The sequence below is a fragment of the Camellia sinensis genome, chromosome 1, assembly GCF_055761805.1.
Source record: "Camellia sinensis isolate YWXY chromosome 1, ASM5576180v1, whole genome shotgun sequence".
In the NCBI taxonomy this organism is placed as follows: Eukaryota; Viridiplantae; Streptophyta; class Magnoliopsida; order Ericales; family Theaceae; genus Camellia; species Camellia sinensis.
In genome coordinates, this window is record NC_138961.1 from 167,779,379 (window position 1) to 167,851,467 (window position 72,089).

At 37.3% G+C, this 72,089-nt stretch overlaps 2 protein-coding genes and 4 pseudogenes across 4 annotated transcripts; 5 read left to right on the top strand and 1 right to left on the bottom strand.

Annotated features, from left to right (window-relative positions):
• The first annotated feature begins 15,582 nt into the window (after positions 1-15,582).
• Positions 15,583-16,651, top strand: LOC114302272 (14-3-3 protein 1 pseudogene; annotated as a pseudogene). The gene has a single exon (XR_014328894.1). The product of XR_014328894.1 is annotated as a 14-3-3 protein 1 pseudogene (transcript).
• A 4,807-nt stretch (positions 16,652-21,458) lies between these two features.
• Positions 21,459-23,276, top strand: LOC145820651 (uncharacterized). The gene has a single exon (XM_082917039.1). It carries the CDS (start codon positions 21,459-21,461, stop codon positions 23,274-23,276), a length of 1,818 nt encoding a protein of 605 aa, XP_082773165.1.
• Positions 23,277-24,504: 1,228 nt separating this feature from the next.
• LOC145820653 (uncharacterized) lies at positions 24,505-26,688 on the top strand. The gene is made up of 2 exons (XM_082917064.1): positions 24,505-26,201; positions 26,253-26,688. Exons 1-2 carry the CDS (start codon positions 24,505-24,507, stop codon positions 26,686-26,688), a joined length of 2,133 nt encoding a protein of 710 aa, XP_082773190.1.
• A 6,235-nt stretch (positions 26,689-32,923) lies between these two features.
• Positions 32,924-34,121, top strand: LOC114302277 (14-3-3 protein 1 pseudogene; annotated as a pseudogene). The gene has a single exon (XR_014328902.1). The product of XR_014328902.1 is annotated as a 14-3-3 protein 1 pseudogene (transcript).
• A 9,591-nt stretch (positions 34,122-43,712) lies between these two features.
• LOC145820655 (uncharacterized protein At5g49945 pseudogene) lies at positions 43,713-51,929 on the bottom strand (annotated as a pseudogene).
• LOC145790829 (14-3-3 protein 1 pseudogene) lies at positions 44,975-45,809 on the top strand (annotated as a pseudogene).
• Positions 51,930-72,089: the final 20,160 nt, after the last annotated feature.

Here is a 72,089-nt window from a genome sequence, read left to right on the forward strand (position 1 = left end):
TTTTCTTTTTATTAATTTGTGTTTTGGTGTTGGGGCTTTTTTTAAAAAAAAAAAAAAATTGGGAATTGTATATTTTATATAAAAATTAAATTAGAATATTTTATACAATCACACTTACTTAAAAAGTGTGATTAAAAAATATATAAATAATCACACTTTAATTAGAATGTATGATTAAAAAAATATTTATATAATTACACTCATTTAAAAAGTGTGATTAAAAGTAGTAATGTATATATAATCACACTTTAATTAGAAAGTGTGATTAAAAAATATATAAATAATCACACTTTAATTAGAATGTGTAATTAAAAAATATATATATATAATCACATTTATTTAAAAAGTGTGATTAAAAAGTAATAGCGTATATATAATCACACTTTAATTGTAAGGTGTGATTAAAATATATATATATATATATATATATATATATAATCACACTTAATTGAAAAGTGACATAAAAAATAAATATTATCACACTCAATCAAATTAAGTGTGATTAAAATATCAATCTAATTTTTTTTATCACACTTCCAATAAAAGTGAGATTTTTTTTTTTTGTCAAAGTGTGATCTTTAACTATTTTTGTAGTAGTGATTGAAAGGGTCGTATACATTGCATCAACATTTTAATAAATTTAGCACTATTACAAGAAAATAACATGCCTCAGTCAATGCCTTTAGTCTATCCCACACAGACATTATTTCAGGAGTTGCTTCGAGGCACTAATGTTCAACACTTTGTAGTCCAACTGTCGCAAGTGTCACATAGTCCTACTGACAGTCATGTGGATGGACATCCTGAAAGACTTGCATCGAACAATGATGTTGTTTTCTTTTCAGATTTGGGTCTTATTTTATTTTATTTTATTTTATGTTTTTCGATTTTTTTTTTATGTTATTTTTTGTAATGGGAACAATGTTTGGAAAGGAAAATGGATTTATAGTATGTTATGTTTGTTATTGTTGACAATGTTTGGATCTCATTTGAGTTCATGAATTGGCTGCAAAGAATAATACTTTAAGACCTGAGGAATTTCCCAGACTTGATGGGCTGTGCTAGTTGGCATCATTTTCAACACTGATAGTCCTACACATTTTTGTTCTTTGCTTTATCTGTCTGGGGTTGGCTTTGAGGCAATATTTCTGATTGGAAGATTGCATCTTTTATTCTTGTGTAATAACCTTCTAAGTTGGTTTCATTATTTTCAGAAAGCATAGTTTATGTTTGAATAGAAGACTAAAACAATTCTGACGTAGTCACAAAATTCATGTTGAGTCTGCAGAAGCTTGTCCTTAAAGTTTCTGAATGGCTACACAAAGACATGCATGAGTTTGGAGTGCTTTATTACCCTCCTGGATGATTATAATTCTATGACTATAACTTTCATTCTTGGTAAGCAAGCAGTGACTGGTAAATATGTGACAATTTGTAATGGTAACTTTGAAGCTAGTTTAATAGTTTGCAATTAATTTCTTTCTTTGTTTCTTTTTTTTTTGTTTCTGAAATGTGAAGAGAAGTTAGGTCTCTTAGCTATATTTTAACTAAAATATTGTTTTGTGTGGCTATATTTTACCACTATTCAAATTTTTAATGTATCTTACTGTTTTTTGGCAGCTGGTGGAGTTGTTAGATAGCCCATTACATAATTATTTTCAAATTTCTAATGTATCTCACTCTTTTTCTTTCCCATCAATTCAACACACTGCATAATAGGTTCTCGGTGTTAATATTATGACACTTCAAATGTGGCCAAATTAAAACAATCAAACTCCAAACACAATATATGCATAACAATCAAATTCCAATTCTTCACGCATTGTCAATGCCACGGGTAGACTACATTACTTGCTCTAAATAGCAACATTCTCACAACATTTACATTACATGCATAAATAAAGAGAAATACATTACTTCTACTTCTAACTTGCATATATATTATTACATCTTCATGGCTGATACGATTCCAATTACAAGCAAGATGAAGAACCCATAAATACGTCACCAACTTCGATTTATGTCTATTTCCATTTTAAGCATCTTTGCGCTTTGAAATTGAAGTTGTTCGCTTTGAGATCGAAGTTCTTTGCTCATAAATAGTACTTGTTCGGTGACAGTTGGCATATTTTTCATTTGCACTTCTCCTTCACCTCTATATTGTGAATTTGTAGGCAAGCATCATCCAATAAAACCACCACAATCATGACAACAATAAAATAATTTATTTTTGTTTCGCTCCATCTCAGAAATTCGAATAGTTGTTTTTTTACGACATTTAAGACAATTTTTGTTGCAATATGTCAATTGATCTGAGGTACTACTGTTAATACTTGAAGTTGACATCTGCAAAAATATAGAGGCAAATTGTAATGAGGTACACAATCTATAAGTCTCCTCTATTAATTACTTAATCAATTTTCTTACTTCTATGACTTTGCAACAAAATATAAGTTTATGAATTACATCATTTGCCACATTTGAAAGAGCTTGGTATAAACCAATCTAGACTAGTATAGTCAAGTTCTTCAGTTAAAAATGTATTTCAATAAATCCAAAATTAAATTTATCCAAATTTTCTTCTAAATGCTAAGTCATTTTTTTTTCCAGAATTATTTCCTACATTCAATATAACCATTATTTGTCTGATTATTTTGTGAAATATGCTACATTTTGGTGTGCACTAGTCTGCTAGATTGAATCATGTAGGGTGTTTGTCTAGGGAAAAAAGGGACAAAATAGGTCACAAACACATATTTCCAACCTCCAAGTCACAATTTCATGAAAACATAATTGGTTACAATAAGATTGTGTCAACTACATCTTACATTACTTATATTAGATGAAGTACAATTTCAACAATCCCCTAGTTCAATTCAACATCTATACTATTTTTACAATTTTACCCCAACATGAAGAAAAAACAGCAACATGAAGAAGAATAGGAGCAGAGCAAAGTTAGAAGTAAAGAAAACAAAATAAAAAACAAAAAAGGAACTAATACAAATTTTAAAAGCTCATACACAATCACACAAAATATTATACCCCAAAGTAATTGAAAGAGTATCATATAGATTTTAAATTTTTGTATTATACCCCAAAGTAATTGAAACAGTATTATACCCCAAAAATATTATATCCCAAAGTATCATATAGATTTTGAATTCTTGTAATTCTCAAATAATTCAAACAGTCAACAAGAAATGCGTACACAAACAATTCCTAAAAAATGAATGGTACAACATACCAGATCAAGAGAAGTCTTATAGAGTCAAAAGTTTCAAATTTCATCATCTTAATTAATGTTGCGGATGCATGAAGCAGAGATGATCACGAATTGATTAGGCCAATTTTATAGACAAGGAAAAATTGGTTGCTTGAAGGAAACAAAGGCCCCTATTTTGTTCAGAACGGTCACTTTAGTTCGAATCTAAATTATAGAGAATGAAAAATTAATTATAGAGACATCCAAAACAAACAAACAAAAAATTGAACGAAAAAATTCATAGAAAGTATATAGTAAGATCTAAATGACCCAATCTGGTTCAGTATGTATGGGTATGTGGTTAGTCACACTTGGTTAGGTCTTTTATATCCCCAAATTAATCTGGTTGTCCCTTTATTTTAGAACAGTTGCAATAACTAGATCATTGAAAAGAAAAACGGGAATGTAGTGACCACTGGTAGGCTGCTGGTATCCAACATAAAAGAAACAAAGAAATGGAAGAGAAAAGAAAGAAAAGAGAATGATAATGAAGACCAAATATATATATATATATATATATTAGTAAGAAAATATCCACAAACGGATCTTGTCATCGCTACCACCTCTCTTTACCTCGCCATTGTCACCTCGCTGCAGGAGTCACGTTGGCCGGCCGCTTCGCCCTCTCTATTCGTCTCTCACCACCTCTCCTCGCATCACCGCCTCTACTCCTCACCTAGCCTTTGTCGCCCAGCTGCAGAAACCAGGTCGCGCCCGCCTCCGTTCGTCGTCTCTCTAATCGCCTCAAGAGCCTCTCTTTTATTCACCTCTCAGAAAAGGCGTTAGGGTTTAAAAGCTCAAATAAAACTGAAAAGCAAAGGAAGAAAATAAAAAAATAATAAAAAAATTGGTCCAAAATGACATCGTTTTGGACAACTGCAGGGAGGGCCGCAGGAAAGTGCGGTCGATGATCCGAACTCCACTAAGTTATCCCAATTTGCTCATCGCTTAGAGGGCTTTAGATTATGGTTTAAACCTATACGATTGAAATATTTAAAGCGAATTATACGTAGGTGGGTGAAGAGAAAAAAAGAATTATAAATATATGGAGAGTGTAAGTGCATTTATGGTAGGGTACAAATAAAAAGTCATGGAATGTAAGTGTCACTTGCACCTCTCCATATGTTAGTAATTTTTTTCCTTTTCTCCCACCTGCATGTAATTCTTTCAAATTTTTAAGAGATAATTGTTCAAAAGTCGAAGGTAAAAAATATATAAGACATTAGGTTTAATGAATATTTTTTTATTGGCGAAAAGTCCACCATTTGTTAAATTGTTTGGAAAGAAATCTTTTTGTTAATTTTAGAGGACATTTTGTTCCATTAATTTGTCTGTTGACTTTATTTTTTATCAATTGACTTTCGTTGACTATCTCTTCAAATCTTTTTCCTATCTGTTCAAAATTTTTCCTTATCTGTTCAAATTTTTTTTCTATTTGCTCAAAATTTCCTTATCTATTAAATTATTTTCCTATCTATTCAAGTTTTATCCTTTATTAGTTCAAATATCTGTACAAATTTTATTATCTGTTCAATTTTTTCACTTATCTTTTTAAAACTTTCTTTTTAATTTTTTATTTGTTTAAATTTTTTTATCTATTTAATTTTTTTATTGATTTAAATTTTAACATATTTTATTATCTGTTCAAATCTTTCTTCTCTTTCTATCTCTCTCATCCTTAACTGTTCAACACAAAAATAAAAACAAAAAATTATCTGTTTGATTTTGATCATCACCATCAACACCAATGACATCACCACCACCACCACCAGAACAATGAACATGATAATGAACATGTTCAACAGAACAATAAATCCACAAATTTATCCATCAATCCAAAATTAAAACGACAAAAACAACATTAGATTGCTAGTAAAATGAATCTTGATATAGTTTTAATCAGGTCGAAATTTTGTATTTTAAAAACTAAAAGAAAAAAAATAAAAATACAGAACTCAACTGATAACAGAGAAGAAAGAGAGAGAGAGAGAGAGAGAGAGAGGGACCAAATCTAGGTCCAGATCTAGGATTCAGTCTCATTTTCCTTGGAGATCGACGGTCAATAGAGAGATCGGAGGCGTTGAGGATGATGAACTTAGTGTGGTAGAACAAGACAAAGGCCCCGTTTGGTAGAGTTGTGGGAAAGTGATTATAACTTATAACCTAACAGCTTACAGCTTATAGCTGTGAACATAAGCTGATTTTTTACTTATAAATTAAGTTTCTCCTCCCTCACTCAAAGAATAAGTTGATTTTTGACTTACAAAAGGTTATGAGTTGTATTGTTAAGCTGAACCAAACACATCAAAATAGCTTAAATTAAGTTAAAAGCTGAAATAAGCTGAAAATAAACCCTACCAAACAGGGCCAAAAGAGGGTGGCACGAATTCAATTGTTTGTTGGTTGAATACAATAACTGTTTGGAAACCGAGAAAATAAACAAAAATACTCCATTTTCTTGGATCCACCGCCAGAAATTGATGAGAAACTACAAGGCCTTGTTTGGTTTGTTTTTCAGAAAAAATTTTGAAAAAAATTCTCTACAAATAAATTTTCAAGAGTAATCAAATCAAACACATTTTTTCAAAAAAAATCTCAAAATTTTGTTTAGTTACCTACTTTTCAAAATCACTCTCTCTCATACACATCAAATCAATCATTTTTTTTTTAAATTCTCTCTCTCTAAAAATAATTTTTCAAAACCATTTCTGAAAAAAAGCAAACAAAACAAGTTTTCGTACTTTTTATCTCAAAAATTACTCTACAAACACAAGCCAAACACACCCCAAGTCTCTGTATAAATGAATCGCCATACACACAATTACATGATAGAAAATGAAGAAGGAATCTGCGAAACTAGACGACGAACAGCTTTTGGAGCTCCGAGAAATCTTTCGATCCTTCGATCGGAACAACGACGGAAGCCTAACTCAACTCAAACTAGGCTCGGATCTGTGGTTGTTGCTACGGTGAAGAATACTACGGTGGCGGATCCGGTAGAGACGATTGACGCGACACCATGGCGCTGACAGTAGGATTCACGACCGCATCCAATGTTCACCACCACGGGCGACGATGGTGGTAGAGAGAGAAGGGAGATTTCTTAGGATTTGGAGGGGGGAGAGAGAGAGAGAGAGAAAGAAAATGGACTATGAGAATATAATTTGAACAGACAAATAACCGGTGAACTTTTGAGGATAGTTTGGTCATTTAGAATGATGTTCTTATGAAACAAACTATTATAGCGCTTGAATTTTTAGATAATAAAAAAAATTAATTTAAATTTATCGGAAAAGCACCCGATTTTTAAACCCAATTATAACATGCGTTGGATTTGAGAAAAGTTCTTAAAGCCTAAGCTACCCACAGACTGTACTGTACAATACATTTATTTATACTAGCAACAGTCACACACGATGTGTGTACAATTTAAATAAATAAAAATAAAATAAAATATTTGTTATATGTTGTGTATTAGTTAAGTGGTAAGAATCTTATTCATTTAATATAAGTTTAAGGTTCAAATCCCCTCTTCTCATTTACCTAATTTTTTTTATTTTAAATAAAAAAGTAGACACGTGGCAGTATAAGAAACAAATGTTTCAAGACACCATAAGGGGTGTTCACTTTATAATAGTATAGAAGATAGATAGATAGATAGATAGATTTCTATGAAAATTATATAGTACACCTTAGTCTTTCTAATTACGATTTTTGTGATTTTTTATTACAACTTATCGAGCTGTTGTGACTTGGATATACACATTATTATAGAATTAGTTATGACATTATTTTGGTTATGACTAATGAAATTTTTAGTTATACCTTATGTGATGTTTGATTATAACTTTTTTTTTCTTATGTATAACTCCCATGAGATTGAATTATAATATTTGTGATAATCAATCTTACAAATATCATAACTTGTATATGATACACACATTTTTGAGGTTATGTATCATAACATTACTCTTATATTTATGTATTACATTGTTTAACTTTATTTTGGAACAAATTAAGTCAGTTGTTTCTGTACTTTGCACCTTGTGTTATTTTGGTTTTTGCATTTTCATTTTACTTGATTTGCTCATAAATTTTGAATTTGGTTCCACATTGATCCAATCAATAACTTTTAGGGCTAAGCAAGAAATTCATATAATCCGTAATCCGATCCGGTCTAATCCAATTCGGTAAATTTGGATTGATTTTTTTAATCCTTAGTTTGGTTCTAGATTGGAATTTTAAAAATTTGTAGGTCACGGATCGGTTCGAATTGAACCCCATGGTTCTGGATTGGAACCGATCCGAATTGTATACAAATAGTCTATATTTATATTATCGACCCTTCTACATAATATCATTTCTTATTTCATATGAAAACTAAACCAGTTTTCTTATTACTTTTGTTTGATCCTATGTTTAGTTTTAATATAAAAGAGAACTCTGCTTTGTGTAATGTGTATCAAGTTTTATTGTTGTTGTTTGTTGCTTTTGTTTGATACTATGTTTATGTTTTTATGAAATTAAAATATTTTACATTTTTTTTAGTTATTTAATTATGTGAATCCATGGTCCTAAACCAATCCAACCCGTATTTAAACGGATTGATTCGAATTGGTTCCACGATTTAAACGGATTGGATTGGTTTTAATTTTTCAAGAATCGTACATAATGGATTAGTCCTAATTTTACCCCAATTCGAACCATGCTCACCTCTACCTGTTATGGTTATTAACAAAATTTGTCATGCACACACTATGTGAAAATTTCAAAGGGTAAAATAGGCATTTTAGTCTATATTCTTCCCATTCCACCACCCAGTGCGTTACCTCCTTCTAGGGGTGTGCACGGTGCGATCCAGGCTGTTTGAAAGTAAAATTACAAATCGAATGGCGGGTTAGCAGATTAACGAATTGACAAATTGCAGTTTGGGTGATTTTTGGTGGATTAACGGATCGAACAATATTCTAACTAATTATCATACATTTGCATAATGTATAACACTAATTTATATAATATTTTTTAGATATATAACACAAAGTAATTTTACATAATATGTTTCATATATATAACCACTAATTTTAAGAAATTTCATATCTTAAATCTCTCTCACTTATTTTACATTGATATTTCATTGCAAGTTAATATATATATATATATATATATATATATTAACTATAGTGGAGCAGAACGGTTCGATTGGCAGATTATAAATTTTAAAGTTTAAACCGCGGTTAGAGGTTAAAGCAGTGCGGATTGATACGGATCAATGCGATTTTAACAGATTGGACGATATTTTACACAGCCCTACCTCCTCCAGTTGTTGTCGCCGCCAAACACCCCTAGCCACCACCAAACAACAATGCCACCAAATTAAAAAAAAAATACAAAATGAAAATGAAGAACAAAATCAAAGTGATGATAACGATCCATTTGAATAATCTCAGATCTTCATCTTAGTTTAATCCATTTGAACACTCTTAGATTTTCATTCAAAAATAAAAAATGAAATATAATCTCAAATCTTCATCTCCATGTCCAGATTTGTATGATTGGGAACCCCGTCACTAGCAACCCTCGTCACCTTCTTCCCAATATCTAATAACCCTACTTTTGTCATTGTCGTTATTGATTTTGCATCTATATGGACGATTTCATATCTCCATCTCCAGATCTGGATGATCGCAATCCCCCTCTGCTACCAAGCTTTCGTTGTCTTATTCTCAATCTCCAGTAACTTCATCGTCGTCATCGTTGTAGCTGGTTTTACTGTCATCAACCGCAGCACCACTCTTTCTCACCCTAGGCCTGGCTCACCTCATCTTTCTCTAATCCAATCGCGAACCCCCTTCTTAAACTCAGTTGCGACCCCCTCTCTCAACCTAGCCACGACCTCCATCTACCTCCTGAAACCCTGCTACAACCTCCTTCACCCTTCTTCATCCAGTTCAAATACGACTTTTTCCCCACTCTCTCTTTCTCTCTTTTAGCCTCTCGACGTCTCTTTCTTTCTCCTCTACCCAATCACCACACTTCTCTTTTCTCTTCTCTCTCTCTAGTGAAATAGAAACAGACCTTAAAGCATCTCCAACACATAAGGCAAATGGAGAGAATTAGGTATTTTGCCTATTGAAGCTGCATTTTTAGGGCTCCAATGCATGAGGCAAATGGTGAGGCATTTTGCCCATTCTTTTTTTGGCTCTCCACAGGTAGCCAGCCTCCATTACTAGGCAAAGTATGTTCCTGCCAACTCAGGTGACTCTCTTTCTCTTTCTCCCTCTTTCTTCCTTTCTCGTTCTTCCCCATCAACGATCTTTCTGACAAAGTCATATCTCTGTGTGAGTTAAATTACTCTTCCTCTACCCTTTGTGTGGTGTGTTCATGTAATTCAGATTCAGAATCAAATTTGAAGAAATTGAACTCTAATGGAAATTGTGTGTAGTGGATATTTTTGATTTGAAGCGATCGAACTCCAATTGAGTTACAAATTGAAAAGAATTCGATGGAAATGAATACATGATTTAGGGCAATTTATTTGCATTGACTGTAATTATTGCTATAAAAATTTTAAAAAAAGGTACGAAAGAATAGAAGATATGTTCTTTACATATAGTCAGATCGTTTCATGTCAATGTGGAAAGTTTTACTTTCAAAGCCCACACAATATAGGAGTTGAAGACTGAATCTCTGTGCACATTTAATTAATCTTATTTGTGTCTCGGCATCGGTTACAAGGACTTGGGTGTTAATGTATTTCATATATCATATCAAGCATAACATAGGACTTGGGTGTTAATTTTTTATTTAGAACCAAAAAAGTTCAATGCCATTAAAGCTTCTAGACAATTTTCCCATTTCTTGTCAATTCCAGTGTTGTCATTAATATGGAAACTCCATGATAGCTGGAAAAAATGAAAAACTATCGAGTACAGTGCTATCATTTTGGAAAAGTCAAGAAGATCTTGTGGTTAGTTGTAGACATGTAGTGATAGATGAATATGGTGGGTGTTGCTATTTTGGGAGTGAAAACAGATTGTTGGTGCCCTATTGTTTTATTGAAAAATATTGACAAGTTCATTCCTTTGAAATTTGGCATCTTGTTTTTTAGTTTAAATGCTTAACCATTGACCGTGGATATATGATGATAACCAATTCTAAAAATAATTGTAGTTGGTAATTATTTTGTGTAGGTCATTTGCTTTTGGAAGTTGGTGGGTTGGGGCTATTTTATGGATTTTATGACATATAAGTTGTGGGTAATGTTTGTATTTTACCATGGGCTAAAAGAAGCATTTAGGGAACTGATTGAATGACAGAAGTAGTGGTTCCACTTCTAGACTTTTAATTTGCCTTACATTAACTCATACCAACCTATGTAGATCTTTGCCTTTTTATCCAATAACACGATCTATCATTTCCAAAACATATAGGTTTCTAAATGGCCATATCCCTTGTACTTGCTTTTTTATTTACATTGTTCTCTTTTGCATTATGTTCCCTGAGATCCTGACATTTTGACATAATACACATTTTGTGGTATGAATAATTAACATTTTGACATAATACACATTTTGTGGTATGAATAATTGTGCTTTAGATGGAATATCAAGGAAATGCATATTTTGGCAACCTAATGAACAACGAGTTTGACCTTGACCATGATGTTACCACTAAATCTCCTCAACAAGAGAGTCAATCTTTATCATTCTCTCCTGAAATTATTACTCAAACCACAAAGATATCACAACGCAAAGGAAACTACCGTAGAGGAAAACATGATGCTCATATCTTCATGGCTTAATATTAGCTTAGATCCAATTAGAGGAAATGAGCAAAAGTCAAAGGCATATTGGTTAAGAGTGTAGAACTTCAACAAGTACAAAACCTTCGATTATGAAAGAACTCAAACTTCTCTAATGAATCGGTGGTTGATGATTCAACTTGCCACAAATAAATTTTGTGGATGTTTTGCTCAAGTTGAACGGTTGAATCAAAGTGGTTCAACTGAAAAAATCAAGGTATTGCTAGAATTTAATTTTGTACCTATAATAGTATATATTATTCATTACGTGATAGTGACTATTCTTTAATCTATTTTTCAGATTCGGGATGCGAAAAAATTGTACAAAAACTTGTATCAATCGAACTTTCCCTTTGAGCATTGTTGAAATGAATTGAGATCCCAACCAAAATAGATGGAAGATACAACAATGAAGAAGCAAAAAAGCACAAAAAATTCATCTCCGACAACGTCTACCCCTTGTACACCAAATTCAGTAAATTTAGAGGACAATGATAACTATGATGTTGTGGAAAGACCAGCAGGAAGGAAGGCCGCAAAGAAAAACAAAGCCAAAGATCTTGGAAATAATGTTATAGAGTCGCCTTTTGTGAAGCTCTTAGAAGAGATAAAGGTAAAGAACGACATAACAAATGAGAAGAAAATAGAGATATTTGAGAAATCTTATCTTCAAAAGGAATGGAGGATTGAAAATGAGGAAAGGAGAGAGGAACGAAGGCTTGCATTGGAGGAAGGGAGAGAGGAAGAGAAAATCATGTCAATGGATACAAGTATGATACCTCCATTTCAAGCACAATATATTCGCCAACGTTAGATGCAAATCCTTGAAAAAAGGAATTAATTGTTTCTATTTAGCTTTGAAACTATGTTTTTATTTAATTTAAGTTTGATTGTATTTTATTTTTGGGTTTGCTGGCACATCTTGTATCAACTGGGGTTGCATTTGCTGAGAGTTTTGCATCTTTAACAGAGTTGGGTTTGTTTCAAATTTTGCTGGTTGAATTCTAAAATGGAGAGAAACTTCTTGGGTTTGAATTCTAAAGATTCTGTAGTTGTTGTGAAGGAAGAGGCTGTTGAAGGATGTAAAGACTTAGGTACTTGTAGACATACAAAACATATGTTTTTTTGTGCCTAAATATCATTGATTTGTATTTCTTAGTGTCGAAGAGTTCAGTTTTCTTTTAACTTTGTGTTAATGTAAATTTGGGTTATGATTGAATTTCACTTTTCATGGCTTGTTGCAAATTATTTTATTGTTTTGCATAGTCTCTGTATTAATTTTGCCTGATGTGTTGTATCTTGTGCTAGAGTTGTGGACTGGGTATTCTTTAAATTTAAAGCATGTGCTCTTCTAAGTTAGTTTAGACTTGTTGTGTTTGTTGAGGGTGAGGCCAATTTGTGGTAGGAAAATAAAATTAACAACTGTTTCTATAGAAAATTTATACAGCTAATTATCGTTACTTCAATTTTTGCTCTTTATATTTTGGATGTCCATTCAAGTCCTGGATTTCAAAATTCATGAGAGATGTAAAGAAAGATTAAGTATTCTCCATATTCAACTTAATGGGATCTTTCATTCACTTATTCTTTTGTTTTCTTATGGCCAATAATAAGTTTGACTATATTCCAAAAATAAGTTAGGGTTTATTGACAAAAAAATATTTATTCTAAATATCACTAAAGATCATAGATTAAAAACAAATCACTAGTGATATATTATTGAAAGCACATAAAGTAGTACAAATATTTTTGAAAACACACTCACTAAAGCATATAAACTAGTACAAAAATCAATAAGAACCAACTAGTACTTCTCACAAGGAGTCTCCAATGTAGTGTCCACAAGTGTTCGACTAAGTCCTGTTTGAGTTTGGAGTGAGTTCCTCTATCTCTGATGCGATGATGATTTTGAATGAATTCAAAAAGTTCTGGTGTATGCTCATGAGATACTGGTGGAAGACTTTCACTAATTGTATCATAGTTAAAGTCTAATCCATTGCAATCCCTCTCATCTTCAACAATCATGTTATGCATTATTATGCATGCCATCATAATATCTTCCATTATTTCCGTTTTCCAAAAACGTGCAGGTCCTCGCACAATCGCGAAACGTGCTTGGAGCACACCAAATGCTCACTCAATATCTTTCATTGCCGATTCTTGAGCTTTTGCAAAATATATTTGTTTATTCCCTTGTGGAGATGAGATTGTTTTGACAAATGTTGCCCGTTGTGGATATATACCATCGCGAGATAGTATCCTATTGTATAATCATTTCCATTGATTGAGTAATTGACTGGAGGAGCACGACCTCGAGTAAGGAGTGAAAATACAGAACAACAATCTAATACATTGATGTCGTTATGAGATCCGGACATCCCAAAAAAGGCATGCCATATCCATAAATCCTGAGAAGCCACAGCCTTTAAAATAATAGTTGGTTCATGGATGTGACCAGAATACATATCTTTCTGTGCAGTAGGACAATTTTTTCACTTCCAATGCATACAATCAATGCTCCTTAACATACCAGGAAACCTGTGATTCCATCACATCGCTAATAATCTTGAAATATCATCGTTGTTAGGGCTCCTCAAGTACCTCTCAGAAAACATTGCAACCACCGCCTTAACAAAGTGTTTTAGACTCTCTATGGAGGTGCTTTCACCAATTCTCACATAATCATCCACCAAATCTGCTGCTACTCCATAAGCGAGCATCCTCATAGCAGTTGTTATTTTTTTAAGGAAAGACAAACCAATGATTCCAACAGCATCTGTTTTTTGGACAAAATATGGATCGTATGCTTTCACCGTAGATAGAATATGAAGAAAGAGGGATCGATTCATCCGGGATCTCCTCCTGAATAAATGGGAGGACATATAGTTGTTTATGAGAAGTAGTCTCAATAAAGTCTCTCATGGCCTTGAACTCGATCACGATAAATAACCGCAAGGCCTTCAATGGAACCACTACGTCTTCTCAAACATCTTTCTCTATTGAATCGATCTTCTTCCATTTGCAGCTATCGTTATTAGCTGCAATTCATCATCACCGTCAAAGTCGTTAAGAATCATTTTCATGGTATTGCGAGCCACGGTAATTAAAAAATGAATGAAGTTAAGAAATATAGTTCAAATTGGTAAAAATGAAAGAGCAAATCCTTTTTATAAACAAAAATATATGACCGTTAGGATTATGTCCGTTAGAGAATATTACCGTTAGAGAATAATACCGTTGAGAGAATATTACCATTTGAAAATATAACCGTTGAGATAATATGATTGCTTGAAAATATTTTTTTTAATAAATAATTTAATTATATATTTGAAATAAATAAATATTTACAAATGCCACATCAATATATGCAGCATGTCATAAAAAGATTATTTATTTATTTATTAATGTTTATAATAGTTTTCTTTTAAAAATTAATTAAGTTAGTTTGATTGATTAGCTAAAATAAAGAGTATGGTTGGAGTGTACACTAGCTAAACTAGTTAGGTAAAATAAAGAAGGTAGTTTTCTGTATACTTTGAGGAAGCATTTTAGAGAGCATGGCTGGAGATGCTCTTAGGGAAAGTTTATTAATTTGGCTATAAAAGAAATAGGTAAAATTAAGAAAATTACTATATTTTATCCCTAAAAACAAGTCATGTGCCACTCCCGTACAATTTCTTCATCAAAAAATATAGCACAAGTTATTAATTGGATTAAAATGAGACTAAATTTAAAATTTAGAGTTCAAATTGAGCAATTTAAAAATATAACAAATAAAATGATACAAGAAATAAACTATGGGGACTGCATTTGTAATTTGCCCATTTTTTTTTGTAATGATAAATTATGCATTACTAGTTATCTAAATTAATTAATTATAAAATTTGAACTACTAACCTTGAATAGGTTAAAGAGACGCAAATAATTAAATTAATTATAATTTTTATTTTAAAATTTGGAAAAAAATATTTAAATAGAGATTTAATAACAACAACATATACACACAAATATTTAAGATTTTTAAGTCAAATAGAATTGAATAATAATTTTCATAGACCGTAAATCATTTTATAGAGTTGCAATGATGCCTCCAAAGTGTATTTTTTTTAAAGGATAAATTACTAACAAATCTTACTTTTGAAACTAATTACTTATTAAGTCTTATTGATAAATTTATCAATTTTTATTTTTTTTATAAATAAATTTACGATGATAAATTTATTAATTAAAACCTATGAATAAATAATTATAATTAATAAGACTAATTAATAAATTTCCATTTTTTCTATTCAAAAAACAGGGAATATGAGTTCCTGTATAATGGGTTGAAAAAAAAGTATTAATATATATATATATAGTAAAAGTAAGAGGTGGACCATATGGCGTAGCCTTAGGACTTGAGAGTCTGACCAAAGACTTTTTTTACTTTCCAAATCTAGTTCCAACTTTAGTTTCCAAAATCAGAAAACCTCCCTCTATAAATAAACGCCCTTTCCTTTTCTTTTAACTCACTCTATAGCTCTTGAATTCTTCCAGTTTTTAATCTCTTCTCTCCTATTCTATTATCTTTTCTTTCTTTTTAACTCATTCTATAGCTCTTAAATCCTTGGAGATTTTAATGGCAATGGCTGTACCAGAAAACATGAGCAGATACGAGTGCTTCTATATGGCCAAACTTGCCCAGGAAGCCAACCGGTACAAAGATACCGTCAACTTCATGGAAAAGCTCATCATCGTTTCTACCTCCTCCTCCTCCGGCAGTGAACTCATAATCGAGGAGCGTAACCTCCTCTCCACCGCCACCAAGAAAGTAATTGACTCACTCCGTGCCGCCTGGCAGGCCCTCTCTTCAACTGAACAGAACCACAACAACCACGTCGCACTCGTCACCGACTACAAATCCAAGATCGAATCAGAACTCTCTCATATCTGCAATAGGGTTTTGAATCTGCTGGAAAAGCATCTGATACCCTCGGCATCGAAGAGCGAGTCCAAAGTCTTATACTTGAAGATGAAGGGGGATTACTATCGATACATGACGGAATTCAAAGTCGGAACAGAGAAAACAGAGGCCGTTGAGAACACCATCATGGCATACAAGGCTGCGGAAGCAATTGCGGTTTCTGAACTCGCTCCAACCCTTCCCACGAGGCTGGGTCTGGCACTCAATTTCTCGGTTTTCTTCTACGAGATTGAAGGTGCATCAGAGAAAGCATGTAGCATAGCGAGGGAGGCCTATGAGGAAGCCATGGCTAAGCTGGACAGTTTGGGAAACGAGTCATACAAGGAAACTTGTCTCTTCATCTTGCAACTAATGAGGGACAATCTCAATCTTTGGGCTTCTGATATGGAAATCACCTCATATTCTTATTAGTCAGTCATAGGTTTGCTCATTCTGTATGATTTATTATAGTTATTTTGGGGTAGAGAAACTTCATTGCTTTCCTTTTTGTTTTAAAGATCCAGATTCTTAATTAGTTGTTTTGTTTAGTTTACAGTGATCATAGAAATTGGTACAACGATGGTTATATTTTATATATTTTAGATCTTCATGTTCCTATTTACGTATTTGATTTTTTTTTTTTTTTTGTCAGTGTTGATATATCATTCATGTTCATGAGCCAATTTTGGTTTGGTCTATAGTCTCTGCACTGTTCAACTTTTCCATGCCGCTGCAAATATACGAATGTAAAATTGGCCCACACGGAACGGGACTGTTTTCTTTTAATTTTGGTGTACAAATAAAAAAGTTGAATAAAATTGTAAATTTTCACAAATTAATAGGTGCAACTTGGACATGCCCAACCCAAATGACCCAAGCTTAGCTTGAATGTTTTTTTATAACCTCGGCAAAATATTTTTAAATTTGGTGTAGAGTTGGACAAAATTTTAAAAACACAAATTAAATTTAAACAGATTTTGGTAAAGATATCAAACAATTTGAATTATATAAATATAAATATATAACATATAAATTATTAGTCATTACATGATGTTAAAATAATATATATTGTTAAATTATATTGAATATATATTATAAATACAAGTAACACAATATAAAATCTTACATTTTTCTTTTCACTTCGAAATTGTAAAGACTACCTTAGCGGCACATCGGCTCTTTAATTCTTATATCTCTTACATCATATAAATTATTTAGTTTGATGTTGAGAGGGGAGATTTGCGCGTTAGTACGGCCGAGCTACGATAATGCCGATCATGACGAACCGCAAGCCGATGAGCTGAAGACCGGCCAGACACGAACCAATGCCTGGCCGAGCTATAACGCGGCCGAGCGCGTAGCAGTGTCTGATGACCAAGCTAAGAGCAACTCGGGCTAGACCGTGGGTGCGGTTAGGGCCGGCACGCTTCTGACCGACCAGCCGAGGTAAGTGGTCTTCGTGTGGCCGAGTATAGAGGTAGGACGAGCGGAGGCCGGCATACCTCATAACCGGTTAGCCTAATGAACCGGCCAGTATCAGCTCGGCCATGAGTATCGCCCTTTGGCCCCTTCGCAAGGGGTAGTCCGGCGGTGCATAGCTCGGTTGTGTGCATGTGATGGCAACTCTCTACAAGTGATAGACCGGTCGTGGTATTCTGGTCGAGTGTGCCACCTGGACCAATGGCGTGAGGGATAGAGGAAATCTACTCCAAGCATGCGCCAATACCGTTGGACAGTTCTGCGTGTACTGGTGGGAGGACTAAGCCTTTACACGCGTAAGGTGGTGAGAGGCGAGCACTGCCACCTGTCCTGGGAAGGACAGCAGAGGTAGTGCGCGCATAATCTTGAGGCTGCATGGCCAGCCTTGAAATATGGAGGAGGACGAACGTTAGAGGTATGCAACTTCTTCCCCAAAGAGAATACTCTCTCTATCAGTCTTTTTCTTCCTCAAGTAGACTGACTTGATCGTCGGAGGGTCTATTCGGCACACCACCGCCGGGCAGCTCACCGTTTCTGTGTTGCCAGGTAGACGCCGTCAAGAGAAGCTTGGAGTACAAGGAGTACGGAAAGCAGAGGACATTTCGCCCCTGTACAATTGGCGCCGTCTGTAGGAACTCTTTGATACTCAACCCTTGCTCTTTGAGCTTCTTCAACCACTTCCACGGCCAACAACGGCGAAGCCCTACTGTCCGTCGTCGATGGTATCACACCTGAGTACATCCGCTTGAGAGAAGGTCCTCCGAATATTCCAGCCATGGCGGGCCTAGAGACTCCTTCGCGAGATGCGCGAGACAAACGCGGGAGGAGTATTGATCGCTCGCAGAGTCCGAAAAGCCGCTGACGCGGGGGGGAGTCCCATGCGCAGTGTCTGGAGCACAAACTCAAGGACCAAGACGCCTTCTGTCACGACCTGAACCCGCCCCCATGGGTTAAGGACGTAACCGGCCAGTAATCCTAAGATTACCTACGGCCTCAAACCAAACCAAGCGTATTTTAACAGAGTTAATGGGGGCCAAACGGAAGCAATTTAAAACTTTGTCCATAGAGCTGTGCTTACATGGCACATCAAAACAAACCATACATATGTACGTTAATAACTCACAACAGAAACATAGTGATATAGGTTCTGTACAGACAGGATCATCCAAAACTAAGTCAACCCATAAAAACTATAAGCAGACATATACAAAACTTCGCCAACCTGACAAAATGCAAATACACAACAAAAAGGCGAAGGCGGGTCTCATGCGTGAGACACAAGGGCTGACTCTCTCAAAACCTTAGTGGTTCCATACAGACTTCTCTGAGGCTGGGTCTGAACTTCTCTTGGCTCACCTACAAACACATGAATGAGCGTGAGCGAAAGCCCAGTGAATAATATCAAATCAAATACAGAAGTTACATAACGATGTAGATCAACATGTTCCAAACGGCCTTAGGCCCAATTCATGTTTCCATTTAACAGATATATAACTATACGAAATTCAAACCAAGTGACTGTAGTTCTAAACATTCTGGCCCTTGGCCCATTTAAATTTCTATTCATGTCAAAACGGCCTTCGGCCCATTCATTTATGTCAAAACGGCCTTCGGCCCGTTCATTTATGTCAAAATGGCCTTCGGCCCATTCGTTTACGTCAAAACGGCCTTCGGCCCATACATTCGTGTCAAAACGGCCTTCGGCCCACTCATTCATGTCAAAACGACCTTAGGTCCATTTATTTCTATCAAAACGACCTTCGGTCCATTTATTCATATCGAAACGACCTTCGGTCCATTCGTTCACGTCAAAACGACCTTAGGTCCATTCATATATGTCAATCGACCTTCGGTCCACTCATTCATTTCAAAGCGGCCTTTGGCCCACTCATTCATTTCAAAACGGCCTTTGGCCCACTCATTCATTTCAAAACGGCCTTTGGCCCATTTATGCTTATCGAAACGACCTTGGGTCCATTTATGCGTTCATATCAGACTTACGCCCACAATCCCACAATCCCAGTTAGCAATTCATAAAGCTTCAAGAGAGTAAACAATTGGACATTTACAAGCATTCAAATATCGATATTACTCACAGTGATCGGCTTGCGGATTTGCCCTGGAGCTTGACCCTACACGTTTCATGAACACAAAAGGGTCATTAACAGTTCAATCCGTTCTGTAATTCACATATTCCTCTTTAGGCTTTATTATTATCTCATTAACTCATTTACAATGCTTAACATATGCCTAAGAGTGCTTGCAAGTAAAAGAGAACGGAAAACAGAACACAAAATGCAAAAACATGATTTCAAAAAAATAGGGTCCCCGCTCGAGCGTGGACCTTCCCGCTCGAGCAGACCCTTAGGTCTGCAAAAGTACTGGTTGCCTTCAATTCCAGCTCGAGCATGAACTCGGCCGCTCGAGCGTACTGCCTGTCTACATAGCTCCCCGCTCGAGCGTCAACTTCCCCGCTCGAGCGGGAACCATGTCTGCGGAAAATGCTGGGAGCTCGATTTCTTCGCTCGAGCGTCACTCAACCCGCTCGAGCGAACATAAAAAATCTGGGTTTTCCAGATTGAGTTCTTGAGCTTCATCTCGACATTCAAAGGCTCTAAATGCACGATTTCGGCCCAAACTTCACATAATCATGTATTAACATGGTACAAACATAGAATTACAACATATTGAAGCTCAATTTCATAATTTATTTACATGCATGGCTCATTTTCCACCAACTCATTACCAATGTAACCATTTCATGCATTCAAAGCTCATATCTTCTCAATTTGTACATGCATGTGATGGATTAGCCATATTCTCAACTTAGATAACACAAATGGTGACCAAGACATGAGTTTCCTTTAATATTTCACATGGGTTATACACATTTGTGCTCAAACATGCAAATTTCGAAGTATTTCTTACATGCATGCACATATTAAGCTTCAATTCAACAACACAACTCAACTTCATTGCAATCTTGTTCTTGATTATCAAGATAGCTTGGACATGCACAAAATTACAATTATAATCCAAGAATCACTCACCTAGGAGCTTGATCCTCACAATCTATGGTTAATTCTTGAGCTAGCCTTCAAGACTCCAAAGCTTCAAGAGCAAACTTAGATGATTTCCCCCTTTCTCTCTCAATTTCGGGTCTCTCACTCTCTCTAGAGAGTTTAATCAGCCAAAGCTACATAAGGAAAGGAATTGAGGGTGTAGTGCCCTTTTACATCAAACCCCACTATTACAAAATAATAATAATAAACAATTGGGCACTAAATTATCAATTTAATCAACTTAATCTGACCCGAATCAATTTCTAATTAAATTTCACCGTAGGCTCTAAAAATTATGCCAATCACAATGGCGTAATCAATTTCGGGTTCTGTGGCCGATAAGGCCCTCAATTTAATTTCCAGAGCAGATTATTCAAACAGATATTCCTACGGTGAACAGGTAGAATTCCAAAGTCGCATATATTCACATAATGGCACACAAAAATCATATCAAAACATATAGTCACATACGTATTAGGAACCAATTAGCATATTACGGAACAGGGGTGTTACACCTTCATTCGCAAGATGGCGGCGGAGATGGAGCTACTGAAACGCCAGATTAAAGGGAAGGGTGTTACTGGAGAGGGCAACCTCAGTGAGCGCACCCCGTCCCCTCGTAGTAGCAGTCGCTGCTAGGGGAGAACTCACTCTCTCTCTATCACCAGGAACTATGGGGTTGGGGATTCCGACCAAAGAGAGGGTAGGACCCTCTCTCGCGACAGCACCTACCACCCCTCACGCCCGACGCCGACGTCGGGATCCTCTTTCTCCACACGTTCCAGGGACTTGAGGGATGTATTGGAGGAGAGGGCGCGCCGTCGGGAGGCTCGGAGAGTGCCGGCATTGCAGAGGTTAAGCGCTCCAATTCGTTGTAGTGAGGAAGTGGCGATGCCAGCCCCCAAAGTGATGGCCCCTGCGCGGGTGGACAAAGAGCTGGCGCGACTTACAGCCACGCCGCTGTCTCCAAAGATTAAGAGTACACCGCTCCCCGCCAGATTCCACCAGCCAAAGTTCACTTTGTACGACGGCAAGACGGATCCGTACATGCATGTGAGCCATTACCGACAAGTGATGGCTAGCCACCGGCGCAATGACGCCTTGATGTGCCTCATATTCCCAACAAGCTTGGGAGAGCTGGGTTTGAAGTGGTTCGAAAGGCTCCCGAAGGGGAGTATTGATGGGTGGCAGCAACTAGCAGAAGCCTTCGTCACCAGATTCAAAACCAACACACTAACGCCGAAGGAAGTCGACCATCTCCTGGGCGTCAAGATGGAGTCTGGGTGTTCGTTGAAGGCATACAATGCGAAATACTGGGAAACTTACAATGAGATCCTCGACTCCCCCACCAATCTGGCGATCACTCAATACAAACGGGGTCTCCCAATCCGACATAGGCTGCGAGATTCACTCATGATGCATCAACCCACAACCATGGAGTCATTGATGCAGCGGATCAACGAGCACATTCGCGTGGAGGATGATGCCGCCTCCGCGGCCGAGAAGGCTAATCCGGTCGCGGCAGACAGAAAGGTGACGGGGAAAGTTCACTCGATTGGGCAAGATGATAACCGCCCAAACAACCGGTCAAAAGATCAGCGCCACGGATCAAACCGTGATGACAGAAACAAGGGCCGCCGAAATGACCGAGCTGACACTCCCCGTGATGCAGCGGAGGATGCCAAAAGAAAATTGAATGCACGGACTAGAATCACCACGGTTTTTAAAATCCCCATCTACCGCATTTTGAGCGAGATTCGAGGTAAACCCTTCGTCCGTTGGCCGGCCAAGTTGGGGGCTGCGCAGAGGGGCTTCAATTCAAAATATCGCTGCACCTTTCATGAAGAACGGGGGCACCAAACAGAGGACTGCTTGCCGCTCAAACAACACTTGGAGGAGTTGGTGGCGGCGGGGCATCTCGACCAATACATAGATGGGGGCATCAAGGCCACGCTAGCGGACCAAGCCGAGCCAAACGGCCTGGCCGCCCTAGAAGCGCCCTCGCAAGGTGTAATCAACGTCATCCACGGCATCATTGAACCGGCCAGGGTCTGCGTGCTGAGAGGGATGATCAAGAAGGCCGAGCACATGAGGGAAGTGCTCTCTGTTCAGCCCGCTGTGAAGAGGGGAAAGACCGGAGAGAGGGACATCCTTTCATTCTCAACCAAGGACTTGGAAAGAGTTCAGATGCCGCACAATGATGCTTTAGTAGTCACTCTTCGCGTCAAAGACTTTGACATCAAGAGAATCTTGATCGACCAGGGGAGTTCGGTAGAAATTATGTATTATGACGCATTTAAACAAATGAAGTTGGAAGACAAGGACTTGGCCCCCGCAACGTCCCTTTTGGTCGGCTTCAACTCACAGCCGGAATGGCCGATCGGAAAGATTATTTTGCCGATCAAAGCGGGATCGGTCGTAAAGCAAGTAGAATTCTGGGTGCTCAAAGTTCCATCGACTTACAACTTGATCTTAGGTAGGGGCTGGCTGCACGCCATGCAAGCAGTTGCTTCGACCTTGCACCAAGTCATGCGCTTTCCGGCACCAAGCAGACAAATAGAGGAAGTTTGGGGGGACCAAGTGATGGCAAAACAATGCTTCGTTGCGGTAAATGGCAGCCAAGCGGCCAAAGGGTTTATCCAAATGATTGAGGGGCCCGAGGGTAAAGAGGTTCTTGAAGACGTAGGAAGGAAGGCTGAGGAAAAATCGGTAGAGGATTTGGTTTAAGTGCGCATCGACGAGAATGACCCGACTAAGTTCTTCCTCATGGGATCATCTTTGTCGAGCGCCGAGCGGTTAGAATACATCAAATTCTTGACTTCTAATTTGGAGGTCTTTGCGTGGATGCCTTACGATATGCCTGGCGTTGACCCAAGCTTCATTTTCCATCAGTTGAATGTTTTCCCTGATGCACGGCCCATCATCCAAAGGACACGCCGCTCAGCCTTGCACCACGCTGAGGTGGTAGCGGAAGAAGTGAAGAACCTGTTGGAAGCTGGGGCCATAGAGGAGGTGCAATACCCTCGGTGGATATCCAACATAGTGGTTGTTCCGAAGAAGAATGACAAGTGGCGAGTCTGCGTTGACTACAAGACTGTCAACCGAGCTTGCCCCAAGGACAGCTTTCCCCTCCCACGAATTGACCAGCTAGTGGACTTAACCGCTGGCCATCAGAGATTTAGCTTCCTGGACGCATATCGCGGCTACCACCAGATAGCCATGTATAAACTAGACATAGATATCACGTCGTTCACAACCCCCAGAGGCTTATATTGTTACAAAGTCATGCCGTTCGGACTAAAGAACGCCGGGGCGACTTTTCAACGGATGGTGACAAAGATGTTCGCCCCAATGCTGGGCCACACCATGGAAGCCTACATCGACGATATGGTGGTGAAAAGTAAGGAGAAAGCTCAGCACCTCTCCGACCTAGCAGAAATGTTTGCTATACTTAAACGCCACAAGCTTCGTTTGAACGCTTCCAAATGCGCCTTCGGAGTCGGCAACGGAAAATTTTGGGGTTTTCTGGTCACAAATCGAGGGATTGAAGCTGACCCATCACAGATCAAGGCTATACAAGACCTAGAGCGTCCTAACTCCACGAAGGACGTGCAACATCTTGCCGGGATGGCAGCCGCGTTGAACAGATTTATCAGCTGGTCTTCGGATCGTTGCAGTCCCTTCTTCAAGACCTTGAAGGCTAAGTTCTCCTGGGATGACGAGTGCGACTGCGCACTAGCAGACCTGAAAGCATATCTCTCCTCAACCCCTATTTTGGTCACGCCTCAGCCGGGCGAAGAGTTGTACCTCTACTTGGCTGTCTCTCAACATGCGGTCAGCGCGGTATTGGTCCGTGCTGAAAGCATCCAGCACCTATCAATCTTGTATGTAAGCTACTCTGCTCCCAGCTGAAACGAGATATCTTCCCTTGGAAAAATTGGCGCTGGCCCTAATGATGGCATCAAGAAAGCTGGCACACTATTTTCATGCCCATACAATAGTTGTGTTAACTGAGTTCCCGCTCAAGATGCTTTTTGAAAAGGCAGACTTCACTGGGAGAATTTTGAAATGGGCCGTGGAATTAGGACAATATGACATCAAGTTCCGACCACGCACTGCAATCAAGGCTCAAGCACTTGCTGACTTTGTGGCGGAATTTGCCCCTAGGATGCATCTAGTCTACCCAATTGATTTGGTTGGCGCGGATTTAGCACAACCCTTGGTTCTGGCAACAAAAACAAGTATTGGTGCGCAAGAGGAAGAAGGGCAAAGAGCGACCGAACCAGCGAAGGCGAACGACTCGATGAAGGAGGAAGTCAACCATGACGAGGAAAGAGACCAGAATGAGCCAACCAGAGACTTGGAATTGAGAAGCTCCCAGAACCCCTCTGATTGTTGGAAGCTGTTTATCGGCGAGATGTGGAAGCTCTTCGTTGATGGGGCGTCCAACAGACATGGGGCCGGGCTGGGCATCGTGCTGAACTCGCTGAACGGGCTGATCATCGAGCAGGCAATTACACTCGGCTTCCCAGCATCCAACAACGAGGCTGAGTATGAAGCTCTCCTTGTCGGACTGAGAAGCGCGCTGAGAATGAAAGCCACAACCCTTATGGTATTTAGTGATTCCAAGTTGGTGGTTAATCAGGTCTCAGGGGAGTATGAGGCAAAGGACGAAAGAATGGCCAAGTATCAGGCGCTGGTACGCGCAGAGATCAAGAAGTTCGCTGCAATAAGGATGGAACAAATTGACCGAGAGGAAAACAGCGCGGCTGATGAATTGGCCAGACTTGCTTCTGCTCAGACAGCTTTTCTTAACCCCTTGATGATAGAATTTTCACCCCGGCCAAGCATTGAGGAACCAGAGTCAGCCGAGGTGCTCTGCACCGACTTGGGCCCTTCTTGGATGGATCTTATCATCGCCTTCCTAAAAGATAGAATTCTACCAGAAGAAAAGAAGGCGGCACACAAGATCCGGGCAATGTCAGAGCGGTTTTGGCTCTCCTCGTCCGGGGCCTTGTACAAGAAGTCTTTCAGCGGGCCATATTTGAAATGTGTCCACCCCACCAAGGTGGAGGCTTTCCTCTATGAGATACATGAGGGCATCTGTGGCAGCCATACTGGGGGCAGATCCTTGGCTTACCGAGCAATTTCTCAGGGTTATTGGTGGCCGCGCATGCAGGCAGATGCACAAGAATATGTTCGCAGGTGCGAGAAGTGTCAGAAGTTCGCCCACCAGATCCACCAGCCGGCTAGAGATTTGCTCCCTCTCACAAGTCCTTGGTCGTTCGCGCTTTGGGGGTTGGATATCGTTGGGCCACTCCCAGCTGCACCGGGCGGCCGCAAGTTCTTCATCGCCGCCACCGACTATTTCACCAAGTGGGTTGAGGCCGAGCCACTAGCGACTATAAGGGAAAAAGACGTGAAGAAGTTTGTATGGCAAAACGTCATCACCCGTTTCGGTATACCCAAGGCCCTCATCTCGGATAATAGCAATCAATTTGATGGTAAACTCTTTCGCGGATTTTGCGAGGAGTTGAAGATCGAGTTCTATAATTCGACGCCGGCCTATACTCAGTCAAATGGTCAAGCAGAGGCCTCAAACAAGACCATCCTGGACGGGCTGAAGAAGCGGCTTGAGAAGGCTAAGGGCAAGTGGGCTGAAGAACTCCCTAATGTGCTCTGGGCATACCGCATTACGCCAAGGCGGTCAACCGGGGGAACACCATTTGCTTTGGCCTATGGCATGGAGGCCGTCATCCCGTTGGAAATTGGCATGCCAACCATCCGCTCTGAAAGTTTCCAGCCGGATCTGAATAATGAAGCGGTGGCATTGGAGTTGGACCTTGCTGAAGAAAGGAGGGAGCGAGCATTGATCCACATAGCGGCTTATCAACAAGAACTCTCCAAAAAGTACAACAAGGCTGTGCACCCCAGGCTGTTCAAGATTGGGGACTGGGTATTAAGAAAGGTGCTTGGCAACACAGTGGTCCCTGGCGAAAGAAAGCTCGGTGCAAATTGGAAAGGACCATACAAGGTGATTGGTCTTGCTGGTAAAAGGGCATACCATCTGGAAGATATAGATGACAAAGCTGTCCCCAGACCATGGAATACGGCCAACCTTAAGGTCTTTTACTTTTAAGATGTAATTTGCTTGTGTTGTTTAGCTTTTTTAGACATTTAGCCTTTTGGCACTTAATGTAAAAGATAGCAAAGCTTTTGTAATGAAAAATAGCCCTCTTGTTGTTTGGTATTACACCTTTGTACAATGAATTCGCAAGGACGCAAGACAATTATGAATGCCAGGGGCAAGAGGACCGACCTGAATGGGACCGGACTGATTCCCACTCGCCGGAATGGAAGCAGACTGCACAAACAGTTGCATTGTCCAACGAAATAACTGGCGGATGGACCAATTCGCATTGGGACCGAGCTGAATATGCTCGCCCGGTCGAAATGTTGGCGTCATGGCCAAACTGAAACATTGATATTTTGCCCAATGTAAAGGCCGAGCTGATTTCGCTCGGCCTAGACGGCGTATTGGTGTCTTGTCCAATATGGAAAACGAGCCGATAAAAAGCCGAGCTGACTTTGCTCGGCGGAAAAGAAATGTTGGCGACATGACCAACCGAAATGAAACATTGGTGTTTTGCCCAATGTAGCGGCCGGGTTGACTTTGCTCGGCCAGATTTAGCATGTTGGTGTTTTGTCCAACTAATGAGAAGCCGAGCTGGTGATCTACCCAACTGAAAGGGCGAGCTGGTTTTTGCTCGGCCACATTAAAGTAATGGAATTTTGTAAAGTTTGAAAACCCATCAAGGCCGAGCTGATTTTGCTCGGCTGCGTTCATGAGCCCTTAATTTTGAGCCGAGCAAAGCCGCGTTCATAAGCCCTTAATTTCGAGCCGAGCATATTTTGCTCGGCATTTTAAAAGGTGCAATTGAAATTCCAAAGGAGCCGAGCTGCTAGTTGAAGTTTGAACGCGTTTATGGAAATTTTGCACGTCGACGCCAAAAAGCAATAGAAGTTAAACGGGCAAAAAGTTAAAATTTCATTGATTAACGAAATTGCGTTACAATTGTAGGGCCCTAGCCCGGTTACATTGAACAAAAAACATGAAACGAAAATAAAGCAAGAAATGGAAGGAGGCATTTCAGTCCAGTTCCAGATCAATCGTCTGCTCGGCGACCTCCAGAGCCTGCTCCGCCACCTCAGGATTGTGCTCGGGCAGGCTTACTTCCAACTCATCATCCGCAACCTCCACCGTGGCAACCTCCCGATCGACTACTTGATCTTCAGCATCCTGAGACGCTTCAGGTGAAGTTTGCTCGGCCTATTGCGCGGCGGAGGCTTCTTCCGCGGCTTCCTTGTTCGCCTCCTCTATGAGCCTCTTTTGCGCGGCGCTCGCATAGGCCTGCATATAGTGCGATATGAAGGTCGCAGGCAGATGCAGGAACATGTCAGCATCCTGACCAAGGCCAACTTTCTCCACGACAGCTTTCCAGCTGCACTGAAAAAAGATGTCCCTGGTCGCCTACACCTGCCGTTCATACGTTCTTTCGCCTTGCGCATAGCCCTTGTCTTCGGCGTCGCTAACCGCCTTATCTTTCTCCTCTTTGTGGGCATCGCGTAGCTTCCTCAGCTCGGCGAGATACTGGGCTTTGGTCGACTTCACGGCCCGCTGTTTGTCCGCTTCAGCTCGATCGACCTTTTGGCTCAGGTTATCTCGTTCGGTCTCAACCGCTTCCTGCGCGGCCTTGAGCTTCGCTATCTTGGCCTTTTGGGCCTTGTTCTCCGCTATTGCATCCCGCAGGCTCTGCCGTACCTTGATCATGTGGTCGTGGGCCAAATGGTTCTTTTGCGCGGCCTGAAAACAAGCGTGAGATGGTTAGTATCCGGTGAACCGAGAAAAAACCGAGCAAACAGTTCGACGTAAAAAATTGAGAACTTACCAGCACTATGGATTTCGCCGCCGAGCGGAGGACCTTGAGGTCAGAAAGCTCGTCGTGTTTTTTCATATCGGCGGGCAAGATCAACCCCTTGGTCAAATTGAAACCAAGCGAGTAGTCCTTGTCCGCGTAAACGGAGTCTTCAGCAGAAACTACTCGGCCCTGGTATTTGAACTCGGGCGCCCAGACCGGGGGGGTGGCTGGGCCCTTGGACTTGCCGGTCTGTGGTTGCTCAGTCTAGTTCCCGAGCTCGATGGAGACGCCATTGGTAGAGTCTTCATCGGCCAGACGCGACACAGTTTGCTCTTTCCTCGGCCGCTTCTTCGACCGACCAGCCGGTTGCTCGCTAGCGAGTGCTAGTACTACCCCTTGTTGCCCGATGGGTGTGGAGGATGTCCCCCCGGTCGCCTCTGGTTTTTGGGACTCGTCTTCTTCCCCGGTGATCATGGACTTGATGGCCTTGATTTTCGCCATTTCTTGCTCGGCGGTGAGTGGAACAAGCCTGATCGGTGGTAGGTTTGGATGCAGTTCTGGGGTTGGCGCACGCAGAAAATCGGTAACCCGGCTCTTACGCGGTGCGGTGTAGTGGTAGGTCTGTTCGAAGCGGAGCAGTTTCGAAGCCTCCCTCTCCTCAGCAGGATGGCACAGCAGGACTCTGATGGCCTCTTGGTTGGCCCAGTAGCAGTCGGCTGCTAGGTGCTTATCTGCAAAAAGAAGACAAGTGTTAGATCGGCATGGAAAGTAATTGATGCATAAAGAAAATAGCGCGGTCAGCTGAGCGACTCACCGACACTGCCAAAATCCTTTCTAATATACCATCCCGGTATGGGTGCCTTGGTGTCCTCATAGCCACCGGACACCCACAAGAAGTCGTCGTCGTTGGTCTCCTTGTCCGGGTTGTCCTCTATTAGCTTTGCTCGGCCCTTCTTGACTTTGAGGTACCAGCAAAGCCCACTCTTGTTTCTACTTAGACTATACTGATGGAAAATTTCGGCCAGACCGAGATTTAGACCGAGCCTCCGGTTCAGCTCGGTGACCCCGTTTACTATTTTGTAAGTGTTATTTGAAACTTGGGTCGGGCAAAGCCTTGTCTGCCTCAAAAATTCGCAGATCAAGGGTTGAACCGGGAAGCGGAGCCCTCCCTCTACTATTGATACGACGGTAAAGGGGCACCGGTCTAGATCCCCCCAAGGGGTGTCTCCCTTTCTAGCGAGCTCTAAGACGACGTCATCTGGGATGTTATACTCCCTTCGAAACTCCGCCATCGCGCTGGGTGAGCTAACCATAAATCGGTACTTCCCCATTTATCTCGGTTTTATTTGGTTTATTGACTATCTCGGTCAAAAAGGATGGTGTATTTGCTCGAACCTTGAGCTCCACCAATGATGGTTCTGGACTGGCCTGGACGGTCCTAGTGTGTTCTGCATTATTAAAAATAATTTCCAAGGGTTAGCACGGCAAAAATTGCGCGACTCTTATTGCAACTAGCTCAATGAAAGGGTCACTAGTGTTTGGCTGGTTCGACCCCTACCTCGGCTAGGCTACTCGTCTATTTCCTAGTTCGGTTCTAACTCTCCGCATCTGGCTCGGTCAAGGTCCAAGAAGGAGATCCTAACAAAGTTATAGCTCGGTCGGTTCTACTTGACGAACTAACTCTGTCAAGGCCCAAGTAACGACCTCAAGTTTTCGCCCGGTTCAATTCTATTACCTGTTTAATTGGTAGTTCGACTCGGCTACAGCCTCTACGAGAAGCCACAAACCAATTTTTGCTCGGCCGAAGTGTCATTTATGGATCTAAACGAGAGTTTAGCTCGGTTCTACCCAGATTCAAACTGTTCATCCTAAAAATAGGACGAACTCGTTCGAACCCAGGAGAAACGAGGGGCATGAAAGCCCCATCCATTCCTACTGTTTTTGTTTGCCCTAGGGTGTGCAAGATCTAAGCAAGGGAAAGCAACTCTAATGGCCCCGAGTATAAACATGGAGAATACAAGCACAAAAAAGTGAAAAACTTGAGGAACTCGAGTACGAGAGTTTGGAGAAAGGGTAGGAGGACTTACCAAATACCAGATGCAAGAGCAAGGCCTCTCGAACTTGGTTGTGACCTCACGAGAAGCAAAAAATGGAAACGGAGGCAGGTGAGACGCAACGGCAGTGAGGGGAAGTTCTCAAAGAATATAGAAGCTAGGGTTTAGGGTGTGTGTGGAAGAGACGGTGAAAAGTGAAGGATTTTAGGCCCTTCGTTGGAATACGAAAGAGGGGGGAACGAACCCCAAACGGCTGCGCCGTTTGAATTCTACGCGTGCAGGACAGCTGGTTGCACGACCCAATGGCGTGAAGCCACGTGGCACTGGAAACGCGGCTGTCAGTACGGCTGTACGACCTTTGATGAGACTGCGGAGAAAATGGCCGACCAAACGGGACAGCTCGGCGATAGATATGCCCCAATTATGCTCGGCTTGGTGATGACGCAACTCATCCGTTAGCTCGGTCACGATGGTAACCCCAATCACGACTAGGTCGGATGGGGTTAAGGGGCAATTGAGAGGGGAGATTTGCGCGTTAGTACGACCGAGCTACGATAATGCCGATCATGACGAATCGCAAGCCGACGAACTGAAGACCGGCCAGACACGAACCAATGCCTGGCCGAGCTATAACGCGGCCGAGCGCGTAGCAGTGTCTGATGACCAAGCTAAGAGCAACTCGGGCTAGACCGTGGGTACGGTTAGAGCCGGCACGCTTCTGACCGACCAGCCGAGGTAAGTGGTCTTTGTGTGGCCGAGTATAGAGGTAGGACGGGCGGAGGCCAGCATACCTCACAACCGGTTAGCCTAATGAACCGGCCAGTATCAGCTCGGCCATGAGTATCGCCCTTTGGCCCCTTCGCAAGGGGTAGTCCGGCGGTGCATAGCTCGGTTGTGTGCATGTGATGGCAACTCTCTACAAGTGATAGACCGGTCGTGGTATTCTGGTCGAGTGTGCCACCTGGACCAATGGCGTGAGGGATAGAGGAAATCTGCTCCAAGCATGCGCCAATGCCGTTGGACAGTTCTGCGTGTACTGGTGGGAGGACTAAGCCTTTACACGCGTAAGGTGGTGAGAGGCGAGCACTGCCACCTGTCCTGGGAAGGATAGCAGAGGTAGTGCGCGCATAATCTTGAGGTTGCATGGCCAGCCTTGAAATATGGAGGAGGACGAACGTTAGAGGTATGTAACTTCTTCCCCAAAGAGAATACTCTCTCTCTATCAGTCTTCTTCTTCCTCAAGTGGACTGACTTGATCGTCGGAGGGTCTATCCGGCACACCACCGCCGAAGCTCACCGTTTCTGTGTTGCCAGGTAGACGCCGTCAAGAGAAGCTTGGAGTACAAGGAGTACGGAAAGCAGAGGACATTTCGCCCCCATACAGATGTTATTAATTATTTTACAAAAAAAAATTGTTAATAGAGTCTAATTTTAACAAATTAATTAACTTAGTTGCACCAAAAAAAAAAAACCCTAGTTTTTTATACAATTCAGGCAACTTGGGCAAATCAGGCTTAACTCGGGTCCAACTTGAGCAGATAATCTCGGGTTATAATTAGAATTTGGATGAATTTGAACAGATCTTGACACAACTTAAATTGAATTTGAGCAATAAGTCTGAATTACACCCAACATATTTGGAGTAGAGATGTGAACTCATATGTGAGATAAAAGAGGTGGAATCATACAAAAGGACCCATATGTGTGGACTGCGCTAGTATGGATTTGTGATATGCAACAAACAATTAAACAATTAAACTTTTGGGGAGTAATTTAATATTTTAAACTTTAAAATGATATAACCTTTTTATCTAAATATCAATTTTTAATAAAATTAATATTTTTATAATCCTCTTATCAAGATTTATCAAATAAAATTTAAATTGACTATGAAATTCTTTATAAAAAAAATGATTACCATCGAAATTGACGTAAACAGTAATATTTAACAGTAATATGTGTCTCAAATTCGTTTCAAATGCGATTCACAACACAACAATTTTAAATCCACACGCATTTTAAAATTTAAGTATTTTTAGTTTTCTTTCTAAGAATAAAACATTCCCAATATTTGTTTGACAAATAATCCTACAAATCAGAACAAAGTGGTTACAGATCTCGTCCCAAAGACATTAAATATTTTGAAATTAACTATTTGAGCGGGTTAGAACGATTTGAAATACAAAATAAAAAAGAACATTAGTGAACATATAACCTTAATTCTTTTATAATTTCAAACAAAAAATTTATTACTTTTTTCAAATTTTTACACAAAATTTACACATTAGTTGAATGTATGATGTTTTTCAAAATGGTATTTTACAAATTAACACAAAAAAATAAATTAGAAAAAAACAAAGCAATGAAAGTACACTTGCGTAAATATTCTACTAATAATTGCATTAGGAAAATGCTAGACATTATAAAAAATGCTTCATGAAAATGATCATAAACAAATATTTTTCATGATACCTAACATTACTTACTGTATTATTATATTATTATATCTTTTTTTTTTATGTTATGGGAAGTGTGATGACCATAGGGCGGTCGAGCCTAGCGTCCATTAGGAAAGTAATCCAATCCAAGTAGACTTAGGACTTGAGAGTTTTTTCCCTTTCCAAATTCAATTCCAGCTTAAGTTTCCAAAATCAATAAACCTTCCGCTGTAAATTAAAGACCCATTCCTCTCTCTGGCTTCACATTTCTTTTCTTTTCTTTTCTTTTTAAGCCATTCTATAGCTATTGAATCCGTGGAGTTCTTAATGGCAATGGGTGTACCAGGAAACATGAGCAGATACGAGTGATTCTATATGGCCAAACTTGCCCAGCCAACCGCTACAAAGATACCGTCAACTTCATGGAAAAAGCTCATCATCGGTTCTACCTCCTCCTCCGGCAGCGAACTCACAATCGAGGAGCGTAATCTCCTCTCCACCGCCACCAAGAAAGTGATGGACTCACTTCGTGCCGCCTGGCGGGCCCTCTCTTCAACTGAACAGAACCACAACAACCATGTCGCACTCGTCACCGACTACAAATCCAAGATCGAATCAGAACTCTCTCATATCTGCAATAGGGTTTTGAATCTGCTGGAAAAGCATCTGATACCCTCGGCTTATGACAGCGAGTCTAAAGTCTTCTACTTGAAGATGAAGGGGGATTATTATCTATACATGACGGAATTCAAAGTCGGAACAGAGAGAACAGAGGCTTCTGAGAACACCATCATGGCATACAAGGCTGCGGAGGCAATTGCGGTTTCTGAACTCGCTCCAACCCTTCCCACGAGGCTGGGTCTGGCACTCAATTTCTCTGTTTTCTGCTAGGAGATTGAAGGTGCATCAGAGAAAGCGCGTAGCATGGCGAGGGAGGCCTATGAGGAAGCCATGGCTAAGCTTGACAGTTTGGGAAACAAGTCATACAAGGAAACTAGTCTCCTCATCTTGCAACTAATGAGGGACAATCTCAATCGTTGGGCTTCTGATATGGAAATCACTTAAATATTCTTGTTAGTCAGGCCTAGGTTTTGTTCTTAGAAATTGTTACAGAGATGGTTATATGTATATATATATTTAGTTCTTCGTCGTATTTACGTATTTCATTGTTTTTGTGAATGTTGATATCTACTACTCATGTTTATGAGCCAATTTTACTGTTTCTTTTTAATTTTGGTGCACAAATAGCACTCTGCAACAACAAAAAATTGCAAGTGGTTACTTTCACAAAATATTTACAAATCATGCAAAAACTTATAATTTTAATTATTAAAATTAATTAATTTTTTCATTGATTTGTAATTATTTTTTAAAATTTGCAATGAACTGAAATTTCCCCCTAATTAAACTAATCAGATTGGACAGAGCTACCTCAGTTGTTTGGAGATAATTTTTTCATAATTACTAATTCAAAAGCCTTGAATTTAACAACCATACAAACTTCTAATGGCCCCTTAGGGTGTCCGATAGTGACATCTTATTTGATAGATTTCGTTAAATAAATTTTAAAATTTTAAATTTCATCAAAAATAAATGAGGCATTTATTTATAAATTCATTTTCATCTTTTATGTTCCAATAACTCCTATAGGTGACATATTTATCAAACTATTCCTAATAATAATAAGGTGGAGCGCATATTAATGTTCACATTTGAACATTCACACCATCAATTTTTTTTTAAATGTGAATGTTCATATCACCAAAATTTTAAGGGTTTAAAAAATATTTGTAAGAGTAAAGTTATCAATAAAATACCTTAAATATGAGAATTAGGATTTGGTAGATCAAATGTTCAAAATAATACAATATATTGGAATACAAGAATATCTTATAAACTAATTAGGATACAAGTATTTGAAAGAAGATTTTTTAATAAATTTTCTAAAATAAATATATATAACAAAAGTTATAAAATTTTAAAATTTTATGTACAAAAAGTAAAATATAGTTCAAATTAACTCACACCATAATCGTATACCAAGTTGCTAGGGTTGAAAAAATATCTACAAGGTTAAATTGTCTATAAAAAATCTTAAATATGAGAATTTTGATTTTATCTTATTAATTTAATTTTTTACAAATATATCTTACTCGATATTCAATAATAAATAAATAAATAATGAATGAATGACTTAAATTATTAAAAAAAAAAAAAAATCAAAGTCGGCCTGACAATATGCATAACAGTCATGACTGTTATGCATACAACATAGTAGTGACCGCAAATCCGATTATGCGTCGACAAGTACAAGATAATTTTATGCATGCATATGAATGAGTTAAGCCAATTTATGAACATGTTAATAAATTTTAAACAACAATTTCCGCTTTGAATAAATATGCAATTTCTTTTGTTCGTAAGAAAAAATTATGTTATTAATAAAATAAAATAAAATAAAAGATGAGGACCATTTTTAGTTTGATTTTTAGAAATTCATTTTAGATTCTTTTTAAAAGAATACAACATAATTTGATAAAAAAATTAAACAAAAACACTTATTATTTTTATATAATTTTATTTTGGGATGTTAGAAATAATTTTTAAAATTTTAAAATTATATTTTTGATATTTATTTTTTATTAAACTAGTTTTCAAAAAAAAAAAAATCTGAAATTGGTTTGTAAAACACAAACTAAATATGAATGAGGATTTTCCTTAATCCATTATTAAATAACTCCAATTACCAAACAGGGCCGGTCCTGAGCTAAGGCCAGTGTGGCCTGTGCCTAGGGCCCCAATAATTAGGCCCAAAAAAGGCCTCCAAATTCGTTATCTTGTACTATATAAAAAAATCAAAATGGCCCAATTTTGTTTAATTAATTTAGGTCATTTTAAAATGCCTCAAAAGTTCTACTTGGCTCAATTCATAAAAAATCCAGTTAAAAAATATTTATAAGTGTTAGTTGTTAGCCCAATTAAAAAAATAAAATATAAAATATATGTATGCCTGTGGGGCCTATTTTTTTTTCTTCTCTTTTTATGGCCAAATTATGTGTTTTTTAGTGGTTTTTTAAAATGTTTTATGCAATTTTATTTATTTAGTTTGTAGATACGTCTAATTTAGATATACTTAAAAACTATAATATTTGTACTTTTAAAAATAAAAAAAAAGTTGCCAAATACAAAAAAATATACAAAAAAAAAATGAATTGCAAACTCAAATAATTATTTTTGAAAATTCTAAACCAAAAAGGATGATTTTTATTTTTATTTTTTATGAATATGTTAAAGGTCTTAAAAAATTATTTCGCTTTAGGTCCCAAAAACTCAAGGGTGGCCCCGTTACCGAAGTCATGTAATAATCTATGATTGGTCAAAAGTTATGAGAGATGGACCGGCCCACTCCCAATATGCTCATGGCTTAGAGCATCTCCAATGGTGTGCCATTGGAGCTGCTATTGCCAAATTATGACAGTAGTGGATAGAAAGACAACTCCAATGGCAACTTTTAGCCGCTGCTATCTTTGGCAAATGCCAAAACCTGTGTCAAATATGGCACAAGCTTTGGCAGCTACCAAAGGTGCCGAGTCACCTTCAACTAACCTCCTCCTTCCCTCTCTCCCTTTTTCACCATCCTTTCCAAACACAGTTCAATATTCATACTACACAGTTTCATCATCCTTTCCAAATTTCCAAACAATATTCACCCAATAATTTCCAAATTTCCAAAATTCACCCAACAATTTTGAAAATTCAAAAAAAGAAAATAATTTTAAAAAAATTCACCAATTTGAAGCAGTTTCCAAACAATTAATTTCATCAACACAGAAAATTAATTAAAATCAATTTCATCAATTTCACCAATTTCACAAATCAAAACCAATTTCACCAATTTCACCATCAATTTCACAAACAATTAAAAAAAAATTATAAAATCAAAACAGTGAAGGAAAAAAAAATACCTGAATCTTCTTTGTTCTTCGGATGATCTGGTTTGTGTTCATCATTTGGGTGTCAAATTCTTAATTTTGTGGATCAAACTGTGGAGTTGGGCCCACCTAAATTAAGAGAGAGAAACAGACCTTGGCTTCATTATGGCAATGTCTAAAATCAAAGATCTTATCACAACAGGGGGCTCTGATTTTGCATCTCATCCTGTAATGAGAACACCTACCACCGAAAACCCACCAACAAAAAAACTAAGAACAAAACAAAAACAACTTTAAATCACAAAAACAAGCATAAAAATAGATCAAATCCAAAGACTAATTACCCAAATTCTTCAGAACCAAGGTCGATCATATTCAGAGACTCCTCTTTAACTAACGAGTCCGAGACATGGATGATCGATTGAGGTAGATTTGCGAGATTTGGAGACATGGATGATCGATTGAGGTGGGTTTGTGAGATTTGGAGACAAAGATCTGGGTTGTAGGAGAGAGGGAGAGAGAGAGAGAGAGAGATGAGTGAAATCAAGAAAGGGGTGCAGGGGTAGATAGAGACGGAGAACAGAGATTGAAGTGTCTATCTTGATGATAAAGAGAGGAAGATGATTATAGAGAGAAGTGAGAGTAAGAGGGAGATGTAAAGGGTTGGATCATTCTGGATATCCATCTCATCCGTTGGAAATCATCTACGTGGATGGTGGTGATTTACCTTGGGAAGGCAAAAGAGCCTTTGTGCTCTTTTGGCCTGAAAAAAACCCCTCCAAAAAAAAAAAAAAAAAATAGCTATAAATTAACGGTAATATTTTTTTTTTCCAAACGATCATATTTTGCATTTTTATAAATAGAAACCACAATCTTAATTTCCTTCACAGCACATTTCTTTTCTCATCTCTTTTTTCCAAACGGTCATATTTTAGTTTTTTCGGCCAATCACTATGGAAGGTTCATCAAAAACAAAGAGAGGAAAATCATTCACTACTGAAGAAGATATGGCAATTTGTAAAGCTTTGTGTCACATTACTGAAGACCCAATTGTTGAAAATTCGCAATCGCATGCTCATTTTTGGGAAAGAATTTTTGAAAATTATTGTTCATTGCAGAATGATCACTCAAGAATACAAGTGTCTATCTCATTTCGATGGGGTGTAATCATGAAATGTTGCAACAAATTTCGTGGGTGTATAGCGCAAGTCGAAAATCTACATCCAAGTGGGGCGTCACAAGTTGATATAGTAAGATTTCATTTCTATTTATTATGTTAGTTTTTTTTATTTTATTTTGTCTTACATAAAAATTAACTAATTAATTAATTTAATATTTTATTGATGTAGATGCTTCAAGCAAAACTGTTATACCATCAAGATGAAAACAAACATTTTCTTTTTGAACATTGTTGGCCAATCTTGCAAAACAATATTAGGTGGCAAGATGTAACTCCTATGAACACGGTGAAGTCAAGAATACATACACCGTTTTCTCCTAATTCAGCCCCCGATTCTCCTATGGATAACTGCATTTCTCTTGAAGATGACACCAGTCCAAGTGTTGATAACAATCCAACTGTTGGTGAGGGCAGTGTTTCTACAAAAGGTAAAAGGCTTATGGGTAGGAAAGCAGCAAAAGAATTATTTCGGAAAAATCAAGTCGCTCAAGCTGAAGTTCAAAAAATGAGCACACAATTGGACACATTTAAGCAGTACCTTGCTGAGAAGGAAAAGAAAAAAGATGAAAGAGAAGAAAAAAGGATTCAAGCACTGCAGGAGATGAAAGAACTTGAGATGAACATGACTTTGAGATCAAGAGACATGAACATGAGATGAAAAAGGAAGAATATATAATAATGACTACAGACAATTCTCATTTGGACCCTCAGGCGAAAGCCTATTACACAACGCGAAAAAATGAGATTTTCTCTAAGTGGTCTTCAAATGTTAGTAGCCCAAATTACTATTTCCCTCTGCCTCCTGATGAATAATTACGGGACAATGTAATGAAATTTTCCCCAAGTGGTCCTCATATTTTTATTTTGTAATGAAATTTCATATTTGCTTTTATTTTTTAGTATTTTCTACAAGAGAATGTAATATTATTTTTGCAATGTATAATGTAGCAAAAAAGTTTAGTATAATTTAATTTTTTCAACAAAGTACAATGAGAAAATAAATATATTTTTTCAAATGAATGCAATAAAAAGATAAAATATATTTATTTATTTATTTTTCCAATTTTTAATTTTTTTTTTAATTTTTTATATTTGTCTAGTCGGGAATAATATAAATATATAATTTTTTTTACAAATTGTTAAAAAAAAGTCACAAAAGACAAAAAAAAAAAAAAAACAAAAATAAAATCACAAAAAAACTTATATCCAAACAACACCTACAAATTTGGAGACAAAGTTGGTTGGGATTTGCCAAAATAGCAAATGACCATTGGAGCACCATTGCTATAATTTTGCAAAATAACATTATTTATTGCCAAATTATAGCAATAACAATGACAATATAGCAACAACCATTGGAGATGCTCTTATGGGGCTTTAGATTATGGTTTAAACCTATACAGTTGGGAAAAATATTTAAAGCGAATTATATATAGGTAGGAGAGGAGAAAAAAATTATAAATATATAAAAAGTGTAAGTGTATTTATAATAAGGTATAAATAAAAGGTCATGAGGTGCCAATGTTACTTGCACCCCTTCATATGTTAGTAATTTTTTTTTCTTTTTCACACCTGAATGTAATTATCTCAGATTTTTAAGAGATAGATGTTAAAAAGTCTAAGGTAAAAAATATATAAGGCATTAGGTTTAATGAATATTTTTTATTGACGAAAAGTCTACCATTGGTTAAATAGTTTAGCAAAAAGTCTTTTTATTAATTTTAGAGGACATTTTGTTTCTAATTTATTCATTAATTTGTCTGTTGATTTTTTTTTTATCAGTTGACTTTCATTGACTATCTGTTCAAATTTTTTTCCTATCTGTTCAAAATTTTTCCTTATCTATTCAAAATTTTCCTTACCTATTAAATTATTTTCCTATCTGTTCAAATTTTATCCTTTATTAGTTCAAATATCTGTCCAAATTTTATTATCTGTTCAATTTTTTTCACTTATCTTTTTAAAACTATCTTTTTAATTTTTTTTATCTGTTTAATTTTTTTATCTATTTAATTTTTTTATTTGTTTAAATTTTAAACATATTTTATTATCTATTCAAATCTTTCTTCTCTTTCTATCTCTCTCATCCTTAATTGTTCAATACAAATACAAAAACAAAAATTATCTGTTTGATTTTGATCATCATCAAAAACACCAATGACACCACCACCACGAGCAGAACAAACATGATGATGAACATGTTCAACAGAACAATAAATCCACAGATTTATTCTTCAATCCAAAATTAAAATGACAAAAACAACATTAGATTGCCAGTACAACAAATCTTGATATAGTTTTAATCAGGTCAAAATTTTGTATTAAAAAAATAAATAAAAATAAAAAATAGAACTCAACTAGTAATAAGGAAGAGAGAGAGAGGGACTAGATCTAGGGTTCAATCTCGTTCTCCCTGGAGATTGGTGGTCAATAGAGAGATTAGAGGCATCGAGGATGATGAACGTAGTGTGGTAGAATAAGACGAAAGAGGGTGGCACGAATTCAATTGTTTGTTGGTTGAATACACTAACTGTTTGGAAATTGAGAAAATAAACATAAATACTTCATTTTCTTGGATCCACCACCAGAAATTGATGAGAAAATACAAGTTTCTGTATAAATGAAACGCGATACACATAGAATTACATGATAGAAAATGAACAAAGAATCTGTGAAACTAGATGACGAACAACTTTCGGAGCTCCGAGAAATGTTCCGATCCTTCGATCGGAACAACGACGGAAGCCTAACTCAACTCGAACTAGGCTCAGATCATCGGTTGTCGCACATGTTAGATGAAGAAGATGAAATCGAAGAGAAGACGGCGAAATGGTTGGAGTAGAGGATGTTTCATGCTAGTGGTGGCTGAGATACGGTGAAGAAAAATACAGCGACGGATTCGGTAGAGGGAATCGACGCTGCACCATAACGACGACAGTAGGATTCATGACCGTATTTGGTGTTCACCACTGCGGGCGACGGTGGTGATAGAGAGAGAGGAGATTTCTTAGGATTTGAATGAGGGAGAGAGAGAGAGAGAAAAGAGACCGTAAGAATATAATTTGAGCAGATAAGAAGAGTGTTGTTTTAAACAAATAATCACTTAACTTTTGAGGGTAATTTGGTCATTTCATAAAATGATGTCATTATAAACCTACTATTTTAGCGCCTAAATTTTTAAATCAAAAAAAAAAATTCTAAATTTAGATTTTATTGGCAGAGCACTCGATTTTTAAGCCCAATTATAATATGCGTTAGATTTGGGAAAAGTTCTTAAAGCCTAAGCTACCCACAAGCTGTTCTATACAATATATACTTTTATAAATAAATATATATATTTATATGAAAATTTCTATAGTGCACTTTAGTCCTCAATTATGACCTATCGAAATGTTATGACTTAGTTATACATATTATTGTAGTATTACTAATAATATTATTTTGGTTCTGACTAATAAAATTTTTAATTATACTTTATATGGTGTTAAATTATAACTTCTTTTTTTTCTTCTCAGGTATCTCTTATGAGATTGAATTATGATATTTACAATAATTAATCCTATAAATATAATAACTTGTATATAGTACACACATTTTTAAGGTGATGTACCATAACATTACTCTTATATTTATGTATCACGTTGTTTAACTTTATCTTAGACAAATTAAATCAATAATCTCTATATTTTACGCCTTATGTTATTTTGATTTCTGCATTTTCATTTTGTTTAATTTATTCATAAATTTTAAATTTGGTTCCCCATAGATCCAACCAATAACTTATGTTAAGGTTATTAATAAAAATTGTCAGGTACACACTCTGTGTTGACTTTTTATTTTTATTTTTATTTTTTGAACTATTTTAACATAAAGTTAAAAAGATTCATTTGAAATTAATTTTTTTTTTATTTTTTTACTTTTGTAAAAAAAAAATAATTATAATTATAATTTAAATTTGACATTTTATTTTATTAATTTTTTAATTTATTTTCTCTTTTTAACTGTTTTAATCGAAATAGCCCATGCAAAACATAACTATTTTTAATCTATTTGAACACATCTCAGTTTCAAAAATAAAAAAATGAAATATATAATCTCAAATCTTCATCTCCACGTCCAGATTTGTACGATTAGGAACCTCGCCACTAGCAACCCTCGTCGCCTTCTTCCCAATCTCTAACAAAACTACTTTCGTTATTGTTGTTATTGATTTCGCATCTGTCTGGACGATCGTAATCTCGCTCTTCCAACAAGATTTCGTTGTCTTATTCTCAATCTCCAGATCTTAGGGAAAGTTTATTAATGAGTCAACTCAGTTAATGAGATAACTTGAGTCAACTGGAGCACCACTATTTCCCACCCTAGCCCTGATTCACCTCATCTTTCTCCAACCCAATCGCGAACCCCTTTCTTAAACTCAGTTCTGACCCCCTCTCTCAACCCAGCCACGACCTTCATCTACCTCCCGCAACCCTGCTACAACCTCCTTCACCCTTCTTCGTCCAGTCCAAATGCAACTTTTTCCCCACTCCCTCTTTCTCTCTCTCTCTCTCTCAGCCTCCCGATGTCTCTTTCTTTCTCTTCTACCCGATCACTACACTTTTCTTTTTTCTTCTCTTCTCTTCTCTCTCTCTCTCTCTCTCTCTCTCTGTGTATAGTGAAATAGAAACAGATCTTAGGGAAAGTTTATTACTATTTTATCCCTGAAAACAAGTCATGTACAATTTTTCATCAAAAAAATATAACACAAATTATTAATTGGATCAAAATGAGACTAAATTTAAAATTTAGAGTTAAAATTGAATAATTTAAAAATATAAGGACCAAAATGATACAAAAAGTTATAGAGACGCGAGTATAATTTGTCCATTTTTTTGTTATGATAAATTATGTATTACTAGTTATGTGAATAATTAGTTATAAAATTTGAATTACTAATCTTAAATAGGTTAAAGAGACACAAATAATTAAATTAATTATAATTTTTATTTTAAAATATGAAAAAAAAATTAAATAAAGATTTAATAACAACAACATATACACAAATTGTCAAAAGTATTTAAGATTTCTAACCCAAATAGAATTGAATAATAATTTTAATAGACTTTAAATTGTGTAATAGAGTTGCAATGATGCCTCCAAAGTGCATCATTTTGTGATTTTTTAGGATATATTACCCATAGGTATTATTTTTAGAACTTATTATTTATTAAATTTTATTGATAAATTTATTAGTCCCTATTTTTTATTATGAATAAATTTATAATGACAAATTTATCAGTCAAAACATATAAATAAATAATTATAATTAATAGGACTAATTAATAAGTTTCAATTTTTTCTATTCAAAAAACAGGAAATAAGAGTTCGGTTGAAAGAAAACTATCTTTAACAAAGAATAAATAAATAAAAAATAATGTTTTTATTTTCTTATGTTATTAATAAAAGGCGTTAGGATCCTCTAGAGTACAATGCCTAGAGTGATCTCCTAAAGTAAACAATCTAACGGCTGAAATTAAAACTCACCAAAACGACGTCGTTTTGGTGAGTAAGTTTTTCTTAAAAAAAAAAAAAAAAAAAAAAAAAAGACCAACTTTTCACCCCTGCAAGCCGATTTCGGAAAATCACAGTGTGTTCACAGACAGACCATCTTCTCTCTCTAGAAATCTGAAATAACAGCCAAATCCTCAACAACCCACTTCCTATTACTCGGCGGCGAAACTAAACTCGCGAAACCCTGAAGATCCCTCACTTCCTTGTGCATTGTTTTTGAGGCCTTCTTCTTTGCCAGTGCAAGAACCACCTGATCCATTGCTTCATCATTCATATAAACCTCAAAAGTCATCTCATCTTTACAAGGCACAACCATATTGAACAATCTCGAAATGAAATCGTGCCGGCTCTTGAGCTCCATTGTCGCCAACAACCCCTGACAAAATCGCCCCCGCTCGCATAAAATTTGAACACATTCTGTCCTTCTTTCAACAACAATGGCGAGTCAGCCTCATCACCGACCCCCAAAAGACTAAAATTCTTGTCGAAAATCGAGTCTTTGGTCGCAAATTTCGTTGCCCAAGCCAACGCAATGTTCTCATCCTCTTTGTTACCATAGAAATAATTGATTACAAAGATAATCAAGAACCATCCGCACGCAATCTCCGCTAGATACGATCATTGAACATTAGCAGTGTTCTTCACAGTTTTTTCAGTTTTCGAATCCGAATTCGATTTGGAATCGGTTAAATTCATGGTTTTTGGAGGTTGGTGTTGTACAGGGAGGCCTTCGAATTCGTCTTCGTCCCAGTACTCGAATGAACTCGTTGAGGGTTTGGAAGATATATCTGAATCGGCTGAAAAGGGGGTTTGATCAGGGGGTCCATGATCGGACTCGGTGGTGTCGGACTGAGTGATAGTCGGAGGTGTTGGGGATCGGAGAGGGAGATCGATGAGATCGATGAGTGAAAAGTTGGTTTTTTTTTTTGTTTTTTCTTTTAAAAACTTACTCACCAAAACGACGTCGTTTTGGTGAGTTTCAATTTCGGCCATTGGATTGTTTATTTTAGGAGATCACTCTAGACATTGTACTCTAGAGGATCCTGACGCTAATAAAAGTAAGAGGTGGACCATAAGGCGGAAAGTAATCTAATCCGAGTAGACTTATTACTTGAGATTCTGACCAAAGACTTTTTTTTCCTAAACAATTATTCAGTAAAGGTGAATATGTGAGGTATTATGTTGAGTGATTGACAAATATGAGAAGCATATTAAATGATAATTGACTAGAGAGTATGGACACGTAGTACTCTGAAATTATTGAATAATTTCGTATTTTTCCTTTCCAAAATCTAGTTCCAACTTAGTTTCAAAAATCAGAAAACCTCCCTCTATGAATCCTTCGAGTTTTTAATCTCTTATCTTCTATTCTATTCTCTTTTCTTATCTGTCGTTTTAACTCATTCTATTGCTCTTAAATCCTTGGAGTTTTTAATGGCAATGGCTGTACCAGAAAACATGAGTAGATACGAGTGCTTCTTTATGGCCAAACTCGCCCAACAAGCTAACCGCTACACGGATACCGTCAACTTCAGGGAAAAGCTTATCGTCAGTTCTTCCTCCTCCGGCAGCGAACTCACAATCGAGGAGCGTAACCTCCTCTCCACCGCCACCAAGAAAGTAATCGACTCACTTCGTGCCGCCAGACAGACCCTCTCTTCAACTGAACAGAACCACAACAACCATGTCGCACTGGTCACCGACTACAAATCCAAGATCGAATCAGAACTATCTCATATTTGCAATAGGGATTTGAATCTGCCGGAAAAGCATCTGATACCCTCGGCATCGAAGAGCGAGTCCAAAGTCTTCTACTTGAAGACGAATGGGGATTGCTATCGATACATGACGGAATTCAAAGTCGAAACAGAGAGAACAGAGGCTGCTGAGAACACCATCATGGCATACAAGGCTGCAGAGGAAATTGCGGTTTTTGAACTCGCTCCAACGCTTCCCACGAGGCTGGGTCTGGCACTCAATTTCTCTGTTTTCTGCTAGGAGATTGAAGGTGCATCAGAGAAAGCGTGTAGCATGGCGAGGGAGGCCTATGAGGAAGACATGGATAAGCTTGCCAGTTTGGGAAACAAGTCATACAAGGAAACTAGTCTCTTCATCTTGCAATTAATGAGGGACAATCTCAATGTTTGGGCTTCTGATATGGAAATCACTTCATATTCTTTTTAGTCAGACCTAGGTTTGGTTATTCTGTAGGATTTATTAGTTATTTGTGGGTAGAGAAGCTTCAATGTTTTCCTTTTTGTTTTAAAGATTCAGAGTCTTGGTTGTTTTGTTTTGTTCTTAGAAATTGGTGCTGAGATGGCTATATGTATATATATATACATAGTTCTTCGTCCTATTTACGTATTTGATTTGTTTTTGTGAATGTTGATATCTATTACTCATGTTTATGAGCCAATTTGGTTTGATCTATAGTATGGATTGTTTAACTTTTCTGTACCGCATATATAGGAATGTAATATTTCGCCTGCTGGTACGGAACTGTTTCTTTTTAATTTTGCAACTCTGCTAGGTAGCTCGAATGGCTCAAGGTTCCAAAATGACGTCATTTTGGAACCTTTTTTTTTTTTCATGAAACAGAGAAGTGAGAGAAGAAAGGGGACGAAGAGAGAAGATGGAGGAAGAGACAAAGAGAAGGAAACACAGAGGAGGGTCGACGGTGAAGGCAACACAAATGAAATCCCAGCTTCACTACTCGTTTCCGATTTTCTCAGCTGCCAAACACACCATGTTTCTGTAAAAAGCTTCATCTTTTCCCTCCATTTTCTCACTTGTTTTCATCTAGGTTTTCTGTTACAAATGAATCTCCAACACATGAACAGTAATGGCGGTCATGATCTCACTGGGTTCCGAGATATCAACTCCTAGATTCCATCTCCCCCGGTCAACTTTCTCTCTCCATGAAACATCTTGGAGAGAGAAATAGGTATCATCAAATTCTGAATCCTCCATTTCAGAACAAACCTTTGAGTTTTGCTCAAATGAAGGAAGGAAGGGGAATAGATGATGGGACTAATATGGGTTCTGGTGGGATTGATAGAAATGGGCTTGATTTAGACCAAGGTGATGATGAAGATAGCATTGAGAAGAAATTTGGCTACACAATGCTTTGTGCCAGAGGACATTGGAGACCTCATGAAAATTCCAAGCTCAAAGAACTTGTTACCCAATATGATCCTCAAAATTGGAACTTGATTGCTGAGAAACTTCAAGGAAGACCTAGTAATTAATCTATCTCTTCCTATTATTTATGTTCGCAAATTCATTTTCTTTTCCTTGTTTGGGTCCTAAGAAAAAAACCCATTAATCTTTTCTTTTCTTTTATTTATTTATTTTTTTTTGTGGTTGTAGGGAAGAGTTGCAGATTGCGGTGGTTTAACCAGTTAGATCTAAGGATAAACAAGAGGGCTTACTGCGAGGAAGAAGAGGAAAGATTGTTGGCTGCACATAGAATGTATGGGAACAAGTGGGCTATGATAGCAAGTCAACACAAGTGAAATCCCAGCAACACCCTAACAAAGGAAAATAAGGGAATTGTTATAATAAGAAGGAAATTGGGATGGCATGAGACAAAGAGAAAGAGAGAGAGATACCAGTGCTGGCTAAAGAGAGAGAGAGAAAGAGAGAGGAGGTTGGAGTGTTTGAATGGAGAGGAGAGAAAACAGAGATAGAGATGATAGGAGAGAGAACAACTTTTGGGCCACTCGAGCCTCAATAAATCGAGCTACGGGGCATTTTCCTTAAGGAAAATGAGCCGTAGCTCGAAAATCTTGGCTCGAATGTCATTTTGGGCGTTTTGGGTGGTCTAAAACAGAGGAGAAAGAGGGAGAGAAGAGAGGAAGAAGAGAGGAGAAGAGAAAGAGGAGGGGAAGAGGGAATGAAGAGAATAGAGGGCCCCTCCGCTTCTGCCGTCGGCCGAGCCCCTCCGCTTCGTCGCAGCACCAACGATCGTCGCAGCACCACCGCCGTCGCCTCCGGTCCCGCCGAGCCCCTCCCCTTCGTCGCAGCACCACTGCCGTCGGCCGAGCCCCTCCCCTTCCTCTTTCCTTCTCCTTCTCCTCCTCCTCCTCCTCCTCCTCCTTGCTTCTCTTCTCCCCCTGTGATTATGCCCTATCCAGTCCTCCTCCTCCTTCTTCCTCTTCTCCTTCTTCCTCTTCTCCTTCTCTGCTTCTGAAATTGGATTCGAGCCAATTTCGAGCTCGACAATTCGAGCTACGTAGCAGTTTCGTTTCCTTAATTTTTGTGCACAAATAGCACTCTGCAACAACAAAAAATTGCAAGTGGTTACCTTTACAAAATATTTACAAATCATGCAAAAACTTATAACTTTAATTATTAAAATTAATTAACTTATTGATTGATTTGTAATTATTTTTAAAATTTTGCAATGAAGTGCAATTTCCTGCTAATTAAACTAATTAGATTAGACAGAGCTACCTCAGTTGTTTGGAGATAATTTTTTGATAACTACTAATTCAAAGGCCTTGAATTTAACGACCATATAAACTTCTAATGGTCCCTTAGGATGTGCGGTAGTGACATCATGTTTGATAGATTTCGTTAAATAAATTTTAAAATTTTAAATTTCATCAAAACTAAATGAGGCATTTATTCATAAATTTCTTTCTATCTATTTATATTCCAATAAGTTCTATTTGGTGACATAGTTATCAAACTACTCCTAATAATAATAAGGTAGAGCGCATATTAATATTCACATTGACAATATAAATATTTCATAATGTGAACATTCACACTGTTAAATTTGTTTAATGTGAATGTTTATATCACCAAATTTTTAAGGGTTTAAAAAATATTTATAAGGATAAAAATATCTATAAAATAACTTAAATATGAGAATTAAGATTTGTTGGATCAAATGTTCAAAATAATACCATCTGTTGGAATACAATAATATTTTATAGACTAATGGGGATACAAATACTTGAAAAAGAATTTTCTAATAAATTTTCTAAAATAAATATATCCAACAAAAGTTATAAAATTTTAAAACTTTATAGACAAAAAGTTAAAAATAGTCCAACTTAACGCACACCATAAACGCATACCAAGTTGCTAGGCAACGAAATCTTTAGTCGCTGAAGACATATATATTGGCGACTAACAGTGTTTTAGTCGCCAAAGGCATTCGCGACCGTTTATTGGCGACAACACGGGCGACTAAACTTTTTAGTCGGGAAAAGTGAAATTTTGACATTTGGCGACTAAAATAGGACCTTTGCCGACTAAACTGTTAGTCGCCAATAGTTCATTTTTATTTTATTATTTATACCTTTGGCGACCATTCACTTTAGTCGCTGAAAGTATTTTCAGAAATTTTTTTTTTTTGCCTCCGCTGCTCCCAACAGGTTTCGAACTTGCGACGTCCCTTTGCACACGCCAAACCCTTTGCACAACACTCCCTCCACTATGCCAGTACATCATCACATGATCATATATGCAATATATATTATTTATATACTATATTAACCGCAATTAATACAAAATAATATTTATAAATATAATTTTTTTAATTCAATATAATTTTTGTCAAAAAATAAATTATTTACTAAAAAAAAAATTAGGCGACTTTTGGCGACTAAAACCATTTTTTAGTCGCTAATTGTATTATTTTGGGCTACTAATTATTTATTTGTCTCTAAAAAAACAAGTTCTCAGTTAAAAATCAGCACTTTTGGCGACTAAACAGAAATTTCGTCGCCAAAACCACTACGTTGGGCAACTAAAATGGATTTTCGTCGGCAAAACCCCCACTTTCAGTGACTAAATTGTTTTTAGTCGGCAAAACTGCTATAATCAGCGACTAAACCTGTTTTTAGTCGCCAAAACCATACCTTTTCGCTACTAAATTATTTTAGTCGCTAAAAACCGTGACTTTTGGCTACTCAACAAACTTTAGTCGCTGAAAACTCTATATTAGGCGGCAAAACTTCCTTTTAGTCGCTAAAAACATGCTGTTCGGCGACTAAACCCTTTTAGTCGCTAAAAACCTGCTTTTCGGCGACAAATTCCAATTTAGTCGCCATTTCATGCACTTTCAGCGACGAAATTTCATGTTTTGGTCGCCATTTCTGTTTTTTGTTGTAGTGTCTATAAGGTTAAAATTGTCTATAAAAGATCTTAAATATGAGAATTGTAATTTTATCTTATTAATTTGATTTTTTATAAATATATTCTATTCGATATTTTATAATAAATAACTTAAATTATCAAAATAAGATTTGAAGTAGTCCTCACAATATGCATAACAGTTATGCATACAACATAGTAGTGACCCCAAATCTGGTTGTGTTCACAAGTTCAAGATAATTTTATGCATGCATATGGATGAGTTAAGTCAATTTATGGACATGTTTATAAATTTTAAACAACAATTTCCGCTTAGAATAAATATGCAAATTTTTTTTGTTAGTAAGAAAACATTATGTTATTAATAAATTAAAATAAAAGATGAGGACCATGTTTATTTTAGATTTTTTTTAAAAGAATAAAAATTAATTTGGTAAAAAAAATTTAAAAAAACAATTATTATTTTTACATAATTTTATATTTTGGGAGGTTAGAAATAATTTTTGAAATTTTAAAATTATATTTTTGATATTCATTTTTATTAAACTAGTTTTCATTTTTTTTTAAAAAAAAAATTCTAAAATTGCTTTCTAAAACAAAAACGAAGCATGGATGAAGATTTTCTTTAGAGTGATACTAGAGATCCCAAATAATTTATCAAATTTTCTATCAAACCTTTCACATGGGTGTGGGATCGACACAAATATGAATTTGTGTGAGTCTCACACCCATATAAAAAATTTAATAAAAAATTTGATAGATTATTTAAAATTCATAACATTTTCCTTTTCTTTAATCCATTATGAAAGAACTCCAGTTACTGAAGGCATGTGGTAATAGATATGATTGGTCACGAGTTATTAGAGATGGACTTGACCCACTAAGTTATCCCAATCTGCTCATGGCTTGTAGGGCTTTAGATTATGGTTTAAACCTATACGATTAAGTTGGGAAAAATATTTAGAGGAACCAATATATAGGTGAGAGAAAGGAAAAAAATTATAAATATATAGAAAGTGTAAGTGTGTTTATAATGGGATGTAAATAAAAATTATGAGAGTACAAGTCCAAGATAAAGAGTGTATAAGGTATTAAGTCTAATGAATATTTCTTATGAAAAGTCCTTTTTTTTTTTTGATGGGTAAATATTAGTTGTTAGCTGTTAGATTAGCACATATGGCAGAAAATCTCCTCATCCTTGGCAAAACACATAAGTATTTGCACTCCCTTAATTCAACATTCCTAAGAGGAATTGAATCCATGACTTCTTTGGGACTAAATTCTAAAGAAGGCATGGTGGTCAATTAGGCTAGGCGTAGTTGGTTGCAAAAAGTCCACCATTTTGTTAAATAGTTTGATGAGAAGTCATTTTGTTAATATTTTAGAGGACATTTTGTTTTGAATTTTACCCCCTTTATTTGTCTGTTAACTTTTTTTTATCAGTTGACTTTCGTTGTCTATTTATTCAAAAATTTTCCTTATCTATTCAAAATTTTTCCTACCTGTTCAAAAATATTTTCCTTATATGTTAAATTTTTTTCCCATCTGTTCAAATTTTATTCTGTATTAGTTCAAATATTTGTCCAAATTTTATTATCTGTTCAATTTTTTATCTGTTTAAATTTTTTTATCTGTTTAAATTTTAAACATATTTTATTATCTAGGGTTCAATCTCGTTCTTTCTAGAGATCGACGGTCAATAGAGAGATCGGAGGCATTGAGGATGATGAACTTAGTGTAGAAGAACAAGACAAAAGAGGGTGGCAAGAATTCAATTGTTTGTTAGTTGAATACACTAATTGTTTGGAAGTCGAGAAAATAAACAAAAATACCCATTTTCTTGGATCCACCGCTAGAAATTAATGAGAAAATACAAGTTTCTGTATAAATGAAACGTGATATACATGGAATTACATGATAGAAAAAAATAAGGAATTTGCGAAACTAGACGACGAATAGCTTTTGGAACTTCCCGAACTAGGCTGGGATCTCTAGTTGTCGCACATGTTAGATAAGGGAGATGAAATCGAAGAGAATGCGGCAGATCTGTTGGAGTAGAGCATGTTTCATGCTAGTGGTGGCTGAGATGACTAATTCGATAGTGTTTTTCGCTGTTGCTACGGTGAAGAAAACTATGGCTAACGGATCCGGTAAAGGCGATCGACGCGGCACCATGGCGGCGACAGTATGATTCATGACCGTATCAAGTGTTCACCACCGCAGGTGACGGTGGTGGTAGAGAGAGAAAAGATTTTTTAGGATTTGAAGGGGGAGAGAGAGAGAGAGAGAGAGAGAGAGAGAGGACTCTGAGAATATAATTTGAACAAATTAGAAGAGAGTTGTTTCAAACAAATAATCACTGAACTTTTGAGAGTAATTTGGTCATTTCATAAAATAATGTGCTTATGCACATACCATCTTTGTGGATGTATTTTCTGAATACCAACACGTGGCATGGTGATGCTGACGTGTCAGCCGAGGTGCCACGTGTCCTGGTAGTTATGCCGAGGTTACCTAGGCAAGGCCGAGGTGATCTCCGAAGATATCGGAATCTGAGATAAGCGGATAAGGGACAAGAGTCTTAGAGTAAAGAGAAGACTTTGCTAAGATAAGGATAAAGCTCTTAGGGAGTTTATCTTTATCTCTTGAAGAGTCCAAAGTTGACATTAAATTGGAGTTCATAGAAGTCAAACTTCTAGTGGGACTTGGATTTAGTAAACTATAAAAGAGAGGCACCCCCGTAGGTCTAAGGTACGCAGTTTTATATTCAAGCTTGTAAGTTTAGCACTTGATTATCTTTGAGAGATATACTGACTTGATCGTCGGAGTGCCCCCGGGTGGAAGAGCCACCGCCGGAGCCTTTTCTTTTTGTTACAGGTCTATTGAAGCCATCTATTCTGCCGGTGCTCTCCAGCTGATTACTAGGCGGGCGGTGTGGTCAGAAAATTACCTACACAATTTGGCGCCGTCTGTGGGAATCTTAAAAGAATAGATGGCCAGTGACGGACAGAGGGAAAACATTGGGGGCGACACTCCTGCTAGGAGTGGCAGACCAATTGATCTTGACGTTGAAGAAGACAACCACAGTACAGAAAATCATGACCAGGGTCACGGAGAGAAAGACGTCGGCCAGGAGGGCGGTACTTCGAAGCGAACAGACCAAAGCAAGTATTATAATGAAGATAACCTTCAGGTATGGAGGGATAGGTGCCTACGGAGAGATGCGGAAGTAAAAGACTTGGCAAACAAGTTGGCAGACCTACAGTCAGTGGTCAACTTCATGATGCAAAACAATGTTATGCAGCCACCATACCCGCTGCAAGATACGCCGATGCCGACAATTAACACCCAGAATGGAGGAAGGAAAGCAATCCCCGAAGCCCCTCAGCACACCAGGAGTGGAAGGCACTCACACCGACCTTCTAGGGAAGTCGGACGAGAGGAGCCGAGGCAAGAAGAGTCCCGAAGAATGAAGGATCCAGGGCCCAAAGAACATCGGCATGTTCAAGGGCAGGCACTTTGCTTTGACACAACCCATGGAGAAAGATCGAAACGGGCCCACCACGAGGCCGAAAGTAGTGTGCCAAAAAGATTGAAGTCCAGAGATAACTGAGCTCCAGGTAAGAGTAAGGAAGACTTGAGGGATTACCTCAAAAGGAGGCAGCAGAATATTGAAGCCGAGGTGACATCCCCAGTTAAGCCGAGAACACCGTTCTCGGTGGAACTGGACAAATTTGAAGCACCAAAGAGATTCAATGCTAAGGTTCCAAATTTATGATGGTAAGTCAGATCCCAATTTTCATATTGGACTATACCTGAACTCAATGGCATTATACAATGGGAACGAGCCGTTGCTCTGCAAAGTATTTCCCTCATCCTTTGGGGAAATTGCCTCTGATTAGTTCTATAAACTACCGAAGGGAAGCGTAAAGACATGGGAAGGCCTGGCCGAGATGTTTGTGGCCAGGTTTGTAACGAACAAATTACAGCCCTCGAGGGTCGACGCCCTGATGGCTTTAAGAATCATCAAGGAAGAAGGCCTTAGGGCCTACGCAAAGAGGTACTACGAGGTGTTCAATCGAATACCCGAATGCAACCAAGAAGTGGCGGTCGTGTCTTTCAAGAACGGCCTGAAAGATGACTGCCCATTACGGAAGTCTTTGGCAAAAACATTGCCAAAAAGCATGGAGGAACTCATGGCGAGAATTGAGAAGTACGCCAGAGCCGAGGAAGATACGTCGGGAAACAAAGAGATAAAGCAGGAGAAGGGAAACAGCTCGCCAAAGCGAGGCTGAGGTACCAACGGGCCGACCAAACAAGAAACAGAATTGAAGGGTAAACAGGCAGTGACGACGGTGTTCCGAATCCCTATCCATAAAGTCCTAGACCAAATACGAAATCAACCCTATTTCAGGAGACAAGAGAAGAACAGGCAAGATTGCCTCAAGCACCAGCAGCACCGCCTTCCCCAGCACAGCAACCACAGGCAGGAGGACCACGGGTGGTTAATGTAATTCACTCAAAGGTGAACGAAAGCGACATTCGGGAAGAAACCCAAAGAGTAAAACACCTGCAACACGTGAACCAGGTCGGATACAAAAGACCTCGGCCTGAAGAATGCCAAGGACCGATGATAACTTTCACTGAAGCCGACCTGGAGTTGGTCCAACATTCGCATAATGATACCTTGGTAGTATCCCTCCGGGTTGGGGAATGCCAAGTGAAACGCATCCTGATAGATCAAGACAGCTCTTGTGACATCATGTAAGTCAGATGTTACAAGGAGCTGGGCCTTCACCCTGATGACCTGGAACAAACCAGCAACCCTATGGTCGGCTTCAATGGAACGCCGACATGGCCACTAGGCGCAGCAAGCGTGGAAGTACAAGCTGGTACTAAAAAGATCAAGACAGAATTTATGGTGATTGACACACCCTCGCCATATAACATCATCTTGGGAAGACCATGGTTGCATGCAATGGGGGCAGTTCCCTCAACACTGCATCAACTACTACGGTTCCCAACAGAGCATGGGATTGAAGAAGTCAGAGGAGATCAACTGCAGGCAAAAACTTGCTCCATGGCAGCAATGAAGACTACTTGCAGCATTCGAAAGCTAAAAGAGGCAGAGATTGAAGACGAGGACATGGAGGTCCTAGAAGATGTCGGAAAGGAGCCAACTGAAAAGAGTGAAGAGACACTAAAGAAAATCCTTGTCCAGGAGGGCAACGAAGAACGCTTCTTTCTTCTCGGCTCAGGCTTAGCCGAAGAAGAGGAAAGAGAACTGGAAGATTTTTTGAGAACCAACATTGAGGTGTTCGCCTGGACACTTTACAAGATGCCTGGCATTGACCCCGAGGTCACTTGCCACAGACTGAATGTCGATAGGTCGGCAAAACCTGTGATTCAACGAGCCAGAAGACCGACGTTGATGTACGTCGAAGCAGTAGAAGAAGAAGTAGATAGACTTCTGGAAGCCAGGGCCATCCGAGAAGTTCACTACCCAACTTGGCTATCCAACACAATAGTGGTGAAGAAGAAGAACGGCAAATGGAGGGTTTGTGTAGACTTTACCAGCCTCAACAAAGCCTGCCCCAAAGATAGCTTTCCTCTTTCCTCTGCCCAAGATTGACCAGCTCGTAGACACTACTTCAGGGCATGAAAGGATGAGTTTTCTGGATGCATACAAGGGGTACCACCAGATTGCCATGTACCCTCCAGACGAGGAGAAAACCGCGTTCATCACCCCTAAAGGCCTATACTGTTACAAGGTAATGCCTTTTGGGTTGAAAAACGCCGGAGCAACTTACCAAAGGTTAGTAACAAAAATGTTCAAGCACCTGATTGGCAAAACGGTAGAAGTCTACATCGATGACATGGTCGTGAAGACCAAGGAATCTAAGGGTCATCTTGCCGACCTAAAAGAAGTCTTTGATATACTCAAAACATACCGGCTGCGACTCAACGCATCAAAGTGCGCGTTTAGAGTTGGATCAGGTAAGTTTTTAGGGTATCTGGTAACGAGAAAGGGCATTGAGGCCAGCCCAGACCAAATCAAGGCCATCCTAGAGCTGTAGAGCCCGACGTCGGCAAAACAGGTTCAGATGCTTACTGGAAGGGCCGCAACCCTAAACAGATTCATTAGCAGAAGCTCAGATAAATGCAGACCCTTCCTCAACCTGGTGAAGAAAGCCACAGACTTTCTGTGGACAGAAGAATGCGAAGCCGCTTTAACCGACCTAAAGAAGTACTTGACCACAACTCTGGTTCTTTCCAATCCAAAACCAGGGAAAGAACTGTTTTTGTACTTGGCGGTTTCAGAACACGCAGTAAGTGCAGTACTAATCAGAGAAGAAAAAGGGGAGTGAAAGGCTGTTTATTATGTTAGTAAAACCTTGGCCGATGCAGAAACAAGGTATCTACCACTAGAGAAATTAATGCTAGCCTTAGTAATGGCTTCAAAGATGTTGAACCATTACTTTCAGGTGCACAAGATTGTAGTCCTAACAGAACACCCACTGAAATCCTTGTTGCAACAAGGAGACTTAACAGGAAGGATAGCAAGATGGGCAGTAGCCCTGGGCTAGTATGACCTGGAGTTCAGGCCAAGAACAGCAATTAAAGGCCAAGTTTTGGCCGATTTCGTGGCAGAATTCACACCCGAAACCATTGAACATCGGGCTCCGTTGAGCCAGGATGAGCATTGTCCCAGCAAGCAAAAAGAATCCCAGCCTAGGGCAAAAGAGCAAAGGAAGGAAAAACTCAGACCCTGCAGCATCTACATCGGCGATTCATTCAGATTGTTTGTCGATGGAAGTTCGAACCGACAAGGAGCGGGGGCAGGGGTACTGTTGATATCTCCAGATGGAGAAATAATAGAACAGTCCATTTGTTTGGGATTCAAGCCCTCAAACAATGAAGCGGAATACGAAGCATTAATTGCAGGGCTAAAACTGGCAGCAGCAGCAAAAGCAGATGAGGTAATAGTTTTTTGTGATTCACAAGTTATTGTTAACCAGTCCACAGGTGAATTTGCAGCCAGGGACGAAAGGATGTCGGCATATGCAAAAGAGGTCATCAGATTGGCAGCCCTATTTCAAAACTACCGACTACTCCAAGTTAGCTGAGATGACAACACCCACGCCGACGCGTTGGCGTACCTGGCAAGTTCAATGCAGACTGGAAAAACAAGGACAATTATAATCGACTATATGTCGGGCTCGAGCATAGAACCAAAGAGCACAGAACAGGAAGCAATGTGTGTGGACATAGGGCCAAGCTGGATGGATGCAATTGTTGCATTCCTGAAAGAAGGAAAGCTGCCAGAAGATCGTAAAGAGGCACACAAAGTCAGACTGAAATCGGCAAGATTCTGTTTAACAGCAGATGGACACCTCTACAGAAGGTCCTTCACTGGATCCCTTTTAAGGTGCGTACACCCTTTGCAAGTTGAAGATTTCCTATATGAAATTCATGAAGGAATTTGTGGAAGCCACGTTGGGGGCAGATCATTAGCCCACAGGGCCATTACCCAGGGGTATTGGTGGCCCTACATGCAAAAGGATGCTGAAACCTACGTGAAGAAGTGTGAACAATGCCAAAGGTTTGCACCTTTGATACATCAGCCAGCTGCTGAGCTAAACCCAGTATCCAGCCCTTGGCCGTTTGCCCAATGGGGCATGGATCTGGTTGGGAAACTTCCCCAGGCAACTGGGCAGAGAAAATACTTGCTGGTGGCAACAGATTACTTTACAAAGTGGATAGAGGCAAAACCTCTTGCCAAAATTCGAGATGTGGACGTCAAGAACTTTATATGGAGAAACATCATCACCAGATTTGGGATTCCAAGAGCAATAGTTGCCGACAACGGAACACAGTTTGACAGCAAACTAATCAAGAACTTTTGTGCGAAATTCAAGATCAAGAATTACTTTTCAACACCAAGTTTTTCCCAAAGTAATGGGCAAGCAGGAGCATCCAACAAAGTAATTTTGGATGGTATAAAGAAGAGGTTGCAGGCAGCAAAAGGAAAGTGGGTAGACGAGTTACCCAACGTGCTTTGGGCATATCGGACTACACCGAGAAGATCAACAGGAGAATCCCCCTTTGCCATGGCTTATGGCACAGAAGCTGTCATCCCATTGGAGATCGGCATCCCAGGGATCAGGACCCAGAGAGTAGAGAATGGCACCAATGACATACTCTTAGCCCAAGAGCTTGATTTTTTGGAAGAACGAAGAGAGAAAGCTGCAATTCAGCTCGCAGTATACTGGCAACAGCTTGCCAGAGCTTACAACAAGAAGGTCAATTCAAGAGATTTTCAAGTCGGCGACCTAGTCCTGAGAAAAGTCGTCGGCAACAAGAAGGATCCCAGAGAAGGCAAGCTTGGCCCAAACTGGGAAGGACCCTGCAGAATTACTTCGGTATTAGGCAATAGAGCTTATCGGCTTGAAGATAACGAGGGCAAAGCATTGCCAAGACCTTGGAACACTTGCAATTTGAAATTCTTCTATCATTAGATGTGCAGAATTTTTGGCCGATGTCATCAATAAAATCTTTTCCCTTTTTCTTTAAAACACATACGATTGATAAAGTTATATATTGGTGTTTTTGAGACATGAATAATGAGAACCCAAGAAGAACTCAGGTTTACATTGGGGGCAGAGAGAAGACAGAGACACTTAATTCACTTGTTGAAATTTGTAGCAATTTACAAGTTGGAATTAAGCTGATTCCCTATCTTCACTTGTTGAAATTTGTAGCAATTTACAAGTCGAAGTTAAGCCGAGATTATTCCTTAATTCACTTGTTGAAATTTGTAGCAATTTACAAGTTGGAATTAAGCTGATTCCTTATCTTCACTTGTTGAAATTTGTAGCAATTTACAAGTTGGAATTAAGCTGATTCCTTATCTTCACTTGTTGAAATTTGTAGCAATTTACAAGTCGAAGTTAAGCCAAGATTATTCTTTAATTCACTTGTTGAAATTTGTAACAATTTACAAGTTGGAATTAAGCTGATTCCTTATCTTCACTTGTTGAAATTTGTAGCAATTTACAAGTTGAAGTTAAGCCGAGATTATTCCTTAATTCACTTGTTGAAATTTGTAGCAATTTACAAGTTGGAATTAAGCTGATTCCTTATCTTCACTTGTTGAAATTTGTAGCAATTTACAAGTCGAAGTTAAGCCGAGATTACTGGTTCTCTTCACTTGTTGAAATTTGTAGCAATTTACAAGTCGAAGTGAAAGCAAGGTTATAGATTACACACTTATAGCAATCTACAGATTGATCCAACCAAAGAAGATGCTTAACACTTGTTGAAATTTGTAGCAATTTACAAGATAATGTTAAGCCGACATGTGATCATCTGTTGAAATTTGCAGCAATTTACAGGTTAAGGTAAAAGCTAAGGATATTGTTTAAACACTTGTTGAAATTTGTAGTAATTTACAAGTAGATCATTGTTATAACTTGAGAAAAAATTACAGTATATGTTAACACTTGTTGAAATTTGCAGCAATTTACAAGTAGGATTAGACCGAGATCACTGTTTAAATACTTGTTAAAACTTGGAAAAAAGTTTGCAAAGTTGACATTGAATAGTGTATGTTTTACACCTGTTGAAATTTATGAAAAGTTTGCAGATCAGTACCTTGCCGAAGTAAAGCTTGTAGTTATTACACCCAAGATATGTAACCCCGAGAAGATTGCACAAGCAAGGAAAGAAGTATGTAAATCATGCAAAATATTCTAAGTATAGAAACCACGCAGAAGCAATCAAAGAAAAAACAGAGATTCAAGCATTAAGAAAAGGAAAGCTGAGTTAACGTTTACAAAATTGGGAGGCACGTCGGCCACGCAAAAGCTTACATTGTTCAGAAAAAGATAAAAACAAAATACAAGTAAGCAAAAGAAGAACATAAAGCTAAGGGTCTTCTCCTCCAGATTGTTGGATTTGGAGATCAGATACAACCTCGGCCTCCTACTTTGCCGCTATTTCGGCGTCAATTTCCTGAAGAGTTTGTTCGACAGTCTTAACCTCGGAAGGGATGTCGGCTGGAACAGTGTCAGGAACAGCTTTAGGGATAACCTCATCACCTTCTTCATCTTGAGTCAAGTCAAGGACTTACTCATTCTGAGGAGGGGACTTAGCTTCATTAGCATCCTTCGGTTTTCTGACCAAAGCCTCATCCTCTTCTTCATCGGCATCCTCAGACTCAGATTCAGATTCTCCTCCAGGTTGACTTGATGGAGAAGGAAGGGGGAACGACAGAGGAATAGCATCGGCTTTGCGCAGTGGCAAATCATCATGAATGTTTAGTTTTTTGGCAAGGGCCATCCAACCAAGGGAGAAGCCCCTGTTGTATGCCTGCCTGACTTGCAGTTTGTACTCCTCAGTGACGTCGGGCATTCCTTGGGAGTAAGCCTTCTCATCAGCTTCTTTAATCTCGGCTTCTTTGGTGGCCAGAGCCTTCTGAAGTTCTTTCTCAGCCTGGGCCTTTTTGACCTCGGCCTCTCTCTTCTCGGCCTCGGCAACTTTTTTGATGGCCTCAGCAGACTCGGCCTTTTCTTCGGCTAGGGTTTGGGCTTTGGTGGCAGCCTCAGCCTGGTCTTCCAGTTTTTTCATTTTTAACTAAAGAGTTTTGCTCTCCTTTTTAAGAGCAGAAACCTCCCTCTTCATGTCGGCCAACCTCTCCCTTGTTTCAAAAGCTTGCATGGAGAGGGAGTGGGCATGTTGGATGGCCTAAAAAAACACAAGGCACAAATTATTACAAAATTTTACAAATTAAGAAAGAAAACAGATTTCAACACAAAGGCACTTACTTGGACAGAGTGTTGCAGCATAAGGGCGTAGTTCTCATACTCACTCATCTTGGCATTTCGCTCAAGATCTCCTGGGAGGAGTAGAGCAGTACTTAGGGCCACGCCGATGTTTATGTCATCAGCACTGTCGCTGGCTAGGATTGGCTTATCTTCCAGAGTAATCTCTGGTCTCCAAGGGACTTTTGGTATTCTGGAACCCGAGGTCGTCGCAGACGATGACCTCGGCTTCTTTGATTGGGTGGATTCTGATGGCTGGGCCTCAGTAGACCTTTTTGCAGAAGTAGAAGCAGTTTTTTTACTCTCAGCCAATTATGAGATGGGCAGAGCATCCTCAGCCTCAATCTCAGCGGCTTTGGCCTTGGGTTGAGCCTTTTTAATTCTCTTCGGCTTCGGTGGGGGCATGGTTTGCGTCGGTTGAGCGTCAACATCCGTGGGAAGGTCGGCTAGGAGATCTTGGGCAACAGGCTTCGGGCGACCCATCTTAGCAGTCTTGACAAGACGTCACCGACGTTTTCTTTCTGGTATTGGGATTAAGTATGGGGCTGAAGTAGATGGCAGATCAGCTGGGTCAGAAGTGGATCCTTGATCTGTTCGTGATGAAGAGGCAGTTTGAGTTGTAGCAGTAGGAGGAGAAAGGCTTTTCTTTTTTCGTTTGGGAATGTCGGGCAAAGTCGACTTGTACGTCGGAATAAAATTCAATACCAGTGGGGCCTTGCACTTTTGGATTGGCAGATCTAGGAGCTTCTTTAAGTCTCTGCTGGGAACGTAGGATTGGCGAAAGTCTTTTGGTAACTTACGAACGCCTGCAAGAAGAGATAAACATTAAAAACAGATAAAATATTGAAGACTTGAATAGAAACAACTAAAGTATTGACATTGGGCTCTTACCCTTGCCCTCTTTAATAGTTCGGGGAAGAGGGTAGAGATGGGCGTCCTCGTCCAAGCCAAACTCCCAATTTCCCGAAGCAATAACATAGTCATCTCTAGCCCCCTTATTAGAGTCTGGGAGGTCAGTTACGATTTTGTATTCTGTCGACCTCGGCTTAAGATAATAGACGAAGCCTTTTTCCTTCAGGCTAAGGGGGCACATGGTATAACAGTACTGAATGTCGGCTAGGGTAATCCTAGCGTTCTCCTGCCTAGCTAAAGCTATGATGCCATTGATCACTCGATAAGAGTTTATGGCAAGTTGCATAGGGTTCAACTTGTAAAAGTGAAGAATTTCACGAAAGAGAATGTTAAGTGGGAGCCGAAGTCCGCACTCAGTAAAAGCTACTATAGGAAAGGGCATTAAATCATCTGTGGGCATGATAGAGTCATTATCTTTAGCCAACCTCAGATGGACATCGGCAGGAATTGAGAACTCTCGCCTGAAGTACTCATGTTTGGTCGGGGTATCTACCCTATGTCTCCATATACCCATAACGTCGGCCTAAAATCAGAGGGCTAGGTCTCAGAAAGAAGGTATTCTTTAAGGGTTATTGGAACCTCGGCAAAAACCTAAGAGAGTATTGGTACGGCTTGTTTCAGTTTTCCTTAAATTAAAGGTTCTACAAACAAATCCCAAGCCTAAGAACTATGAAGATAAAGATCAAAGGCACAGATCTGGAAAGGAAAAACAGAAAATAAGAAACAAAGAATGACGTTTCAGAAACGAAGAACAGAGGTATGGTTCTCAAAAGCGAAAGAAATACAGAAGTAAAAGGTCAAGAACAGTGGCAAGAAAAGTATTAAAACAGCGCAAGTGTTCAAGATATGAGTAAAATCATGGAAAAGATGCATCCAGATGAATAGTTCAGCAAATCAAAGGTTTGAACAACGCAATAATGGCAGTAAGTAAACGAAAGCACATAAAAGAAATTGGGAATAAGAGGAACAGAGGCTTACCAGAACAAACGAAGCCGGAATAAAAGGTCGCCGAGGTAAGGCAACGGTTGCAGACATGACGGAACGACGAAAGCTTCAAAGGGAGAATGAAGACGGTTGCAGAGCTTGGAGCTAGAGCAATGGCGGATTTGAGAAGGTTTAAGAGAGAGAGAAAGCCAGAAAATGGAAAACAAAAGTAAAGAGATGAAAAGAAAGGGGGAAAAGTTTTGTAAAAAAACTTGAAACGACGGCAAAAGCAGGGCATTTATTACGCCTGGAGCAACGCACACGTCAGACGGCGCAGATAGATGAAATACAGCTTTCAGGCGTGTCACAGACACGGGCCAATGAGGATAAAGCACGTGAGGGGAACGGTTGAGAAAAGATGCATGACAGCTCATGTGCGTGGAGGAGTTCGTTTGAGTTCTTGTTCTTTGATGAAGGCATGTCGGCCTAAAATGAATGATCTCGGCCGAAGAGTTCTCACGCCGAGGTACTAAAAGAAAATACAGATATAGGTGCTATCACCTCAGAATGCCGAGGTAATAGAACCTAGGGGGCAGTTGTGGGGATGTATTTTCTGAATACCAACACGTGGCATGGTGATGCCGACGTGTCAGCCGAGATGCCACGTGTCCTGGTAGTTATGCCGAGGTTACCTAGGCAAGGCCGAGGTGATCTCCGAAGATATCGGAATCCGATATAAGCGGATAAGGGACAAGAGTCCTAGAGTAAAGAGAAGACTTTGCTAAGATAAGGATAAAGCTCTTAGGGAGTTTATCTTTATCTCTTGAAGAGTCCAAAGTTGACATTGAATTGGAGTCCATAGAAGTCAGACTTCTAGTGGGACTTGGATTTAGTAAACTATAAAAGAGAGGCACCCCGTGGGTCTAAGGTACGCAGTTTTATATTCAAGCTTGTAAGTTTAGCACTTGATTATCTTTGAGAGATATACAGACTTGATCGTCGGAGTGCCCCCGGGTGGAAGAGCTACCGCCGGAGCCTTTTCTTTTTGTTACAGGTCTGTTGAAGCCATCTATTCTGCTGGTGCTCTCCAGTTGATTACTAGGCGGGCAGTGTGGTCAGAAAATTACCCACACACCATCAGCAAAATGAAGACGAGGAAGAGGAGTTTAGACTCCTTTTGGCTAAAGCAAAAGAAACCTTACAAATGGGCCAGAAATTGCAGATCGATTTTGGTGGTAGAGAAGACATTTTCCTGAAGGATTTTATCGAGATGGAGATGAGGAACAAAGCCAAAATTAGAAAGAAAACTTAGCTGGTGTAAGGGAGAGAGAGTGAGAGTTAGTGGGGTGCATTGTATTTAATCTCTTGGTGGGTCTCGGGTTGTATTGGTTAGTGGTGGTTTTGTGCTGGGTGTGTTGTAGTGGTGTGCTTGGTTTGTAAGGGTTTTTTTTATTCTAGAGGGTTGATGGGTTTTTTTTTATTTTTTTTATTTTTATTGTTAGCAGTGGTTGATGGGGTGATTGGTGGAGCTTTTTTAAGCCAACTTATGACTTCTGACTTTTAAAAAGTTATTTTGGACTGTTTGGTTAAACTTATTTCAAATAGCTTCTGATTCTAACAATTTATTTTAAGTCAAAAAAGTTGATTCTGAGAAGCTGCTCACCTCTTACTTCTGATTATCAGCTTCTGTTGTGGACATGTTAATTCACGGTTATACTCTTAGATTTTTTTATTTTTTATTTTTTTAAAAGTAGAAAAAGACCCAAATGGACTATAAAATATTATTTTTATTTTTTATGAAAAATGTAGACAAATAGTGAATAATAAAAAAAAAATTAATTGAAAAAGCTACTTCACAGCTTATTTAACAAACACTACTCAGCAACTTAAATCTATAATCCAACAGTTATACCAAACAGATTAACAGCTTCTAATTAAAGTCATAATCTATAATCTGTTAAGCTATAATCTATAATCTGTTTTAACAGCTACACCACCGATGTTTGGTGTTTGTCCTGCTTGGGTGGAGGTCCTGTTTGGGTGTTTGTCCTGTTTGGGTTTGCAGTGGTTGGGTTGGTGTGTTAGGGGATTTGGGTTTGGTGTTTGGTGTTAAGTTCTTCTTAATCCTTTTTATTTTTTTGTTTAATCTTTTATATCGTGAGGTCGAGGGGTTCGTTAGATGGTTGGGAGTAGCAGTAGTAAGGATAGTCTGTACTATCTCGAAACTCTCTCGATTTCTATCATCTTTCTGTACCTTTAATTTCATACTTTTTAATGAAATTTTTCTTTGCTGATCAAAAAAAAAATTTAGCGCCAAAATTTAAAAATAAATAAAAATAAAAATAAAAATAAAAATTATAAATTATAAATTTAGAATTATCGCCAAAGCACCCAATTTTTAAACCCAATTATGGAATGGATTTAGGAAAAGTTCTTAAAGCCTAAGCTACCCACAAACTATACTCTACAATATATTTATATGAAAATTTCTATAGTACACCTTGGGCCTAGATACGATTGTTGTAATTTTCAATTATGACTTATCAAGTGTTATGACTCATCAAGTGTTCCGACTTAGATATATATTGTTATAATATTAGTTATGATATTATTCTAGTTATAATTGATGAAATCTTCAGTTATAATTTATGTGGTGTTTGGTTATAACTTTTTTTTTCTCCCCTTAAGTATAACTCCCATGAGATTGTCTTATGATATTTGTAGTAATTAATCCTATAAATATCATAACTTGTGTATGATAAACACATTTTTGAGGTTATGTGCCATATCATTACTCTTATATTTATGTGTTACATTGTTTAACTTTTTTTTGGACAAATTAAATTAGTAGTCTCTGTATTTTACGCTTTGTATTATTTTGGTTTCTGCATTTTCATTTTGTTTGATTTACTCATAAATTTTGAATTTGGTTCCACATTGATCCAATCAATTGGGATGTGGGTTGAATTTATTTTATTTTTATTTTTTTTGGCTTTTTAGTTATTTTAGTGTGGGGTTAAAAAATTTCGTTTGAGATAAATTTTTTAACTTTTTAAACGTTTATGAAAAAATAAAATAAAATGATTATGATTCGAATATGACATTTTGTCTTATTAATTTTTTAATCTATTTTATCATTTTTTTTTTACTATTTTAGCCCAATTAGCCTACATCAAACATAACCTATTTGAAAATTTCCAAGGGTAAAATAGACATTTTAGTCTATATTCTTCCCATTCCACTACCCAGGGCATTACATCCTCCAGTTGTTGCCGCCACCAAACACCACTAGCCGCCACCAAACAACAACGCCACCAAAAAAAAAAAAAATACAAATACAAAATGAAAATGAAGAACAAAATCAAATTGATGATAAAGATCCATTTGAATAATCTCAGATCTTCATCTTAGTTTAATCCCAAATCTTCATCTTAGATTTTCATCTCAGGTTCAAAAATAAAAAATGAAATATAATCTCAAATCTTCCACTACAAGAAAAATCAGTTTTGGCGACTAAAATTCAATTTTTCGTTGCTGAAAGTAGCACAATTGGGGACTAAAATGGAATTAGTAGCCAAATAAAACAGTTTAGTAGCCAAATGTATAGTTATTGGCGATTAAAAATCAATTTAGTCGTGATTATATGAGTTTTAGCGACTAAAGATTTTTTAGTAGCCAAAAGTGAAGGTTTTTGGCGACTAAAATAATTTAGTAGCCAAAAGTATAAGTTTTGGCGACTAAAAAATAGTTTGGTCGCCAATTATCCGTGTTTTACCGACAAAAATAAAATTTGTAGCCAAAAGTGAAGCTTTTTGGCTACTAAAAAAAATTTAGTAGCTAAAAGTCTACAATTGGCGACTAAAATTCAGTTTAGTAGCCAAAAGTGGAGGTTTTTGGCGACTAAAAACAAGTTTAGTCACCAAAAGTGGTTATGTTTAGGCGGAACTTATTTTTTTAGCGACTAAAAAATAATTAGTAGCCCAAAATTATAGAATGAGTGACTAAAAAATAGGTTTAGTCGCCAAAAGTCGCCTCAATTTTTTTTTTAGTAAATAATTTATTTTTTATATAAATTATATTGAATTAAAATAATTGTATTTATATATATAGTTTTATATTAATACGGGTTAATATACTATATAAATAATATATATTACATATATATTTATATGGTGTTGTAGCAACATGGTGGAGGGAGTGTGTTGCTAAAGGTGTAGAAGGTAGAAGGTCCGTGGTTCAAATCTCAGAAAAAGCAAAAAAGTTAGTTTTTTTTTTTTTTTTTCCCACCGAACAACCTTTGGCGACTAAAACTATTGGTCGCCAAAAGTGTTTCTTTTGGTAACTAAACAGTTTGATCAGCGTTCATTGACTATTGGCGACTAAAACATTAGTCGCTAAATGTATAATTTTAAAAAGTGGAATTGACTATTGGCGACCAAAACTTTGGTTACTAAAGACCTGTGTTTTTGCCGACTAAAACCTTTTTGGTCGCCAAAACCTCTGGCGACCATGTTTTTGCGACAAAATCGGCAACTAAAAAATTTAGTCGAGAAAACTAAAAACAAAGTTTTTGGTGACTAAAAATTTAATCGCCGATAGTGAATTCTCTTGTAGTGTTCATCTCTATATCCAGATTTGTACGATTGGGAATGCTGCCACTAGCAACCCTCGTCGCCTTCTTCTCAATCTCTAACAACCCTACTTTCGTTATTGTCGTTATTGATTTCGCATCTATGTGGACGATTTCATATCTCCAGATCTGGACAATCGCAATCCCCCTCTGCTAGCAAGATTTAGTTGTCAACTCAATACCCAGATCTTAGAGAAAGTTTATTAATGAGTCAACTCAGTTAATGAGATAACTTGAGTTGGCTGTAAAGAATAGATAAAATTAAGAAAATTACTATTTTATCCCTGAAAACAATTCCCCCTATGCTAGCAACTTAGCAAGATTTTATTGTCTTATTCTCAAAAAGATATAACATCTAAATTTGAATTATGATTTAATAATATAATTATGTATTTTTTTTATGTATATCTATCAAAATTTTAAATCACTTAATGAGAAAAATTAATCAATTTTTCAAAATTATTGATTTTTAATTTACAAAATAGATTAAAAAAACTATTGATTGATTTATTTATTTAATAACAAAAATATTTCATAATCTCTCCCTCCTAATCTCTCTCACAAATTTTCAAAAAAAAATATTAAAACTTGCATTCATTTTCTCTTCCCCAAAAAATCATATAATATTTTTTATTAAAATTGTAGATATCCACCTATATTTTATATATTATATTATAACATAACAAAAAAACTATAAAACTAAAAAAAAATCTTTAAAATTTATCTAAATAAACTTTAAATCAATAAAACTCACATGTCTATCACATATCTAACTCACATCGTAATTTACCTAAATAATAATAATTAAAAACAAATGAAAACCACAGATAAATTAAATTAAAAAAAAAAGATACCCATAACTCCATCTTAAATAAATTGAAAAAAAAATACCCGAATAGAAACCATACAAAAATAAAAATAAAAATAAAAATATCTATCTATCTATCTATCTATCTATATATATATTAAGAAAAATGGAGTTTCTAACCCCCCAAGTCTTGTGGGAGTTCCAATATCCCAATCTAAATTTCCTGTTTTTTTATTTTAAAAAAAATCTGCATTTTTTAACTTCTCCTAACCTCCAAGTATAAAAAAAATTCTTTGAAAAGTTCAACACATATGAATTCCTTGAAAAGTCCCAACACATACGATTATTATCCATCATAATAACACTTTAATACATTAAGAACAATCATAAAAAAAAATTCCTTGAAAAGTCTAATACATATGAATTTCTTGAAAGTCCAACACATATGATTATTATCAAAATATTACACTTTAATATAATATAAAAAAAAGAAGACATTTAAAAATCACAATTCACATATATAGAAACTAGCCTATCACCCGTGCTATGCACGGGATAATTATAGATATTTATATTTGTTTTAATTTTTTTTTAATATATAAATTATGTTTTTTAAGATTTTTTATAAAAATAATTTAACAATCTTATCATTAACCATATTGTAAAAGAGAAATTAAAAAGGCTACTGCAGCAATTATGCACGGTCTGTATCTATAATTATTTGTATGAGAGGATTTTAAATGCTAATCAGAGATTTTGACCAAATCAATAAATGCAGGCATATGGATTGAAAAAAGTTAATAAATACTGTTCAGGGGATTTTGATCAAATTAATAAATGCTAAAGTTTTTTTTTTTTAAATCAAAAATTTAGAAAATTAAGATTGAGAGAATGGAGCTCGCTTGGGATTTAGAAACCCCATTTTCCTTAATATATTTACAATTATCAATATATGTGAATTGCGATTTTTACATGTCTTTTTTTAAAAAAATTTAAATGTTTTTTTTTCCTTTTTTATATTATATTAAAGTTTAATATTTTGATAATAATCATATGTGTTGGATTTTTTAAGGAATTAAATGTCTTCTTTTTTTATTATATTATATTAAAGTTTAATATTTTGATAATAATTATATGTGTTGGACTTTTCAAGAAATTTTTTTATGCTTGTTCTTAATGCATTAAAGTGTTATTATGAGGGATAATAATCATATGTGTTGGAACTTTTCAAGGAATTCATATGTGTTGGATTTCAAAGAATTTTTTTTATGCTTGTTCTTAATGCATTAAAGTGTTATTATGAGGGTAAGACTTGGGGGTTGGGAGAAGTTAATAAATGCTAAAGTTTTTTTTTTAAATCAAAAAATCAAGAAATTTATATTAGAAGATTGGAGCTCCTACAAGACTTGGGGTTAAAAAATCCCATTTTGCTTAATATATAGTATAGATAATTGTGAAGTACATATGAATTCCTTGAAAAATCTAACACATGATTATTATCCCTCATAATAACATTTTAATGCATTAAGAACAAGTATGAAAAAATTCATTAAAAAGTTCATCACATACGAATTCCTTGAAAAGTCCAACACATATGATTAGTATCAAAATATTAAATTTTAATATAGTATATAAAAAGAAAAAAAAAAGACAAAGCGGTGAAACACAACCCGTGCATAGCACGGGTGATATGCTAGTATGTAATTTAAGTCAAATGACATACCGTATGCCTTGGACACTCAATTTTTTTTCTAATTGAATATATCATATTTGAATTTTATTGTCATTTTCATTTATTGGACTTCATTCTTGTAATGCAGTATATATATTTAGATTAATGATTGAGGTCTCAAATTTTTTGGCTCAAATTTGGCTCGAATTTTCTTTTTTTTTCTTTTTTTTTTGCTGGGTTGATGCTTTGCTTGTTATTATTATTATTTATTTTTTTCTGCAATGTATTAGCCCAGAAAAAAAAAAAAATGCATTCGAGGCAATTTTGAGCCTCATTTTCGAGGCCTCAATCATAGCCCATTTAAATATTTATATTAAAAAAGAAAAATGTTTGAGGGCCACAAAAATAGTGGCTCAAATGGCTTAAAATTGTCAAAACAACGTCGTTTTGGCAAATTTTGCGCCCAAAACGACGTCGTTTTGACAATTTTAAGCCATTTGAGCCATTATTTTTGTGCCCCTGCCATTGCTCATAAAAAAAATGGTTTGGGAGGTTTAAGATAAAAATTTGTTTTGGAGCGCAGGTACACTAGCAATCACCATTTTGCTCATAAATTCAAAAATACCATTGTCAAATTATTTAGTTGTATATCATTTTCATTGTTTTGTCCCATTCAGTTCAAATTCAGCTTCAGCTTCAGCTATGTCCCAACATTTAATGTTAGTGTGAGTCCCACACAAGGGCAGAGGCAGCCATCAGTCTCGCCCCCAAATTTTGAGGGGAAAAAAAAAACAACGCACATCATATATACATTTCAAATTGAGAAAAAAAATTATTAATTTGTAGGATAAATTATACTGACACCTTTGATATTTTATTTAATACAAATTTTTATTTTACGTTTAAAAAATTACACTTATCACTTTATTAAATTAAAATAATAATTTTTTTTTAGTCTTTATACATATAAAATAATAAAATGATATTGATATTTTATCCATACCATTTCAAGATAAATAATAATCATTTTTTTTTGTTTAAATTACACAAAACATAAATTTTTTTATTTTTTTTATAGTTTTTATATTTTAAACAATTTTTTATTTTTTAAATACACCTAATCTAGACATATTTAAGGACAATATTTTGTGATTTTTTTTTAAATTCACAAATACAAAAAATCAGTAATACTGTAACAAATGTGAATGACGGTATTTAATAATACTGTAATAAATGGGAGTGAATAAACGAGAAAGAAAAAATAATAATGGAAAAAGAATGAAAGTTTTTATTTATATATAAAAAATTTATACAAAAATTATTATAAAAAGGTTATGATAGTGATATTGTAAATATAAATCATGTTTATGGGTATTTTGTTTTAAAGCGAAAGGTCACCATTAAGTTATATCATTGTGTTTAAAATTTTTATATAAAATTTATATTTGTATATCATCACTGAATAAGAATATGTTTATGTAGAATTTAATGATGAAAAATTATAGAATGTAATATGATGATAATAATAAATGGTAGGAAAAAAGGGTAAAATAATCATTTAGAAAATTTTAGAGTATGATATCAACAATTCAGGGAATAATTTGTAATGAGATTACAAATCTTAAGAAAGAAAATGTAATTTTTCAAACGTAAAGGAAAGCTGTATTAAATTAAAACCTAAAAAGGTGTTAGTGTAATTTACCCTAATTTGTATTGACTAATGATCCCACCAAATTTTGTTTTCACTCATTTTGACCCTAAAGTAAAAATTATTCATCTGATGACGGCTACAAACTCTCACCGTCATGAAGTTATTCGTTAGCAGTTAGCATCACCATCATCAACTGTCCATTTTCTCTAATTTTTTCCCTTTAAAAGTAAGAGAAAAGATAAAGCACAGTGGCCGCCAGTGGTGACTACAAATGCATGAGCACCACCCAGCTCTATGCTCTCGACAAATCATCATCAATAGGTATAACCACCATTTAATCTGAATTCATAAATATATATAGAGCGAGCGTAAATTCACACACGAAGTTAGAAATTTAATTTGGGAAGGCTAAAATACAGTAAAATATATAATCTATATTATATATTAAGCAAAAAGAAATTTTTAAGCTCAAGTCTTGTGGGAGCTCCAATCTCCCAATCTAAATTTTTTGATTTTTTGATTTAAAAAAAAAAAATCTTAGCATTTATTAACTTCTCCCAACTCCCAGGTCTTACCGTCATAATAACACTTTATTGCATTAAGAATAAGCATAAAAAAAAATTCTTTGAAATCCAACACATATGAACTCCTTGAAAAGTCCCAACACATATGATTATTATCCATCATAATAACATTTTATAATGCATTAAGAACAAGCATAAAAAAATTTCTTGAAAAGTCCAACACATATGATTATTATCAAAATATTAAACTTTAATATAATATAAAAAAGAAAAAAAAGAAGACATTTAAAAAAAAAATTTAAAATCACAATTCACAATAATTGTAAACACAATAAATAGGAGGGCATTCATGTCTACATATTTTTTTATAAGATCTCCTCCATTATAATAAGATAGCACTTTATTTCTCTCA

Bases quoted from the DNA above. Each gene is read 5' to 3' on its own strand.
- LOC145820651 (XM_082917039.1), top strand. From the start codon at position 21,459: ATGGCCCCTGCGCGGGTGGACAAAGAGCTGGCGCGACTTACAGCCACG.
- LOC145820653 (XM_082917064.1), top strand. From the start codon at position 24,505: ATGGCATCAAGAAAGCTGGCACACTATTTTCATGCCCATACAATAGTT. The intron at 26,202-26,252 runs GTGGGCTGAAGA...CATTACGCCAAG, and splicing joins CTTGAGAAGGCTAAGGGCAA to GCGGTCAACCGGGGGAACAC.